Source organism: Triturus cristatus, chromosome 6 (genome assembly GCF_964204655.1).
Source record: "Triturus cristatus chromosome 6, aTriCri1.1, whole genome shotgun sequence".
NCBI classification, from domain to species: domain Eukaryota; kingdom Metazoa; phylum Chordata; class Amphibia; order Caudata; family Salamandridae; genus Triturus; species Triturus cristatus.
Genome location: NC_140589.1, coordinates 67,554,346 through 67,626,434, shown reverse-complemented (window position 1 = coordinate 67,626,434; position 72,089 = coordinate 67,554,346).

Sequence of the window (72,089 nt, the reverse complement as noted above, 5' to 3'; positions counted from 1 at the left end):
TGTGGTGTTTATAGGAGTAAATGGTGGGAAGTAATTTGCATTTAATTAATCCATATATAGTTGTTAGTTAATGTTAATTATATGATGTTTATTTAGGGTAATTGTTTATTTTTGTGTGTCTTGTTTTTACTTTTAATGGGGCAAAGGGTGGGTATTAAATACATTTTAATTATTTAATTATTAGTAGGTAATAATAATACTTTTTAATTTTAAAATAAGTTTTAATTGTGTTTCATTATTTTATAGTTTAATTTAGGTGTGTGTTATGGATATTATAGTGTTAAAGTGTGTCTAGGCAATTATTATTTATTCGTTTGTTGCTTAATAATATTTTTAATTGATTATTAATTATGCTAATTATGTAAATACATTTAATAAAACATGTTGAAGTGTTTTGTTATTAGTGTGGTATTATAGGGTAGGGAAATAAAATACATATAATTATGTTTTAGTCAATGTTTTTGTTTCTAAATAATTTCTAGTTTAAAATAATTATTTGATTGTAAATATATATATTATTTTATTTTATATAATATTTGTAGGTTTTTGTTATATGTAATTAATATTATATTATGTGTTCTTTTTATATGTTTAATATTTGTTTTTGAATATTGTTTATTAATGTTTATTATTTTTTAATGGTTTTTTTGCAGGTTTGAATGTGAATAGTATTTATTTTTCTCCAGTATCCAACACTTTTCCTACTGTTTCATTTACTGATTTATTGGAGTGGGAACAGTAATTTTTACCCCTCGGTTATCCAGCACTTTCCCTACTGTTGCACTCACCGGAGTGGGAATAGTAATTCTCATCTCTCTGCATCCTACACTTTCCATACTGTTGCACTCCCTGGAGTTGGAATAGTAATTTTTACTTCTCCGCTATCCAACACTTTCCCTACTGTTGCAGTCTCTGGAGTGAGAATAGTCATTTTTACCCCTCCGCTATCCAACACTTTCCCTACTATTGCAGTCTCTAGAGTTGGAATAGTAATTTTTACCCCTCCCCTATCCTGTTCTTTCCCTACTGTTGCACTAACCGGAGTGGGAATCGTCACTTTTATCTCTCCGCTGTCCTGCACTTTCCCTACTGTTGACTCACTGGAGTTGGAGTAGTAATTTTTACCTCGCCGCTATCCAACACTTTCCCTACTTTTGCACTCTCTGGAGTGGGAATAGTCCTTTTTACCCCTCTGCTACCCAACACTTTCCCTACTGTTGCACTTACTGGAGTGGGAATACATTTTCTTACCCCTCCGCTATCCAACACTTATCCTACTTTTGCATTCAGTGGAGTGGGAATGCTAATTTGTACCCCTCTTATATGCAACATTTTTCCTACTGTTGCACTCTTTGGAGTGGGAATAGTACTTTTTGCCCCTCTGCTATCCAACACCTTCCCTACTGTTGCTCTCACTGGAGTGGAAATAGTAAATGTTACCCCTCCGCTATCCAATACTTTCCCTACTGTTGCACTCATTGGAGTCAGAATAGTAATTTTTACCTCTTCGCTATTCTACACTTATCCTACTGTTGCACTCAGTGGAGTGGGAATAGTAATTTATACCCCTCCGCTATCCAATACTTTCCCTACCGCTGCTTTCACTGGTGTGGGAATAGTAATGTTTACCTCACCGCTATCCAACACTTTCTCTACTGTTGAATTGTTTGGAGTGGGAATAATAATTTTTACCCCTCCGCTATCCAACACTTTCCCTACTGTTGCACTGACTGGAGTTGGAATAGTAAATCTAATTATTTTGCTATTCAACACTTTTCCTACTGTTGCACTGATTGTATTAAGCAATTTAGGTTTAAATATTTTTCATAGCTTAATGTATTAATTTATTCTAAAATGTTTTTTTAATATTTTATATTACATATATATATTATTTTTATATAATTTTAAAGTTTTAAAATAAATTAAAGGTAATAGTTTATTAGTTATTGTAAAGTGAATATATATATATATGTATGTGGGGTATGTAAAGTTGAGGTAGCAGCACTACAGTTGGGTAGATTCCCCTCTCCACACCTCAGGGGGCAAGCGGTCTGAGGGAAGGAAAAAGCAAGTTTGACTATGCTGCCATAAAGTGTGCCAGGGAGCATGAAACGCGGCAACGTTATGGCCAGGAGTTGCAACTGGAGGAGGAGGACAAGGTGTTGGTGCTGTGGCATGTGGCACCTGGCACAAGGGGGATGAGATGGGGGCCAACTTCTTCTTACATTATGGGAGCCTGGGGTGACACAGGCACAGATCAGACATGATTCTAATCCTGGTGTAGTGGGCTAATGAAATAACCTTCTGCAACTGTCTTAAGTTGCTGAAAAAAACGATTTCATATAGATACAGGGCAGGTGAAACAGAACATAAGTCCTGTGGACTCAGGTTTACCCCCGAGAGTGTGGAGACTAGCAGGGAGTCGCCAGCTGTTAATAAAGAAAGGAAGGAAGGGGCCAATGGGGTGTTGGGATGTTGCAAGGCTTTCAATATTGGGTTTTGCGAGACATGTGGACATTACATTTAAATGTCCCGTTTTGTTCCAGCATGGCGGGTGCATTTGTCCCTTCTAAGTAATATGACTTACCTTATGAAGGTGATGGAGAATTGTTGGGGCAGGCAGAGAGGAGAGCATGGGGGACAGAAAGAACACCTCTGAAGAGGGTTTTTCTGGTGGTGGAAAGACATCATAGAAGATGGAGTGGGCAGCAGCCTGGGCAGGTGGAGAAGAAAAGGGGATGACAAGTGTTACAAAGAGGGGAGGTTTTGGAAGTACCTTAAAAGGTTGAATGTTGACTGGGGGGGGAGATCATACAGCCATTAGAGGTGGGAGTGTTTAGAGTTCAATATTAGCAGGAGCGTTAGTGTTATTGTGTGTGAGCTTGTGGTTAAGCTGAAGCTTGTCACAGGTGTGACCTCTGCTTGCTTCCAATATAGCAACCTTTGTCACATCACGTGCCAGCAGTGGTCCTTCCTCCTCAGCTGAGATTGGTTCATAAGCAGCAAGATCGCCCCAGCAGCAATGAACAGGAACCTCTTTGGAGACAAGATCTTCAGGTTTCCAAGCCCAGAGGCAGGAAGGATGCTGAACTCACCAGGACCACTTCAGGCTACGGACAGAATGGAGGACCAGATTCATGGGCCACATCTTCCTGGATCAGTGACCAGGCACGATGATAAAACGCACTGGGGTCCCGTCAACAGGAGGGTCCTTGTAAGAATAGGACCTGGGAGCTGGCAACATGGTCCAATGAGTTACCCACTCACCGTTGTCACCAGCTGAGACTTGCAGTCAAACAGTGACAACTTGGTCCTTTAGCTTTCTGAGTTTAATACAGTTGTTATTTATAGTCCAATGAAATCGTTATAAAAAAAGTGCTACATAAGGCATGTTACTGTATTAGAATGTGTGTGAATCGGCATAAATATCAGAGTCTTCATTTCTGGCTCCTATTCTGGTCCCGCTCGGCTTCTTCGCCTTTTGCTGTACATTGTTCTGGAGACACATGTGAGCCTCGCACGAAAGCCAAAGAATTACCAATAAATAGATAAATTCAATATAAAATAACTTGCAAGTGCACGAGTATTGTGAACAGCATAAGTCCTAGATGTAGAATTACAGAATGTATCCTTGTGCACAGCAAGACTTGTGCTTAGTGCAAGAAAGCAGAAAAGAGTGAACATGGGGTACAGGTGTGTCCTAATGCCCAATCACAGGTGGCCTGGGTCAGTGTGGTGATACCTGGTGTCCTGTGCAGGTAAGCAGAGCCTACAGCCACCTCCACCAACTCAAACTGGAGGGGGGTCTTGTTGAGCAGGATATTTACTCTATGGCCAGTTAATTTCTTCCAAGAGGGAATTATGAGATCCATGTGAACTCTGAAGATCTATTATCTTTCATGTGGAGAGAACTGTCGGGGCAGTGAGGAAAAACCAGGAGAAACAGGCGCTGTCTTCACTTTGCCCCGGGATTTTATGTACTGATCCAGTGTCACGTCCAACCACAAATAAAAGCCTAGGATGCAATGATATAATGACTAGCCAGTAGACGTCTTCTGCCATTGCCTGCAGCACAGTCCAGAAACTCAAAGAGTTTATTGCATGAGGCCTCACCCACCCACTCCCTGAGGACACAAACTGGCAGCCTAGAAACACCTGAATCTTCAACATCCTCCACACCACCCAAAAATCCACCCATCGAAACACAAGAGATCTCACTGCACAACAAATTAGACGCTCCTCTGCTCATCCAGCCAAACTTTGCTCCAGATTTCACTAACAGGCTGTTCCTCCAAGGCAGATGCCACTTTTAAGTGCAGGGACCAACAACCATCACTCACATCTATGTCAGAAACTACCCAGCCTTCTGAAAGAAAGTAGCAATATACATCTCCATCAGTCCCTAACTGCTATATTACCACCATTTCAGGAGCCACCTTGAGAGACTAAAGTGAGTTTTGTGCTATAAAAGTCTTCCTCCAGACTGGTTTATCCCCCCTGCCGCTGGTACGCTTTTCATTCCGACAAAACATTCATCAATTTCTTTACGCTTAAAGCTACAATCCTTGGACAATATTCAGCAAAAAAAGCATCTACCTGCTTTGTGCCAAAGTGAACTGCTTTTAAAGGCCTGAACTGGCCAGTTCAAGGTAATGAGAGCTGCTGGGCTCAGCGACCTGTCTTACATTTTAATAACATTAATAATCCCCGCGAGAACACACCAATCATGAACTCCCTGATAGAATGTACCAGTTTAATGAGCTGTGTTAGAAGGTATCATTATGAAAAGCCCAAGCTAGAATTGAATAATTCAAAGGTTTTTGCTGAAACACATTGGGCTCTCTGGTCCACATTACAATTTATACTGCAAAAGGGGATCTCCCTGAGTCTTTACCAAGGCATTGGGAGCTGACATCAACAATTACTGATAGATTGTTTTACAAAGATAGCAATATTGAACTGCAATACATCCCATTTCTCTCCCGATCTATACCCTTTTAAGAATTACCTATTCCATTGAACTCACACTAGTGATTACGCTAAATGGCACCCCTGTCTTCCTCCTAACAATTAGCGCTCAGGATCTTTTATTTACCTACTGAAAGTAGTAGGGGGGAAAAACACTTCATAACAGGATGGCAATATCATACCTGAAAATACCACAGACTCCGTCTTTAGGTTTGTCAGTTTATTATAAGGCCAAGAATAATAAGATGTATACACATCAAAAGATTAGCATGTATAGATATAGAAAAATCAATGTAGAGCCGATTCTATGAGTATTAGTAATTCGGCATAACAAGAATACAATGGTGAATTCAAGGATCAGGATACAACTCAGAATATAAGCAGAGTCTAAATCTCTTTACATTTGGAATAAAACAAATCTGTCCCTACACTATACTAATAGGAGATGCTATCTAATACCCTTCCATCTATTCCCAAAGGTGGCAGCACGTGTTAACTTCCTGAGAAGTACTCACGTCAAATGGGTTAAAATGCTTAAGGCCAGGAGCGAGTTCTAAGATGCTGCTTTCTCTCCGAAAGCTAGCAGAAGTCTGGGGTCTCTGTCCCTGCACATCATACAATATAGAATTCGATTCTTTACTTCATCCTGGTAAAACTTTCCATTGCAATGTTTTCTATGTGGGGAGGTTCACGCTCTTTTAATTAGTATTCCTTTGTTCAGTATGTTGACCTTGGTTCCCAGACCAGCCAGACACGAAAGACATCCTCCCTTCTTGCTTCCAACTGTCTTCAAAGCATTCCTTGTATCTTCTCCAATCTGAAAATAACTAGTTGGCATTCCGATACCTGCAGTAGGATGAGAACACTGCTATTTCTTGAAAACAACATGCATTTCATTATTTATTTCTCGAGAAATGCTAAGGAGGTGCAAAAACAAGCACAGTCTTGGGCCTAGGAAGTCGGCCACTTTAACTAAGAAACAAGTTACATTATATGGTTATAAGCTGTCCAGCTTTCTGTATATGCAGGCATGACGATACATACGTGATCATATTATAACATTGCACTACAATGAATGTCTAAATGAGTCCACTGGATACATGTTCATAATCATAAATCATAAAACACTGCAAACGATATAAATGTGTATAGATGCATGACAACCATAAATATAATGCACCCATACAAAAGAGTGCCGAAAGCGCTCTATCACTAGCTTCCCTTTTCCACGTCCAACTGAGCCCTTGCTGCCTTCAGCCTCACGATGCATGCAGTGGGGGCTGCATCCATCCGTGAGCAGCTCTAAGCTGATCACAGCCCTGACACTGGGGGTGTCCAGGGCACCCGTGCTCTTCCAGCTTATGGTCCAACATAGAAAACACAGTGGCAAATTCACTCAGGCTAACTAATCCCTTAACGGCGCTTTGTCAGTCACTCCAACTGGCGAATATCTGCAAACACACGTATGCAATTATAAATCTGATGACTTCACACATACTGTAAGACATTCTATCTGCCAAGGTGCTTCCCAGTATTTTTTATATCCTGGATATTTGATCTCTTGTTGTGGTCTTAGATGTGCTGCTAAGCCCTCAGACTATTTAAAATGCAGTAGTCAATATTACTAACTAGTACAGTGTAGGTTACCATTAATAATACATCATCTCTCTCCAGTACCACTGTTGAGTGTTAAGTAGCTGTAACACATAATATTTTCCCACACCCACAAATGTCTAAAGTGTTTTTTTTAAATATTGTTTGTTTATCACACTGACAGCAGGCAGGCAGCCTACAGTTCTATCTGCCCATGTATATATCTGCATATCTATATGTGTGGGGATATATATATATATTTGTTTGTATAAATATTTAGATATATATCACACAGTTGCAGTAGACACTGTGTAGTTATAGTTAGATCGTATTTCCATAGGAAGAGCATTTTTTTCGGTTTCACTGATAACTTTCGTTACACAACAATGGGGTAACCCAGTAACCTGCCAGACCTGGGTCAAGTACGGTACAGAAAAAATGGTCCAAGCGTAAGGAAAATATTTATGCAAATCACATCACCCAAATTAGTATGACCTTTTTTTGGCAAGTTTATATCATATTCAACAAAACGAATTCAATCTGTGCAATTGCAAAAGGGTGCTCCAAGATGAGGTGAAAGTAAAAAGTGCTCAAAGGAGTGCTTCTGTGAAGATTTAAGAGGGTGAAGATAATAAATTTACAATATTCACAATCATTATACAAAAACCCGTCTGACCATCAGTTGTACGTATATATAATTGAGGAAAACCATACAAAAGTAAAGAGATACAGTAAATTAATTGCCTTCATTTACATGTGGATGTATATGAAGTACAGGTTGAAATGACGGACAGTCGATGTTTCGACCCCAAAGAAATTAGGAGGATCAATGAATCCTCATAGCGGGGTCTTCATCAGGACAGAAGGAGCCACCTATGGATTATTTAAAGGAAAGGCAAACAATTGATGATAGATAGGAACTTGTGGATACATTCTGTTTATTTAAGTGGCACCAAAGGTGCACCTTATTTTCACTGCAGGAGCATCAGTGGGTTTAATCAAAAGAATGGGCCCGCAGGCTCCTATGCCAGAAAAATGACAGTGTTCGCGAATGGTTTGGAGGTTCAAAGATGTGCTGAAAATTAATGAAATGCACATCAGCACAGGGAACTGCATTATATTAATAAAACCTGTGAAAGTATGCTTGGATATTGTACTTACATCGATAAGAGGTCAACAAAAAAGTAGAAAAAACTCTGTGGCATCGGTGTGATATTTTATGTAAGAATCCACTCAAGTGTGATCTTAGCCGTACGCATGTGTGGTAAATAATTTTCCTTTACCGGGACTGAATTTGATACAGAAACATAATTAAATAGCTCAGTAAAATGAGAGGCAGAATCCGTGGTATTAGAGGTTCGGAACGGGCTTTATTCCAAAGAACGATTATAATCGGTTGCTCCAAGTTCCATCACCACGGAGGTTCAGGAAGTGAAGTACATACATTATTGACATGAAATGACTTTTATAGATCATACATTACAATGAGGCGAATACAGTAGGCGTAACAATTGATAAGGAAAATGACGAATATCATGCGTAACCGAAAATGGGTGTAATAAGGAGTAAAAAGGAACGTAATTGGTTATGATGTCATATATAGGTGGATCTATAAGATAATACTTGGCATAGATGCGCGCGCAGCAGTATGACGTGTGATTGACGTGTAACTAGGGGGTGAAGGGGACTTGACATTTAGCTCCACATGTGGAGACAAGAAGTCTGGGGGGTCAAGTCAACCTAATCCCAAATCATATCTAACATCCTATGTTTAAAGAACTATGTTATCCATAAAGAAGGACTCTCGAACAGAATCTATTCTATACTGACTGTGCGTGCGTGTACAAGCGTCTAAGTGTCTACACTAAATGCGAGGGCAGGAATCTTCCATAGTAACAGGACTATGAATTACTTGCATAAGGGCAGAGAAGCCGGGCTTTTTGCTCGGTGGCTGGGAGAATGTTTATTTAAACTACTAGGCAGGAATGCATCGGCTGAGGGGGAAGCAGATAACTCGAAGGTGAAATACAGTTCTTGGCAGAGAATAGGCTGATGTCAGGCTTCGTGAGCCGCGCAGAGAATGAGACAAAGTTCATGGTCACAGATGCAGGCTCAGACTGGAGCTTTCAGAGGCAGAAGGCAAAAAGAGTTTGACGACAGAATCAGGGCCTACTTGCCTGGACTGTAAAATGGCATAAGTGAACCATATAAAGGCGGTGGCCTTTCGTACTTAGGAATGGAATATCCGGCCTATTCATGGCGGATCTGACAGAGGACATGTTGACGGTGGACGCACATGTATTTGCGTCTTCATAACTGGAACTGGAGGGAACATACATGTACTTGTAACATGCACATAGAACCGTTGGGGTCCAAGATAGGGGACATAACTGACCAGAAAAATCCATATTTCCACATTCCCTCCTTGTCCCCTACTTGCCCGTTAAGAGATATCAATCTTCATCAATCCATTGATCTGTTCATATAACATCATTTGTTCTTCTTTCTTTTTCCGGGATCTTGAATGAAATCTTGGTGGTGGAATGCACGAGGTGGTACACAGACCACAGATCGCTGGTCCACATTGTAGACATAGACAGCAGCTGAATAGTATGAGAAGGCCAATCCCTAGGAAAGATAGAACTCTCCATCCCCAGGCTGATATCATACTCCAAAACCAACTGGACCAAGTCCAAGTGCCTGGGTTCTGGTGTATCTGATTTACAATCTCATGAAGGCGAGTTATGGCTTTATATACTGATGGCGAATTTTCTGGTATGAATACGCAGCAGCTTGATCCGATGACCCTACAAGCTCCGCCCCTATCAGCCAGGATGACGTCAAGGACAAGACGATTTTGAAGCACAACAATCCGCATAGCAGACTGCTCTTCTGTTAAATTGCCTAAGGCGGAAATAGTTTCATTCACTACTGCTTCAAGGGTTCTAGTTAATCTACGTATTAGTTTACTATTAGTAACAGTACCTATATAGGGAAAGATGCCTTTATTGAAATCTGTGTATTTTTCCCATGCTGTTTCAGTGTAATCGACAATCGGGAGATCTCTCCGCCCTCTATTGTGTACTAAATGAATATTTCTATAATAATCAGGAGGAGCTAGGAAGACAGGTGGCAAAAGGAATGCAATGTAGCAGGTACCATCCCAATCTAGAGGTAGACGCATATATGCAGTCTGACCACATATAAAGTAGGAGTGGCGATAAGCTCTGAACGAGGATTTGCCTTGATCACTGAATTCTACTGTAGTAGTGCATTTACTATGGCCCATATGTATGGAACCAACCTTTCTTACACACAATTCACCCTTCGCTGGGAATACTGACATGGTGGGTAAGACTAGTTCAACTTCGGATACGACATTTAGAATCATGAGATTAGGTGTAAAATTACCTAATCCATAGACTTCATTTTCTAGATCAGTTCCTGTTCTTTTGGGGCGACCCTCCTTGTCAGGGTAGCAGACCTTGAGTAAAACTAGGTTCAGGTTTCCCCATACCCACTGATCTTGGTAAACTGCTGTGTCTGAGTCTATGGAATTGATTAAACTAAACCATGCTCCACAGGAGCCATTATGTGTAAATGGGTGCGGAAAGAATGGCAAGACTCCTTCATAATTCTGATAGGGAGGGAGCCGGCCACACACCCAACAATTAGTGGCATTACTAGTCTGATGGGAATGATGTAACATACTAATGAAAGTGTTATTGCGCAGCGCAAGTCTATAAGACAATTCATGCGGGGGTAAGTCACTAAAAGAATGTTCTGCTGTAACATTGTAAACGTTTCTGGCAATAGGGTAATATATGTGCAACAATATACTTGCAGTAATTATTAAAAGACTCAAGAAAAACAAGATTATTAATGTCACAATGCAATGGCTACGCAGTGATTTACAATACGCCTGTCGTTTCATCATTTTTCGCGACTGTCCATGATTCAGGTCTAGAGGATACATGTCAGAGACAGATTCAACCGCTTCACCTAGGAGAGGACTTAAACAATCAAATCGTCTGACGTTCTAGGCCTCAATTTTACTTTGTAGAGTTCGGTTTCAGTCTTTTCAACCAAAGGAAGTTTTGAATCGGTCTGTGAGGGAGTGCAGGGCACAATGTCTATATCCGAGGATTGTCCATGAAATTTCTTGATATGACTTGAATGAATCCAGCCCTTGCGGCCCTCGATCTTCACGGCTGTTCTTGTGGTCAGCAGAACCAACTTGGGTGTCTTCCACCTGGGCTCCAGCTGAGTCTTTCGGTCGAAATTTTTCACAAACACGAAATCCCCCGGGACTATGTCATGGGGTTTCACCTCAGTGTTGTCGGGAAATGCTGCAGCAACCTGTGAACGACAAGATTGTAGTGCAGACATCAAGGAAGCCAAGTAATCTGTCAGCATATTACAGTCAATATCAGTTATTTTGCGTGGTAAAGGCGTCCCCCACATATTTGGTGGTCTGCCGAAGATCACCTCATACGGGGATAGCCCTGTTCGAGAGTGTGCTACCATTCTCATGTAAAAGAGTGCAACTGGTAATGCTACTATCCAGTCGACACCTTTCTCTCTGCATATTTTGGACAGTCTGATTTTCAGTATCTGATTATGTCTTTCTACGAGACCTGCTGCCTCGGGGTGTCGAACACAGTGGAATTTCCACTGATATCCTAGCAGAAGTGAAACATGTTTCATTAATTCGGATGAGAACGGCTGGCCGTTATCTGAGTAGACAACACGTGGTAAACCGTATCGTGGGAAGAATTCTCGAACCAACTGTTTGGCAGTAGTCGGGGCAGTGTAATCTGAAACCGGGTATGCCTCCGTCCAACGGGACAGAGCGCAGACAACTACGAGAACATATTTGAATCCTCAACATCGTTCCATCTGGATATAATCCATCTGGAGGACTTCAAAAGGGTGATCAGGAGGATGAAATCCACCCTGTTCTACGGGAACGCTTTTTCCTGGGTTGAACTGGCAACAGATCATACAGGTACGGACTTTTTGTTTGGCTGCTGCTCGTAAATGTTTATTGAACCAAATGTGTTGAATGCTGTCTAGCATAGCTTTTTCTCCTAGATGTGCTGGACTATGTATAGTGTTAACTATAACTTGGACCATTGAATCAGGAAGGAACCATACAGACCTTTCCTTCATCATCCATCCTTGGTCCGTTTGGATCCCTCCTAATTCAGTCCATTTCTTTATTTCGTCTGGTGTAGCATGTGTCTGTATGTCAATTACGTCAAGAGTAGGATCTTTAACTGTCATACAATGTGTCGGCATCGGGACTATTGTCTTTGTCATGTCGGGGGTTTGAGTTTGAGCAGTCTGTTTAGCAGTTCTGTCGGCTAAATCATTGCCTTGGGAAATGATATCAGTAACCTTCGTATGAGCCTTACATTTCATAATTGATATTGCAATAGGTAGATGTATTGCATCTAATAAGGCATGAATGAGGGGTCCGTGCTGAATGCGGGCACCGTGGGAAGTTAAATAACCTCTCTCTCGCCACAGCACGCCGAAGTCATGTACAACTCCGAATGCATAACGTGAATCAGTGTATATGTTGACTTTTTTACTTGTGGCTTGAATACAGGCTTGTGTCAGAGCGATGAGCTCTGCGGCTTGAGCTGACAAAGTATTAATACGATTAGTTTCAATGACTTCTGTATCTGTTGTGACTGCGTAAGCAGCCACTAACTCTCCTGTACTTGTTCTCATACATGAACCATCTACATACAACGTCAGGTCTGGATCTGACAATGGGACATCTGTCAAGACTTGTCTGGGTTTTGTCGTTATAGTAATCACTTCAATACAGTCATGAGCTAGTGGGTCTGTTCCGGTTACTGGCAAAAGTGTGGCAGGATTCAATGTGTTACAGCGTCTGATTTCTATATGTGGCTGAAACAATGTAAGTTCATACCCTGTAAGTCGCGCTATAGTCAAGTGTTGTGTTTGCGTTCTATTTACAAGGACTTCTACTGTGTGTGGTACTTGAACTGTCAATGGATGTCCTAACACTATGGCATCGCTTTGTCTGATTGCTAAAGCTGTCGCTGCTACTGATTTCAGGCACGCAGGCAAAGCCTGAGCTACGGGATCTAATGTACTAGAAAAATAAGCACATGGTTTGTGTGCTCCTGCTTGTTCCTGTGTGAGTACTGACAAGGCAGTACCTTCGCGTTCTGTAACAAAGAGTGTAAACTGTTTTCTGTAACATGGCGTTGCTAAAACAGGTGCTTGACATAAAGCTTTCTTTAGGCTTTCAAAAGCTTGTGTATGTTCCTGAGTCCAAGGGAGAACAGTCGATGTGGCTGCCTCCTGGGTTGTCAACTGAATGAGTGGTTTTGCTAGAAATGCATATTGCGGGATCCACTGTCTACAGTATGAAGTGAGGCCTATGAAAGCCCGCACCTCCTTTTGTGTCTTGGGTATTGGCATGTTAGCTATTAACTGAATGCGGTCTGGTGTAAGCTGCCTTCCCTCCTTGGACAGCGAGTGTCCAAGATAAATAACTCGCTGGACACAGAATTGCAGCTTAGAAGGGGACACCTTGTGCCCCTTTTCGGCTAGGAATTGTAAAACTGTCAGTGATGCTTTTTCACATTCGGGTTCGCTTCGGGCGGTGATCAGCAGATCATCGACGTATTGAAGCAGAGCAGTGTTAGCTGGCATGTGGATACTGTCAAGTTCTCGTTTCAGTGCTTGGCTATAGATGCTGGGGCTTTCTGTAAATCCTTGAGGTGCGCGTGAGAATTTAAAGCTACGTCCATTTAAACTAAATCCGAATAAATATTGGCTTTCCGGATCTATTGGGACGCTGAAAAAGGCATTCTTGAGGTCAATTACAGTAAAGAACGTTGCTTCGGAATCAATAGCTGTCAGTAATGACGAGATATCTGGGACCACAGGGAATTGTGGCACAATGCATTTGTTTAACTCGCGCAGATCAATAACCAATCGATAGACTGGCGGTGCCTTCGGATCTGTTCGTTTGAGAATCGGAATTATTGGTGAATTGCATACATTGGAGTCGGTTTCTACAACTACTCCTTGGGTAATGAGCTCGTCAATGATTTGTAGTAAAGCCACTACAGCATCTGGTGGTAACTTGTATTGTCGCATTCGTGGTAGTACCACTCCTGCCTTTAGTGTGACTCGATATGGTGTAATATTCATGCAACCAACATCAGTAGGGCCTTGTGCCCATAGATGTGTAGGTAAAGTCTGCAGTCGGGGATCCATGTCTCTAGATACATAGTGACCTTTAAAATCACGTAAAAACAATCTTACTCCTTCCGGAGAACAACATATTATAGCTCCTAGAGTTTTTAATGTTTTTATTCCTAACAGGTTTTCTGGACATGATTTAGTAAGCAATAAATCTGTAGTTCGGGTCAGAGGTCCTATCGTAAGTGGCAGAGGTTGTGACACTTCATTAACAATAGGTTTTCCTGAAAAACCAAGGGAAATATTTTGTGAGCCTGAGAGGGGTGCCCCTGGAACTTCACTACGTTTTATAGTTGTTCGACTTGCCCCTGTATCGAGTAAAAATTTTCTATCTTGACCTAATAATTCACTGTGTACATAAGGTCCTTCTTGATCTACAGGTATCTCGATAAGGGGTAAGTCAACTTCCCTCTCTAGGCTGGTTCATGCGTAACGCTGATACTCGGGATATTCATACTGTGCGGTCTGATACATTTGTCGCGTTGTTGTCTGTGTGGCAGCAACAGGCAACGGTGGTGCAGCTGGCACAAACTGTATTGGCTGTTGTGCGGCTGGCATGGCCTGGGCATGCTGCAGAGCTCCTTGTTCATTCTGATCTTGTCTAAGTGGCCGTGATCTTTCTTGTGTTTTACCTATGGCGATATTATGTTTTAAAACTGGACAATCGTGTACATAATGACCTGGCTTTTTACAATAATTGCATGTCCCTTTTACAGGTCCTGCTGAATCGGAATGTGTCATACCCTTTTTATGTCCTTCAGCTGGAACTGTCTGGAAAACTAGCATTTTCATTTTCGTGTCTTTCATGCGTCTGTGTTCATGTTCTTGTTCCTCTCTAATTCTATTATGATGGTACTGTAACATTTGTAACATTTGTGATGGAGTGTTACCTTGCCAGGTACTCTCGAATTTTAATACTCTATTCTTTACTGGTGGCAGGGCATTTTCTACTAATTTTGTTACAAACAGATGTGGGTATGATTCGCTACTTGCTTTTATGCCACTATTTATACCAAAACATTTTTCAAATCGGGCATAGTAATCACTAGTGTCTTCATCTTGCTTCTGTTTACAGGCTGAAATTGTACCCCAATCTTCCTTTTTCGTAGTTAATAAACGTGGCAGTACCTGTACTAGTAAACCTGGTAATGCCTTAGTTTTATCCCCAAGTCCTGCTCCTGCAGTTCGGGCCTTTTCTTCCGCTTCTAACACTGACCATTCTATCTTTTGGTCTCCTACCTCCCACTCTTTTTCCTTGAGTTTCTCATAAATGCCAGCAGGCATCAATACCTTTAATATTGTCATAATGTCGGGATAGGTATACTCTCCCATGAGTAACATGTCTTTAATTTCTCGGTGAAAACCCGCTGGGTCTTTGTCATGACTGGGTACCACTTTCTTCATTTGTAACAATTCTATTTTCGATATGGGCGTATATACAAATACGCGTTTAAACTCATTGTCCTCGCCCTTTATTGGGTGCACTTCTCGTAAGGGATTCTGTCTATCCATGTGATACGTGGTTCTTTCCTTGACGGGCAATGAAACATGTTCTGAACATACAAAAAGAATATACTGTTTTCTTGATTCTAGAATTTCTTTAATTAATTTAGTACCTGCACCTCTCCATTTATTCATAAGCAATTCAGTCAATATGTCAGGTAAGGGACCAGGGTCCGAACGCTGACTCCGATATAGTATAATGAGTTGTTGAATCATATAAATCCCAGCTAACCGCTGTTCATCTGGGGTGAGATTCAAAAATGTGCGTGCTACTGTATCATCACTATATTTTCCGGGACTGTCCACCCAATGGACAGCTGCCCTGGCTAAATCTTGTTCATCCATAGAATCGAGGAAATGATAACCCCTTCGTTCTCGGAGTAATTTGTCAGCTGTTTGGAACGAATGCTCGTTAGACCTTATATGGACTATGGGTGTTGGGAAACCCCTGTTATTGTCTGGACATATCGGGCGTATCGGGTCAATAAGACATCTATTACTATTACAAGATCTTCTTTTACCTACATAGGCTATAGTTTCTGACTGTCCTGTGGGCGGTCCTGACCCTTCTTCCTCGTTTTGTTCGAACTCGTCTATCTCTAATCTCTCTTCGTGTAGGCGTTCTATTTCTTTACGGATCTTTCGGCACATGGCTATTATACAATTTTGTTTATCATGTCTCCCTTCTGATATATTCTGGCTCCATCTTGTAAGAATTTGCATTGCTTCCGGGTCTACCCCCGGTCGGTCTTGATTTCTGATCACACAGTTTATGAGGAAACGTAACAGTTCCCCCTGTATCTCTACTTTCTGGTATTCCATAGCTCTGTTAACACATTCTGGATCTCGCCCTGTTTGGACAAAATGGTATATATTATCTAGATGCGCAGTCATTCCTGGTAACTTCCCTAAATACACTGCGGCTCGTCTGATACGCAATGACGCCAGGGTCATTTCGTCCTCTTTACCGGGCACAGGGTCATATCTGCAATCTATAAGAAGTTCCTTCAACGTACGGGCACTTATGAGTTTGGGTGTACGTGAATGTGCTGACTCTTGAAAAGTACGTTTATTTATTCTGGGTGGCGTAGAAAAGATATTGGTAGCACCTCCCGTGGCCCCATCTGGGGTGTCGGGTGTGAAAGGATTCGTCGGACGTGACACAGCAACTACAGGTGTGGACACAGCTATAGAAGTAGCTGTAGGAGCGGATGCAGAAACAGATGTGCTTGCCAGAACTTGTGACTCGATTTGTTGCTGTAGGGATACGGGTGCTGGATCTTGGCGTTGGACCTCCCTGGTATGCGGTCTATGCGGGGCGGAATTAGCATATTCGGGAGCTGCGTCATCTAAATATGAAGAAAGAAAAACGTCTTCTGCGGTTCTAGGATGCCCCTTAGGATGTACCTTTATTGGGAACAATGGGGGTGGCAAGTCTTTTGGTATTTCCGGGGTAGCCTTAGGTAATCCTTCGGCCAGAAGGGGATACATACCATTCATAAGGGCATTTCTTTGTCTGTCTACTTGTTCTGTTTTCACTCGGATACCTTCCTCGATTAATAGATTTTCTCGAACTTTATTGGAATTCTCTTTACTCTTCTCTTCCTGTCTACGTGCTTTTTCTGTTCGTCTATGTGATTCTTTACGCCATAGTTCAATGGCATCTTTCTGTGACTGTCTGACTTTCCTTTTCCATAACTCTTCTTCTACTTTCATGATGCACTCTGCATCCCAGGTTCCCGCTGTGGGCCACCTCTGACTTTCTGGTAATTCCTTGGTGTAGTCTACCCATAAATCAAGAAACAATATGGCGTCTAGGCCGTGTTTATGATACATGAAGTACCCTGGAGTGTCCCTAGGAGGAATGGGAACGGCTTCTTCGAGTACCCCTTTTCTTGTAGTGATCTGTCTTAGTTTCGAAAAGAACGGCATATTGAGAACTGATCTTATACTTGATTTTGACCAACTGACCTGATACTTGATTTTTGAACAGACTTAATACAATAAACACAATAATGAACAGTCATTCATACCACAATATACAGAACGTACTTAAACACATTTAACATTAAACATTAAACCTTTAACAAACAACAATGATGATCGTCTGCATAACTAATCACCAAGCTTAATTCTTGACAATAACTAGATACTTCGGAATACTTGATATACTGCTAAACAGTACAGATACACTGCTGAAACAGTGCAGACCGGATTTGTGTACCCAAACCCGTCTTGACCGGCACAACCTATGTGCACGTCAGAAATGCCTCCCCAGCAATGGTACTCACCGGGTAGCTTCGGAAACGGAAGGCCTCGGTAACTTGAACTTGAACCGGACTGGACTCGACTCGACTCGTCGGACACTGGGCTTGACTTCGGACTGGTGGGTCTCTGTATACCTCGGATCTTGCTCTCTCAGCTAGGCTCTGGTCGGGATACTTCGCACTTCTCACCGCCTCGTCTGGGTGTTGATCGCAGTCTCAGTCGCCCCCGCTTGACCGGAGGGAGATACAGGAAATCCTGCTGGTACGCGTTATTGTCCGTCCAGCTGTGGCAGGAGACCGGGCCTGCAACGCACCGCTGGCGCGTGAGATGAGAAAGTGTCCCTGTTCGGGCGCCATTCATGTGGTAAATAATTTTCCTTTACCGGGACTGAATTTGATACAGAAACATAATTAAATAGCTCAGTAAAATGAGAGGCAGAATCCGTGGTATTAGAGGTTCGGAACGGGCTTTATTCCAAAGAACGATTATAATCGGTTGCTCCAAGTTCCATCACCACGGAGGTTCAGGAAGTGAAGTACATACATTATTGACATGAAATGACTTTTATAGATCATACATTACAATGAGGCGAATACAGTAGGCGTAACAATTGATAAGGAAAATGACGAATATCATGCGTAACCGAAAATGGGTGTAATAAGGAGTAAAAAGGAACGTAATTGGTTATGATGTCATATATAGGTGGATCTATAAGATAATACTTGGCATAGATGCGCGCGCAGCAGTATGACGTGTGATTGACGTGTAACTAGGGGGTGAAGGGGACTTGACATTTAGCTCCACATGTGGAGACAAGAAGTCTGGGGGGTCAAGTCAACCTAATCCCAAATCATATCTAACATCCTATGTTTAAAGAACTATGTTATCCATAAAGAAGGACTCTCGAACAGAATCTATTCTATACTGACTGTGCGTGCGTGTACAAGCGTCTAAGTGTCTACACTAAATGCGAGGGCAGGAATCTTCCATAGTAACAGGACTATGAATTACTTGCATAAGGGCAGAGAAGCCGGGCTTTTTGCTCGGTGGCTGGGAGAATGTTTATTTAAACTACTAGGCAGGAATGCATCGGCTGAGGGGGAAGCAGATAACTCGAAGGTGAAATACAGTTCTTGGCAGAGAATAGGCTGATGTCAGGCTTCGTGAGCCGCGCAGAGAATGAGACAAAGTTCATGGTCACAGATGCAGGCTCAGACTGGAGCTTTCAGAGGCAGAAGGCAAAAAGAGTTTGACGACAGAATCAGGGCCTACTTGCCTGGACTGTAAAATGGCATAAGTGAACCATATAAAGGCGGTGGCCTTTCGTACTTAGGAATGGAATATCCGGCCTATTCATGGCGGATCTGACAGAGGACATGTTGACGGTGGACGCACATGTATTTGCGTCTTCATAACTGGAACTGGAGGGAACATACATGTACTTGTAACATGCACATAGAACCGTTGGGGTCCAAGATAGGGGACATAACTGACCAGAAAAATCCATATTTCCACACATGGGAACAGAATCAATCTGATACGATCTAGAAGCAGGACAAAACAGCATCTAAGGCCATGGCTAACTCGTAAGAGCTAAACATAAAGGACTCAAGGGTCAGGGATTCAATCTATAAGTTTGTCTGGCCGGTGGAATAATGGAGTTACATCTGCGAACTTGAAAGGATCCTAAAGTATCTTGCGCTTTGCCAAGCAAGCCGCTTCTAAAAATAGTCAGCGAGAAAGGTCAACGTGCACGCGGCTGTGCTCACGTCGAAAGCACAGTATGGTAACAATGGGGCGACCCTGTGTCCCTCAGAACCTGGGTATGTATATAATAAACTACAATGGTTCTGTCGGGAAGAACCCAATCGCTTTGAAACAACAGAAAGAGTTGCTTGATACCTATTAAATAAATACGACAAGTATAGCATTTACATTGGTTAATTCATGAAATGTATCACAAAAAACTTTGGAAATCATATCAAATGACGTAGAAACACAAAAACAAAACACCTACTAGTAAATGCTTGCAAAAAGGCTCTTCTTTTATATCAATTAGGCACATAAATCAATATTTACAATAAATCAGAGGGCTGTCAATACAAGAAATACTGACCAAGTGACATGTGGTATAGGGACATTGAGTGCTCAGTGATGGTGGTGCAGTGCATATATACAAGGTGATATTATGTACAATTCTTTACACGGCAATAAAATGAGGTCAGAATGAAGGTAGGCAATAACTCTGGTGAACAGCAAGTTAGCTTGTTAATCTAGCAACCAGAGATTTGATTGATCTGAACCATATGTATTCGTCGACGTTTCGACCCAGACAAAGCATTATTGGAATGTCATGGTGGGTCTTCTTCAGGACAAGTGTGAGTGTTGACAGTCCATAAAGTGGGATGACTCGCTGAGGCGTTCCTTTCTTGGCTTGGAGCCGTCAGATGATCTGCATGCGTCAGATAAGTTCAGGGAGTAAAGATTGCTTCAAAGAATGAAAACCCTAACACGATGTGGTAATTACTTCCACACGTGGAGGACACAGAATGAATGCTGTCCATCGGAAGGCCACGCAACAGTCCTGAACAATTTTGCTCAATGTAACTCTGGTCAGCTGCAGTATTCCTTTTTTTTTCTTTTTTTTTTTTGTCAATACAAGAAATACTGACAAAGTGACATGTGTAATAGTGACATTAAGTGCTCAGTGATGGTGGTGCAGTGCATATATACAAGGTGATATTATGTACAATTCTTTACACAGGGGAATAAAATTAGGTCAGAATGAAGGTAATCAATAACTCTGGTGAACAGCAAGTTAGCTTGTTGATCAAGCAACCAAATACTTGCACATCACTGAATGCTGACACTATTAGACCAACGCGGCATCAGGGGGCGTGGCCTGACTGATGGCTGAGTAAGACGCTGACTACGAGAGCTCCTGCCAGAACTATTCATCCAGGCTTAATCCTGCGGAATCGCAAAATAAAATTGGTTTTAAAGATTCCATAGAAGAACCACATTGCACCACTCTGGAATGAGAGGCAAGTGTTGAGGCTCGAAATAACGGCACGAAAGGAAACATCGCCAGTCGCGTCTCAAAATGGCAGCCTAATATGACTGAGATCCCCCGATAGCAGGAAAGAGGAGGAGAGCGATCTGAGTGCCTGTAAGACCTCCGGACACCGCCGCTGACTGAAGGAACACACGCAACCCCCTCCCGCCACCCCTCTCAGAAGATACAGCATGGTCGGAGCCGAGAGAAAGGGCTAGCCAGTGACACGATGCAGGGCCGCAACTCCACCAAGAACAAGAGACTGGAGCAGCTGCAACCCAACACCAGCCAACCCTGTCTGGCAGGAAGAGAAGAGGAACAAAATACTCCATAGAATCAGAAAAATAACAGATAAACACACAGATATTATGATTCTGATGTGGAACTTTAATGGACTGGGGGATCAAATTAAAAGGGGACTAGTGACTCAACTCATAAAAAGACTTCACACAGATATTGTGATGCTTCAAGAGACACACCTTAAGGGCACACAATGCAAGTGTATAGGCAGTGGAGCATACACAGTCCTAGCACACAAGGGATACACCACAGGGGCAAGTGGGGTAGCAATAACGACCAAGAAAACTATTCCCTTCCAAACCACAAGACTCTGGGTAGATCCTATGGGCAGATACAAACGAGTGCCTGGCTAATGGGGGTTGGAAGAGGTGACCCTGATTTGCATATACGCACCACCCAGGTTTCAGGCACCCACAATGCGCAAAGTAGTAGATGTCCTACTCGAAACTTTCTCTGCCTTACATATAGTAAGAGAGGTGTTGAGCGGCTAGAGCGGTCGACCTCGAATCTGGGGAACTGGGTTCGAGTCTCGACAATGATGCTGAACATCCTGTGATTCTGGGCAAATCACTTAATCTCCCTGTGCGTAACAAAAATGAATGTGTCCTCATGTAATGCAACTGGTGCTATGTCAAGCGCTCTGATACCCGATACCTTTGGGTCAAGGTCGAGCTATGTAAAACTCCGTAAAATAAAAAAAATATATATATAGTGGGAGGGATTTTAACGATGTACTCGACCTAGTAATGGACCGTTCAGAAGGAAGGGATAAACCCACTAAGATTACCCCCCTGTCAAGGTTGCTAAAACAATGGGGCTGGTATATGCTTGGAGACACAAGCATCGACACACTAAACAATTCTCTCACTACTCAGGCGCACATAACACATATTCTAGACTGGACTATATTTTCATCCCCGGTGATGAACTGAATGAGATAGAACGAGCAGATTATGTGGCGAGAAGTCTCGCTGACAACTCACCGCTTCTCGTCAAATTAGGAGTGAGAAGACAGGGCAATGCTCAAGGGTGGTATCTTAATGCATGGGACCTACAGACAAACAGAGTATTGAAGGGTGTTCGGGCCAAGAAAATAGAACTCGTCTCATCCGGGGGACAGTATGGGCGGCATACAAAACAGTATTACGGAATGGAGCCCAGAGCCGTATAGCCTGGGAAAAGAAAGAAAGAAGTACATACCTAGAAGAAATTGAACACAAAATACTAGAGCTAGAGAACCAAGTCACTCGGGGGAGAGACCCCAAATTAACCCGTAAATTGAATGCACTGCAACAAGAATACAGGGATTTTGATATAGACAACGATAAAAAACAAATGCAGGCCACACTCCATCACCTCTAAGAGGTGGGAGACAAGGCTGGTAAGCTATTAGCCTGGATAAGCAAGAAAAAGCTACAGGCCAGATGGGTAAAAGAGATAGTGGACAAACAGGGAGTTACTCATAATACAGACGACAAAGTGGCGAGGGCGTTTGTGGAATATTATAGAGAATTCAACACTGCCCGCCTGTTCTGCTTGGGTTTTCGGAACCCGCTCAGCAGAGCCTCTCTAACCCAAACCAGAACGTTACCCCCTCCCTAGGGCCTATTTACACCTAAATAACCACATATATGTACCACCTAAGGACAGGGAATTCCTACTATATATACCAAGACCTACAAGTCACAGCCTCGCGGTCCCAAATGGACCCAGGACTTCCTGCCCAGACGGCAGCCACAGACTTCCTGCCCAGACGGCAGTCACAGCCTCGCGGTCCCAAATGGACCCAGGACTTCCTGCCCAGACGGCAGCCACAGCCTCGCGGTCCCAAATGGACCCAGGACTTCCTGCCCAGACGGCAGCCACAGCCTCGCGGTCCCAAACGGACCCAGGACTTCCTGCCCAGACGGCAGCCACAGCCTCGCGGTCCCAAACGGACCCAGGACTTCCTGCCCAGACGGCAGCCACAGCCTCGCGGTCCCAAACGGACCCAGGACTTCCTGCCCAGACGGCAGCTTTAGACAAGTCACAGCCTCGCGGTCCCAAACGGACCCAGGACTTCCTGCCCAGACGGCAGCCACAGACTTCCTGCCCAGACGGCAGTCACAGCCTCGCGGTCCCAAATGGACCCAGGACTTCCTGCCCAGACGGCAGCCTTAGCACGAGTTCATCCTATAATTACCACGACATCAGTGTTACTATATATCAGATCACACAAAGACAGCTAGTTGAGCACAACTTGTTCCCCAGTTCGAAGGGCTCCTTTCTCCCTTATTCAGTTACCACCTACCTGATCAGGATTAACATCTGTTCATGTTAAGTCACAGCTGACTAGAAGAATAGGTTACCCTCTTACACAAGAACACGTAGCGCATATTGCTTTACTACAAACTGAATACTTTATTTAGTTATTACATGCACACTCACGGAATACATATCACATAACCTGCAAAGAAAAGTGAAAGATTAAGTTGTACACTCTAATAGTAAGGGGTTGACATCACCTTGGTCGTATGTAGCCTGCACTCAATGGTCATCTAGGTTCCCTTCTCGTCTGCGCCTCGGCATCGCCTGGAAGTCACACCTCCGCAATCACGGGTTTACTCCCGTCTCCCTCTCCGAGTCACTGGGACCTCTTCCTCATCGGCTACTCTCTTCTCTTTGGAATATCTATCTCTCGGTTTTTCTCCACCTCCAAGTTTGTCATCTGTCTTCCCTGGAATAAGTAGCAGCTTTACTACTAACGGCCAGGTGCCGCCCATGGACAAGAAGCAAGTGCCAGTATCTGCCTCAAACTTTTACTAATATAGACGTGCATTTCCTCATGGAAAATTCCAGCCCGTAACCTGCCGCCCACCAAATTCTTGTACCTCCCCGTGCCAAGGACACGTTCCCAGCCGGCCGGCCTGATGTAGTGTCTTCGGCATGAAGAAAAATACAATCCTTCGATAAGGGCCGGCCTGAACCGGTTCTCTCCAAGCGAATAACACCTCCTAACTAAAACACTGCCTATGACCTAGAAACATCCCGAGCTGCCAGAGCAGGAGGAAAGATGGAGTCTCTCCCGTTTAAGGACTACCAGGCCTGAATTCAGCACGGCTCCATGAAATACCCTCACTACAGAACAGATTACCCCTAATGCTAACGAATCTATCCCCTAGGATATATATATGCAAACCCTGATCTATGGGGAAGAACACAGGATCATGTCGAAGTGCCTAATAAATAGGCTCTATACACTACTCTAACCCTTAGACTTGAATGGAAAGAGACTGAAGTCACCTAAATCACCCTTCAACACAATAAGACCGGAAAGATCGAGCAGTACATTTCACCCTTGACTTCAGTCTATTATACATTCATTAAATGGAGCTAACATCTGTGGAAGAATAATATGAAACAAAGCTAACTGATCTATGTCTAGTACCAAGTGTGCAGAATTGAAATAATGAAGGAATACACTGAATAAAGCAACAGATAGAAATCAAAACAGCAACAGCAATCAAAATACCACCTAATATTTGGCGTAGCGCGTGTATATCAGGTAACCAATTAAAGAGCCAGTCAAACCAGCCCTGGTCAATGTGTTTTCTAACTTCTTCTGTTAAGTCACGCAACTTGTCGATGTGAGCACGAATGGATTGTGTATGGTCAGACAAGTTAAAACAACAGAGACCTTCGAAGTCCGAGCAATCATGTCCATGTTTAAGCAAAAGATAATCAATGGCTGCTCTATTTTGCAAAATGGCCCTACGTTCACCCTGGGCGTCTAATAGCATGTCAGACAAAATTGTAGAAGTATGATTAACCCCTTCGGTGCTCATGACGGAACGGTTCCGTCATGAGCCACGGTTGAGCTGTGCTCATGACGGAACCGTTCCGTCATGACCACGCCCGCGCAAGAAACCGTCAGCACAGCGGCGGAATTTGCGCAGCATGGAAGGGGTTAATAGATTTCACCATCCAGCAGGCCATTTTCCCAATAGATTTGGCATTATAAACCGCCAAAGCAGGAACACCAATAATTGAAACAGCTAAGCTAAGGTATTCAGACTTGGAATATAAATGCAAAGATGGGTCACAATCCTCCTGTAACATTACAGTATCTCGAAGCACACGAGAGTTGGCATTCGGGTGCGATGCAAACATCAACAAACTGAGTCTCGTAATGGCACAAGGGCCTCCGGAAATGTTTGCAGGGACAAATGGCCAGGAAGTATTACCACATGAGAAAAGCCATCCGGCAGGTAGTAACATCGTGCGATAGTGACTGGGGGTAACTACCAAACTATTACAAGTCATATTGTTCTGAACTGAAACACATGTGGTCGGTGTCCTTTGAAAGCACAAAGTCCGTTCGTGAGCGGTAAATGAAGTGGCGCCTTTTAGTTTGAGGCGTAGACATTCAGAGATCGCACTAGGATTACACGTAAGAAAGAAGCACAAATCACCTTGTGTGATATTATAAGTAAGTATTTGGGACTGGATGGGGGTTTGCTCGTTCGGCAATTCAATACATAGGGGGCAATATACATGGGTAGCAAAATCACCCAGGAGAATATTGGGACGGGCCTTCGAGACATTAAAAATATGAGTTAAAGTTTCCAATGAGGCGGGGACAGCAACCAGGCAGGTCGCCAGAATGTCATGGACAGATCTCATCGGTGTCAAACAGAAGTGAGGGGCGTCAGTCACCCTTTTGGCAAGTGCGGTCCAAAAGTTCGATGATGAATCCCATGCAGCGAAGGAACGCAACACTCGGGTTCCCAGTTCATCCCGGGTTGATAGGATCCCTCCTTTCTCGTCGTACCAGTCCGAAAACAGTCCGGCTCCGACACATCCTGCAGCAACAATCCAAAGAATGATCTGAAAGAGAACCAAATACAGGCATTAATCATTCTCGTAAATAACATTTATCAGCCGGGACCGCTTCCCAGCTATCTTTCCCTGGTCTCATAACCAAAATGGTATTATCCTGACCGGTGGCAATGACCTCTGCTTGTTCAGGGGGATTCTTAGGCGACTGCACCCAAACTCTGGCCCCAGGATTATCCGTGGAGCCAAAACCTTTCTGGCCACGTACAGTTAGCGACGTTGGAGCAGTGCCTTTCATTAATACACCACTGAAAACAGGCATTATGAGTAATTGAGCCACTCGGTCAGTGCGATGTATCAGTAAGTCAATATCACTGCTATTCAGCAGAAGCACCTTAATCTCTCCCTGATAATCACTGTCGATAATTCCTCCAAGCACCTGAATGCCTTTTACAGCCAGCCCCGATCTAGGGGCGATCAATCCGATCTCTATGATGACTCGATCTCTACTTTTTATAACAATGTCATCCATAGCATGCAAGTCTAAACCTGCCGACCCTGGGGTCGCTCTACATGGAGCCAAAGCTCCGGGAGTAATTTCCCAATACATCACGGTTTCTCTGATTTCATTAGGCATAGCCTCAGCATTCGGGGGAAACAAACGCATGAGTGGAGATTCAGCATTTAAAAAAGGACGATTGTTCAAAATCAATAGTGCTTGGGGCAAAAAGTCTCGCCAATTTTTATACTTGTCATCCGTTAACTTACGCAGCTGGTCCTTTAGCAGGCCATTCAATCTCTCCACCAGGCCCGAGGCCTGTGGGTAGTAGGGGATATGGAATATCCATTCAATATTGTTTTCCGCACAGAACTCCTGTACCAATCTTGCACGAAAATGGGATGCATTATCAGATTGAATTTGGAATGGCACACCATAGTACATCATAATTAATTCTAATGTTTTAATGGTATTCAATTGGGTAGCTTGCTTACAGGGAAGGGCTACCAGCAGGCCACTGTATGTATCAACAATAGTGCAAACATATTGACAATTCCTACTCATGGGAAGTGGACCAATGTAATCGATCTGCCAAATTTGAGCGGGCAATTTGCCGCGATGTAAATGACCTTTAACAATTTGGGGCACCTTACGCCGTCTGATATGCTGACAAACGGGGCAGTGTAAAATAACATTTTTGATTAAATCTAAGGGAATATAAATTCCTCGATCAGCAGCCCACCTGCTAGTGGCCTTCTCTCCAAAATGTCCTGCCTTCTGGTGTGCCCATTTCGCCAATCCCGCAATATCAGAATCTTGCCTGTCCACCACTGCCTCAGCAATTTTAGACTTCTCATCTGCAATGTTATGAAAAAATTTGTCAAGAGAATCTATCGGGGTGTGAGCGTCCACATGGAAGATTGTAACAGTACTCTGTGGGAGCATCTCCCAAATTTCTTGCCATAACTCTTTTCCCCATAATTCTTTGGAATGTAACTTCCAATTATGGGAATGCCAAGTTGGCAACCAAACAGCCAGTCCATTGGCAGTAGACCAAGAATCAGTGAAAATATGACATGTACCAGGTAACTCTTGTTTCAAAACTTGGTAAACAGCGTAAAGCTCGGCAAATTGGCTGCTTTTACCTTCACCAGTTGTGCTCAACAATTTCTGTGTGATCGGATTATAGGACACCGCCTTCCAGTGCCGTGTCATCCCTATAAACCTCGCTGAACCATCAGTGAACCAAACATGGTTTCTTTCCGCTGCGGACAAATCATCAAAAGGCTTACCCCACTTGACAGGAGACTCCTGTGCTAAAGGTACGGAACATTCACTCTCAGTCTCAGTCGATGGCGCTCGCGCCACCTGCTCATGTAAAGAAGCAATTCCTTTCGGGCCCACACGTGCCCTGTCTTGTATGTACCATTTCCATTTAATCACACTCGCCTCTTGAGCGTGTCCAATTCGGTGAGTTTTCGGCGAACTCAGGACCCACTGCATGATAGGAATTTCCGGACGCAGAACTATATCATGTTCCAAAGTCAATTGCTCGGTATCCACCAGAGCCCAATAACAAGCAAGTAACTGTTTCTCAAAGGGTGTGTAACGCTCACCAGCATCAGGTAACTTTTTGGTCCAAAAACCTAACGGTACTTTACTCCTGCCTTGTTTCTGCCACAAACTCCAATTTGCATAAAGGCCCTGTACAGACACATTCAAATCCACGTCACCATCACGTACAGGCCATAAATCCAGAGCATGTTGAATTGCCTCTTTTGCCAGACTAAACGCATCTTGCTGTGGTTTATCCCATTCAAATGCATTCTTTTTACGCGTGACCCGGTACAAGGGGGCCAATATTTGACTCAAATGAGGAATATGCTGGCGCCAAAAGCCAAACAGACCAATGAAGCTCTGGGCTTCTTTCCTATTTCTAGGAACTGCAAAATCAAGAATATTCTGTTTAACCTGAGGGATCACTTCACGGTGCCCTTCATGCCAATTAATACCCAAAAATTTTACAGCCTGGGACGGACCTTGCAATTTATCTGGGTTGATTTCCCAACCTTTCTCACGCAGGCACTCAATGACTCTGTCTAATTGGGTCTGAACTTCCTCTTGTGTTTCGCCTTGGATCAAAACATCATCAATATAATGACATATCTGAATTTGGGGATGAACCGGTACCTCAGCCAAATGCTCTGCCACCAGCCGGTGACATATCGTAGGACTATGCACATAGCCCTGGGGAAGACTTCTAAACGTCATCTGACGCCCGTTCCACGTAAAACTGAATTGTTCCTGACACTCTGGGGCAATCGGAATTGAAAAGAAAGCATTAGCAATATCAATGGACGCGTACCATGTACCTGGATGCTTTTGGATTCTCTCAATAAGTGTAATAACATCCGGTACTGCAACAGTCAAAGAGGGTGTGTGCTTGTTCAATTCTCGATAATCAACGGTCATGCGCCAAGAGTTATCACTCTTACGCACCGGCCAAACAGGATTATTCCAAGCAGAAGTAACTGGGGTTATGACTCCTGCATCCACTAACCCCTGAATAGTGGTACTAATCTCCTCATGACCACCTGGAATACGATACTGCTTCTGACAAACCACTTTTGTCGCATGGGGAACTTGTATGGGGGGCATTCTTAAACGACCAACCCGTATAGGTCTGGACGATATATAATGCGTTGTTCCAAATTGGTAACATCCGTCATCTAGCTGCAAAGTCATTCCTCTCAAAATATCAATCCCAATTATGAATTCTAGAAGTGGCACTACTAGTACAGAATACTCTTTTCTAGGAATTCTACCTATTCTCATTTCAAGCAAAGTTTGAACTGCAGGGGTTTCTTTTCCACCTAATCCGGTAATAGTAAAAGGCTGACCTGTAAACTTCTTTGATTTTCCATGAATAAGAGTGGCCTCCGCTCCTGTATCTACCAATGCTCGGGCCCTTTGGATATTACGATGTCTCCAATAAATATCAATATCTACATAGGGTCTATTATCTCTGTGAGCCCATCTGTGTACCGGAGCTTGACCTATTTCCTAGTCATTCTTACTGCATTCTGTGTACCAGGATAGATCAGGATAAAGACTCTCACGTTTCTTAGGTATCGGTACCTCCTGTTCATATCCATTCCCAGTACGGAACGGATTCGTATCTTCTGCATTGTACTGCGGGTTACGATCGACCAAACTGTGACGATCCTCTCTCCTCCTCAACTCAGGGGATTGATCCCTATCATCTCTACGTCTGCTGTAAACATAGTCAGTTCTCCCCCTTTCTCTTTCCCCCTCTCTCTCCCTGTCTCTCTCTCGACGGGGGGACACATCACGTGCAGAACGTCGATCATCATGACGAACAGAGCGCCCACGGCGGTCGTCATCACCGCTACCGTCAGAACCACCACGATCACACTCAGTGGTCCGAACACGCCGGGCACCCTCCTTACGATCCAAGCCACGTTTGCGAAACAACTCCCACAAACGAGCGGTAGTCTCACCATCAATATCCTCCCTCCGCACACCATCAGCCAGAAGACCAGAAAAAATATCACGTCTAGTAAGTTTATTTTCACCAGGAGTACGAGTGTCAGGCCGGGACTGCCGTTCAGGTTTAAACCACTCACCCAACTCACCGAGTTGGCGCACCGATTCCAAAACCGTAGATAATACGTTACCAGTCTGATTAATCAATAAAGTCATCATGACCTGCTTATAAGCAACAGGGGAAGATCGAATGATACGGTTCCGCACAGAAGATGTCAATGAACCATCAAGCAACCTGTCAGCAGTACCCAGAAAAATCGCCGTTTTCATCACCTCCTCTTTGAGACGTTGAGCAGCATCACGCAAAGTATACCACGGCTTGTCATTCACAGGCCAGTCAGATTCAGTAGGATATTTTAGATTACAACCCTCAGTCGCCAATTGGAGTAAAGAAATCTGACCAACACCATTATAGTTACGAAAATGATCCTGCACAGTAGAATCCAAACTCAAGGAACAGAACTTTAAACAATCGCCAGTATCCAACATAATACCAGCAGCGCCCAGTTCATAAAGGCGCACCATCCATGTGAGCAAGGACTCACCAGCTCGCTGCCGAAATCGCTGCAAAATATCACTAATTTCCTGCTGAGTAAAGTCTTCTAAACAGTCCAAAGAAATACCCTGCGGAGCATTGGGAGACTGCTGCAACTTCCGACGGAAAACTGGATGCGCAGAAACCGCGGTACGAGCATCACAAGGAGCCCGATCAGTACTCGTAGAGGGACAATCAGTGTAAGAAGCATTGATCCCACTCGAAGAACGAGCGTAATCACGGGGTGCACCATCAAAGGTGCGAGAAGCAGACTTACAATCATGGCGGGAGCGAGAAGACTCGCGCTTGGCAGACTCCTCACCCGAGGAACAAGAATCCGTCGAGTTCCAGATATTACCATCCCATTCATCAGGATTCCAATCCAGCCCAGCTGTCGCCACGACCAGACGCACCTTTCGCGTCGAAACCCGACCGCGCCTGTTCTTGTATTTATAACGAGCAATTCGCACAGCCGCCCGTTCGGCAATAGTTTGGTAAGTCTCAAGTTTATCAGCAAGCAACTTATTTTGACACCGCAACAAAGTATGAGAATTCTGAATCTCAACAAAGTGCGCTTCCACATCTTTAAGAGATATCTGTAACTTCAACAATCTCTCATGCAGAATCCTGTATGCAGACAAAAGAATCCAACCTCTGCGCCCCAAAATGGGAATCTCCTCACCCTTCGATACGGGTGCCTTCTGCAAACAAGCAATCACATCAGCCGGCTCTGCCAGCTCCAAAGAAGAATTCCAATTCTCACTCAAACCAGTGGAATCAGCCCACTCACGGGCCAAGGCTTCATAAGGCGTTGAATCCCATCCGGGAATATCAACGGGCAACTTAAAAGTAGATTTAGACCTTCTAGAAAACATCGTGAAAAAAGGAAAAAGAAGAAAAGAAGAGAAAGAAAAGAAGGAAGAAAAATAAAAACTATACACACAAATATACAAAAATAAAATGCAAACAAAACCACGCACGCGCCGAAAGCAAACACAAGACAACCACAACGCACACAGGTTTCGTAAACGGTTCGTGACGCCAAATGTTCTGCTTGGGTTTTCGGAACCCGCTCAGCAGAGCCTCTCTAACCCAAACCAGAACGTTACCCCCTCCCTAGGGCCTATTTACACCTAAATAACCACATATATGTACCACCTAAGGACAGGGAATTCCTACTATATATACCAAGACCTACAAGTCACAGCCTCGCGGTCCCAAATGGACCCAGGACTTCCTGCCCAGACGGCAGCCACAGACTTCCTGCCCAGACGGCAGTCACAGCCTCGCGGTCCCAAATGGACCCAGGACTTCCTGCCCAGACAGCAGCCACAGCCTCGCTGTCCCAAATGGACCCAGGACTTCCTGCCCAGACGGCAGCCACAGCCTCGCGGTCCCAAACGGACCCAGGACTTCCTGCCCAGACGGCAGCCACAGCCTCGCGGTCCCAAACGGACCCAGGACTTCCTGCCCAGACGGCAGCCACAGCCTCGCGGTCCCAAACGGACCCAGGACTTCCTGCCCAGACGGCAGCTTTAGACAAGTCACAGCCTCGCGGTCCCAAACGGACCCAGGACTTCCTGCCCAGACGGCAGCCACAGACTTCCTGCCCAGACGGCAGTCACAGCCTCGCGGTCCCAAATGGACCCAGGACTTCCTGCCCAGACGGCAGCCTTAGCACGAGTTCATCCTATAATTACCACAACATCAGTGTTACTATATATCAGATCACACAAAGACAGCTAGTTGAGCACAACTTGTTCCCCAGTTCGAAGGGCTTCTTTCTCCCTTATTCAGTTACCACCTACCTGATCAGGATTAACATCTGTTCATGTTAAGTCACAGCTGACTAGAAGAATAGGTTACCCTCTTACACAAGAACACGTAGCGCATATTGCTTTACTACAAACTGAATACTTTATTTAGTTATTACATGCACACTCACGGAATACATATCACATAACCTGCAAAGAAAAGTGAAAGATTAAGTTGTACACTCTAATAGTAAGGGGTTGACATCACCTTGGTCGTATGTAGCCTGCACTCAATGGTCATCTAGGTTCCCTTCTCGTCTGCGCCTCGGCTTCGCCTGGAAGTCACACCTCCGCAATCACGGGTTTACTCCCGTCTCCCTCTCCGAGTCACTGGGACCTCTTCCTCATCGGCTACTCTCTTCTCTTTGGAATATCTATCTCTCGGTTTTTCTCCACCTCCAAGTTTGTCATCTGTCTTCCCTGGAATAAGTAGCAGCTTTACTACTAACGGCCAGGTGCCGCCCATGGACAAGAAGCAAGTGCCAGTATCTGCCTCAAACTTTTACTAATATAGACGTGCATTTCCTCATGGAAAATTCCAGCCCGTAACCTGCCGCCCACCAAATTCTTGTACCTCCCCGTGCCAAGGACACGTTCCCAGCCGGCCGGCCTGATGTAGTGTCTTCGGCATGAAGAAAAATACAATCCTTCGATAAGGGCCGGCCTGAACCGGTTCTCTCCAAGCGAATAACACCTCCTAACTAAAACACTGCCTATGACCTAGAAACATCCCGAGCTGCCAGAGCAGGAGGAAAGATGGAGTCTCTCCCGTTTAAGGCCTACCAGGCCTGAATTCAGCACGGCTCCATGAAATACCCTCACTACAGAACAGATTACCCCTAATGCTAACGAATCTATCCCCTAGGATATATATATGCAAACCCTGATCTATGGGGAAGAACACAGGATCATGTCGAAGTGCCTAATAAATAGGCTCTATACACTACTCTAACCCTTAGACTTGAATGGAAAGAGACTGAAGTCACCTAAATCACCCTTCAACACAATAAGACCGGAAAGATCGAGCAGTACACCGCCCTTCAAGATTTGACACAGAGATAGAGGAATATTTGGGCCCGATTAAGACCCTGACCTTGGGGAGGGAGGAGTTGCAGGAACTAGAGGCCGACCTGTCCTTGACTGAAATCCAGGAGGCAGTAGCGAAGCTGCGTCCAGGAACGACCGCTGACGCTAACGGACTGCGGTGGAACTATATAACCGATGCACTGACCTCCTGACTCCCCACCTACTCTGGCTGTCCATAGATGCACACGAGGAAGGTATATTGCCCCCTGACCTAAGAATGGCAAACATAGTGGTCATACATAAGGAGGGAAAGCACAACGACTAATACAGTTCATACAGACCTATTTCACTATTAAACACCGAAGTGAAAATACTGGCCACAATCCTGGCAGCCCGACTGCTCAAACACATCACAGGGTTAATACATAACGACCAGTCAGGGTTCATGCTGAGCAGAGCCACCCGCCTAAACCTCCCACAGGCACACAACTGGCTGATGAAGGTGAAAGAAAGAGACAAACCCCACCTTTTTTTGTCGTGGATGCAGAGAAGGCGTTCAACGCGGTGCATTGGCCAAACGTTGACTAAATTCGGGATAGGGCCAAAGTTTTGGAGCTGGGTAGCACTGCTGTACAGCCAACCTATAGCCATAGTGTGAGTAAATGGGACAAGTTCGACACCATTCCCTATAGGGAGGGGGACGAGGCAGGGATGCCCCCTTTCTCCACTGCTTTTCACGTTAACCCTTGAATCCCTTGCATGAAAAATCTGAGAACACCCTGGAATCAGGGGTTTCCAAATAAGCGCCACAGACAAAGAAGAGGAAAAGATTTCTCTCTACGCTGGCAACATCTTCCTATATGTCTCTAGCCCTGACATGACAATTCCAATATTATTTGACACCATATTGGAATATGGCAGTCACTCCCGATATAAAATAAACTGGAACAAATGCACACTTCATTGTCCCAATGCCACTCAGATAAACTGGCCGATGCCTGGCGAACTGAGAACTGTACAGGAGGGATTTAAATATTTAGGAATCTTCATAACTCCACATTGGGAGAAATGTAGAGCCCAAACCCTGGGAAAGGACCTACGAAATTTTAAGATGGACGCGGATGAGCAGCCATTTTTAAAATGATTGCACTGCTCCAACTTCTATATGCCCTACAAAACACATACCACCCTCTCCCAAGGGGAGTTTTTACTGACTTGGAAAGTGGGATCAGATCGTTACTATGGCAAGGAGGTCTTAAAATGCTGCAGAAGTATCCCTATAATGGGGGAATTGTCCTACCAGATGTAGAAGCATATTACTGGGCCTCCCACCTTGTCCCTATAAATGAATGGACAAGTCACACTAAAAGTATTGACAAGAGCGACAAAGACTATAGGACGGACAGGGCAGTTCACACGGACCACGCCACCTGGGACCTCCTTGGCATCGCCACACTAGGAGACATATTGGACAAAGGGGAAGTCAAAACGTGGGCACAGCTTAGTTTGGAATATGATCTTCATAAATCCCAGTTCATTAAATATGCACAGCTTCGACATCCATGGCACGCAGAGAACATTCGGGGCACAAACTTCCCGGAATATGACCCACAAGAGGGAAGATTACTACAGGAAGAATTAGTCGAAAAGGCGGTCTCCCTTAAATATAAAACTAATAATAATATACCGGACAGACTTGGGGGGGGGATGCAGGAAAAATGTGAAAAAGATATAGGACCTTTAGAGGACATTGACTGGGAAGCAGTATTAATGCACCCCAGGAAAGTAGCCATCAAGGAGAGACTGGGCCTCATACAATACAAGGTGCTACATAGAACTTACTAGGATAAAGAAAACTTGCATAAGATGGGGAGGTCTGAATCACCATACTGCCACAACTGCAAAACCATTAAAGGTGACTTCTTCCACACATTGCGGGCATGTTCCGAAATACAGACTTTCTGGGAGACTATAATAGGGACCCTGGGTTCAATATTGGGAACTACGCTGCCAGTTGAACTGAAATTTGCCATATTGGGAATCCTGAGTGAGGTGGACATAAGAAGGAAACAATTGATCTTTGCCTCACTAGGATTACTGGTGGCTAAAAGAGATGTGGCTAGAAGGTGGGAGTGACAGAGAATCTGACTGTCCAGGAGTGGACAAATGGAATGGACCTCTACATGGCAACTGAACGCATTACATATCAAAGTAAGTGCTGCCCCAAAAAATACTACAAAATATGGGGCCCGTGGAGACGACACTTTGGGCTTGACCTGTGGGATAAAACGCAACAACCCATGTCACAAAACACACAGGGGACACCTAGGACACATAACGACGAGCGGCCCTAGTTCTGAAGATTCACGGTCCTTTCTTGCTTCAGGGCCTACTGGAGAGAGCTGTCAGTTCAGAACGAGTAATGATATTATATAAACCTGACATACAACATGGGGAAAGAAGGGGTTTCTATCAAAAAGGGCGGGGTTTAAATGTGACCATAATTTGTAATACTGTTTATTGGATGTATTGATTTCAAAATAAAATAAAAAATTATAAAAAAATATATATGTTTAAAAAAATATATAAAGAATGAGAATGAGAAACAGGTTACAACAGACATAATAAAGTAAATGAAGGTAATAATTTACACTCTGTCTATGCAATGGCTCATCATATTGGTTATATGTTTACAAAATGATTTAGTAACATAAAATCAAACGCAATACATCACTGTGGTGTCCTATGTACTAAAATGCTTGGCACCCGACATTTATATAAAAAGTGGCATTGTTAGCTGGATGTACCAGGTATTGTACATAATAAATAGACACACAATAAAGGTTCTGGTACAGTAAAAATGAAACGAAATAAGATTGCAAAGTCACATAGTGAAAACAGATCTGCATAGTTAGTTATTTGCAGACGGTCATACCACCTTCAAGGGAAACAAAGTGAAACCAATTCAATGAGTCATGTGGCAGTGCTTATAGACAAGTAGCATTATTAGGTAGTTGAGTCTGATATGTTCAGTGGGCAGCATGGTTTTCATACAGAAATTGTAAACTTCAATAGTAAGTGTGATGGAATTTAGCCAATGTTAAGACAGGACATCTGCCTAGCGATCTCATCTTGTTCATTCAAATCATTCTCAATTGTATCTAGGATGTGCATCCATTTACATTCACGTACATTGAGAATGGCTGCTATGTCCCCCCTTCTAAGAGCCAAGTGTGACCTTTTCAAGAACTAGCCACTTGAGACTCTCTGGTGGATGATTGAGTGTTTGAAAGTGTTCTACTAGTGGGCACCTTGAACGTTGCATCTCACCCTGCTACAATGTTGTAATATGCACACTTTAACCTTCTGGTGTGTCTGCCCAATGTACAGGAAATTACATGGGCAGATGATGGTGTAAATAACATCGGTACTGTTGCAATTGGTATGGGTTTTAAGCTGCAAGGTGTGTTCTTTGTCTGGTTTCAATGGTGATGTTGCAAGCCTTACAACGGCTACATTTGTAATGTCCTATAATCTCAGCAAAGGGCCACATTGAACAGATTGAAGGCTGTGTGGGGGATTCCAAAAGGGAGCAGACTACGTGGTCTCTGACTCTTTTGCCTTTTTTAAATGAGCGCATCAGTGGTTCTCTCAGCTCAAGTTCATCCCAGATCAATTTTTACTGATTATTCACAATGCGTCTAATCTTGTTACTACGTGTACAATAGGTGGTGACACATATTATTTTGTTCAAAAGGTCAGTGGTATGTAGTTTCGGTGTTAATAATGTTTCCCTGTGGTTAAACCAAGCCCTCTTGCTTGCCTTTTTTAGTAGTTTTTTGTGGTATCCCCTTTCTAGAATTCGAAGAAGTAATCCTTCCAATTCCTCAAAGTAGTCGATCTTACGAGAGCAGTTCCTCTGTATCCTTAGAAACTGCCCAAACGGCGAGTTATCTCTCAGGCCTCTGGGGTGATGGCTGCTGTATCGTAAAAGTGGGTTTCTTTCAGTGCTTTTTCTAAAAAGGGTAGTGTAAAGAAGATTGTTCTCTACCTTGATGAAGATGTCCAGGAAATCAATCATAATAGAACTAAAATGCATGGTAAATGTGATATCTGTGGACCTTTCATTCAACCATGTGTGGAACGCCTTGAGTTCTATGTCATTGCCCGTCCAGGTGAGGATGACATTGTGTATGTAGCATTTCCAGAGAGTTATATGATGGAAATAAGGTGAACCTTTGGTGCCACTCAAATGAACGTAAGGATTCATTGTTCCTCCTAATTCCATTTGGGTTGAAACGTCGACTGTCCCTCATTTCAACCTGTACTTCATATACATCCACATGTAGATGACAGCAATTAATTTACTGTATCCCTTTATTGTTGTGTGGTTTTCCTCAGTTATATACGTACAACTGATGGTCAGACAGGTTTTTTGTATAATAAATACAAATATTGTGAATTTCTTATCTTCACCCTCTTAAACCTTCACACGAGCTCTCCTTTGAGCACTTTTTACTTTCACCTCATTTTGGAGCACCCTTTGACAATTGTACAGATTGAATTCGTTTTGTTGAATATGATATAAACTTGCCAAAAATGTCCTACTAATTTGAAGATTGTGTCACTAATAAAGTTGGCACCGTTTTACAAAACTGAACTAAATTTTGAAAAAATAAAGTTCATCCACATCGGAATCTCCGTAGAAGATTTTGCACTGGTCTGTGAAAGGGGAGCCAAGAAAAAGGTGCCCCAAAAGTGTGATTTCCCAAGTTAATTCCCATCAGAAATGTTGCTCTCGAATAACACAATGGCTGAACCGAATCACACCAAATTCGCTAAAAAGTAAGAACCTAACGTGTTTTTAGTGGTGTGGTGTAAATTGGGACATCCTTTAAAAAAATGAGCCTTTAAAGAGCGAATCGGGCTGGGCGTGAAGGAGTTAAAGGTGGTGCCCAGATATGCCCTGATTGGCCCATTTGAAGGATACTAATCATTCCTGAATGGCTGGCCACAACATAAACAGCCATTACAGGATTTTGGGGCATGCTATTGGTGTCCTGAAAATGAATTAACAAACAATTGAGGGGACAGGGTGATCATACTCGGACCGCCTTTCCCTTGATTGGCTACCCACGACATGTTGTGGCAGCTATTACAGGACTCATGAACAAGTTCTCAACGAAATGCATAGTAGTGAATGCCATGTTTGGAGAGTCACAAAAAGGAGCACATATAAAGGGTGATAACACATTTTAGTCACAATATAAATCCTTTGTTGGACCTGTACTCCTTTTTGGAATGTTGGTGAGTTCTCTGTGATTTTACCCTGCATAAAATACTGACTGTCTGTTGGGTCTTTATGAACCATGTCTGAGAGAAAGCCTTTCTCTCGTGATTTTCTCATAGAAGGTGGAAGGTGCTCCAGAAACTAAAATTAGAGAACATTTTCTATATGTCCACACTATCCTCCTCAGCCATGTGAGAATAAAGTCTGATATTCTGAGTGAAACGTATTTCTAACAACAGCAGCCTGTGAATTGATTCCCTGATGTTCAACTGTAGCTTCCCCTGTGTTCTAATGACCAACTAGAGTGGTACCATCCTGTCTTTATGACAAAATTGTGGAACACCTGAATGCCATCTCTTAGAATTAAAGTTGTAAAAATATTAGCATTTCTTTTAAAAAATGAGGGGGTTCCTTGAGTCATAAAAATCATGGTTAGTACTCTAGAAAGCTCAAATTAGTACACATTTTCAGTCGGTTCTCAAATATTTTCATCACCCGTTTCAGTAAACCATTCTGACATGCAGAGCGTATTTCCAACACCAGCAGCAGTCTTTCAGCACATAGTTCTAATGAAAAACTGGAACGCTCACATTTTTTATTCAAGACAAGAGGGAGACACTCATTAACACCATTTTATAGGACGCACACTTGCCGAGGCACACTTAATGGTAATCCAAGCCAGTGAAGCTGGCTTTCATCATTTGTCACGAAAACAGTCGGAGTTCACAACTTGATTCAAAAATTTTTTTACTTTGTTCTTTATTGTTCTTTTAGAAAAATATAATATATGTACAGGCAGCCGACACGTGTTTAGTCCCAAGGACTTTCTCAAGGCTGCAAACAACACATAAACATGTTGTTTGCAGCCTTGAGAAAGTCCTTGGGACGAAACACGTGTCGGCTGCCTGTACATATATTATATTTTTCTAAAAGAACAATTAAGAACAAAGTAAAGCTTCATTGGCTTGGATTACCATTGAGTGTGCCTCGGCAAGTCTGCGATATACTTGTGGACTCCAGAGGGGACTTTGTCTCCTGTGGCGTTTGTTTTGTCTTCCAAACGCAGAGGAGGACGTTTTGCCTGAAGAGCACCTAAAGACATGGAGTGATTGTAAATTATTGTTTCAGACACACAAAATAGTGGATGTGCATGTCAAATCTGGCAGCTTCTGCCTGGGTTTCTTTGTGCAATAGTTACCATTTTATAGGAATATAATTTGTTGAATTTGAAGCTTTTTCTGAAGTAAATGAGCACTGAGATGTTAATGCAGGTATGTTTCCCTTTCCCAACTCTGTTTATTTGACCAAACCGCGTATCTATCTATCTATCTATCTATCTATCTATCTGTCTGTCTGTCTGTCTGTCTGTCTGTCTGTCTGTCTGTCTGTCTGTCTGTCTGTCTGTCTGTCTGTCTGTCTGTCTGTCTGTCTGTCTGTCTGTCTGTCTGTCTGTCTATCTGTCTATCTGTCTATCTATATCAGAGGTCTTCAAACTTATGTAGGTTGAGACCCCCCAGCTGAGTTTTTTTAAATGTTGGGCCCCCCACCACCTGACAGAAATTTCTGGAATCTGGTACACTTTATATTCGACCGCCACCCGCATATCCCGGCCATAACCGGCAAATAATGTTCAACACAATAAGAGTGTTTAGTGGGTGTGGTTAAAAGACAGAGGCTTATTACACAGCTCAAAACACAATTTTCCAAGATAAAATGTGCGAAAATTGTTTTTACTAGGATGCTTCGTATTACACATGACAAAGATTGATTATAACACCACCAACATTAATGTGACGGGTGTGCCTGTTTTTCGCCACAGAGAGGGTCAATCTGTGGATGGATTTTCGCTACAGCCATCCTCAGGTTGTGCTCCACATCCAGTCTTGAACGGTACTTAGTCTTTAATACCGCAAGTGCCGAGAACCCAATCTCACATAAATAGGAAGAGCTAAAAGGCAAGAGAGTTTTGATAGCAGTTGTGCTGTGTGTACAGATTCCGTGAGGATGAGGCACTCTTGCTTTACTCTCTGAAAATAAAATGTCTTTGCTCTCGTGTTGTTCTTTTGTCTGGTAATAAGTGGCTGCCTAAGAGTAAATTGGTGATTTCCATTTGGTTATAAGAGTTTTTGTAATAATGTAAAAATTAAAATCTCTTTGAACAGGAGAAGGCGCCGTGCTCCAGGTTTTTGTTGTCTATATTTGGTCACACCGAGTTTCTTTCTCCCTTGCTCTGTTCCTACGGGCCTTGCCGAAACCCCCAGAGATGTTTCTTTACACTAAAAAAGTATGGGCACGTCATGCCCCATTGCAATTTTCTTTAAATTACCTTGCTCTCAATAGGTGTGCCAAGGTTTCAGATTGCTATGTGTGACATTTTCATAATTTCAGTGTAATTGTGACATTTCAATGACTATGAGTGACACTTTCTCACGAGCAAACTCAAGCAGTGAAGATGAGCGAAACATAAATATCTGGAATTGCACCCCATTTGAGCAACGTGACGGTGCCAGCAAAAGCACATTTTCATAGCATACTAAGTCAGTGTAACAGTAGATCATGATTTACACTCTCTTCCTATACCGGGGCAATGGAGGTCTGACCTGTGTCACCTTAGCACAGTGAGTAACTGAATGTGTTGTAATGTGACACACTTTACAACTGGCACCTACGGACTGTAGGCAGTTGCCTGATAGCACGCTGCCAAAAAGGCATTTGCTATTTAACACAAACATATTCGGGTGGCAAGTGCACTGCACAATACACTGAGGCTGAATAAATCGAATTACTATAGTTAGGCCTTAACAAGAAACATTTCATTATTTCCTGCCAGGTGACCCAGTGTGACCAGCGCTGCTCAGCTCACTTTAATTAACTGCATGATGTATTCTGGAAGCTGTAGTGCAGACCGGGTCCGGATTAGTAGTTCCAACGGAAGACAACACATTGCTGATTTGTAAAAGAAAAGTCCATGGCAGGCACGTGTGTGAGAGCGACGAAGGGCGGAGATCTAGAGAGCCACAGGCCCTTCCTAAATAGATTTGATTTTAAAAAACCTGCTGAACACAAGAACGCTAGAGTTTGCTGGTAACCTTACTAGGGTGGGCAGACATTCGCTCCAAGCTTCCCTCCCCTCTCCACACATAAATTTTACTTGATGCATCCTATTCCATCGAGAAAAAAATAACATGTGTACAGAAACAGAAAAATATTGCAGTTTCTCCTCACAATACCTTGCAAAACCGGGGTACCGAGAAGACATTTGCAAGCCTCCCAGATGAGAAGCACGCCTCTGTTCCTGACAGGCCTTGCTGAAACCCCCAGGGAGGTTTCTTTAAATTTCAAAAGTATGAGCTCGTCGTGCCCTAGTGCAAGATAGTTAAAACTAACATTGTGTGCCTTCGATTTCCCTCTCACCAACCCCACCCCAGCCTCCTCCCCCCCACCCACCTCTGCCCTGACTTAGAAAACATCGAAAGAATGTTTGCATCGAGAGAATATTTTCACACACGCGGCAAATAAACTGGTGGTTTAAATCTTCCGACAGCAGCAGGAGAACACCAGTGCATCAGCAGAAGAATTCTTCACGGCGAGGAAGCAAAATGCAAATCTCAGACCAAGATAACCTCGACAGTACAGCAACCTAAGGAAGTAAAAGGCAGCAAACGGGAGGAGTGAAGAAACGCCACACTACCCAAAAAGTTAAAGACTTCAGGAGCTTTATGCTCCTGGTTTCGCGGCACTTCCTGCCATCTGTAATGCTGTCCCCTTCATTGGTGTAACACCAGTGATGACGTTGCTAAGTACTGATTGGCTGCTGTGCAGGAGTTAGCCAATCCAAAATCCCCATTTGAAATGGGGAAGAAATGCAGGAAGTAAACGTACTTTCTAGTCGACGTGGGACATTTGAAAACAAAGGTGAGGTTTCAGGTGAAGTGCGCGCCCCCCCCCTGAGATGATGGCGCGCCACAGATTTAAGAAGTCTGATCTAGATAGATAGATAGATAGATAGATAGATAGATAGATAGATAGATAGATGGATAGATAGATATATTCACTGAAAAAACCATAGGTTTCAGACACGTTATAGTTAGAAATTAGCATTTAAAAAACCATTGAAATTCACTGAAAAAACCATAGGTTTCAGGCACGTTATAGTTAGAAATTAGCATTTAAAAAACATTAGAAATTCACTGACAAAAACCATTGGTTTCAGAGACGTTATAGTTAGTTGGACATTTTACTCGTACAAAACCATAGAAATACCCCTGTTATAGTTAGTTCAGCTAACTATAACTCGCGCCCCTGCAATGCACTGCTGATGACGTCACATATTACATCATTCATGACATGGTGAGTGACATCACTGATGACATCACTGACAGCCAACTAGAATAAAGCTTGTGGTCGGGAGGGTGCACGGATCCACCGCGCCTCTAGATATTGATATTTTTATTTTTTGAATTTCTCAGCAACTACTGAACGGTTTTCACCATTTAACAAAAAGGGCGCTTTCTGATCCAAGCACTACCTTTTTGGCAAATTTGGTGTAATTCCGTTCAGTAGTTTCGGCTGTAGCCTTGCCCAAAGTTTCCTATGGGAAATTGATTTTTTGACTTATGTTTTGAATTTCTCAAAAACTACTGAACGGATTTACACCATTTAAAAAAAAGGTCGCTTTATGAACCAAGCTCTACCTTTTTGCCAAATTTGGGGTAATTCCGTTCAGCAGTTCGGGCTGTAGCTCATCTCAAAATTTCTTGTGGAAATTAACATGGGGAAAACGCGTTTTGGGACCCCCCTTTTTTCTCATCCCCCCCTTGACGAATCACCCCCAAACTTTCATGATAGGAGCTGACCTGGATAGACTTTTTTTGGGAGAATTTCGCGAAGATTTGCCAAACAACTCCAAAGTTATTAACAAATCAAAAAATGTTTTTCCTATGGAAACTAGGTTCTAACTATAACTACCTACTGGCGACCGCCAGTAGGTAATATATATATTATATTATTATATTACCATGCACAATGGGGAAAGAAAGTTACTGTGTGAACTACTCTGTTTGCTTTCTTCCATTTCCATGATGAGTAATCGGAAGCGACTGTTGTTTATTCCTGAGCACTGTCATTTTAAATTGCGAGAAATGAGCCATGTGACGTATCATGTGATCAAGGCCCCCAGAGGGCTGAAACGCGTAATGGCGTATCATGTGATCAAGGCACACCAGAGGACAGCACAACATTTTATTGTGCCCACAAACAACGTGTTTCGGCAAAGCCTTCTTCAAGTGAGTGACCAGTGCACTATCCCCCTTAGAAATACAGGGCACCATCACTAGACAGTGATGACATACTTCCGTTAGCCAAAAGCATGAAAACGGCTAAATAAACAGTGAAAAATGATAATAATACATTTTCAATTCATGTTTCGATATGGGAAAACTAATATGCATCATGATCAAGATTATCTTGTTAGTTAATCTCAAAATACATTGTATTGTATTAATAATGTGTCGTACTGCATAGCACTTTATGTTCAGTGATGTACCCTTCGTATATTACTGGCGTAACATCTCAAATAATTCCCTGATATATTCTTTACAGGGCAATCACTGCGCATCCTGATAAATTATCCAGCGTTATAAAGATAAAATCAATATTGCTTAAGAGTTCATCATGAGACGCCGATCAGCATTATTGCACTGCATTGTGAGAATAGGGTGACAATTCCTCACCACGTACATTATTAACATGCAACGAAAATTAAATAAATTCCTATAATCACTACTCCATTTCCTGATGCATATTTTAGTCGGACCATAAATCAGTGAGTCAGGTATCTATATGTAAGTAAGGGGGTCAGGCTCACAGTCAGATGTGGTGCAAAAATAAGCATAGTGTAAGAATAGATATAACAAGTGAGAGAAAGGCAGGAAGAAAATGAGAAGAGGACTAAACCTAATTTTATGTCAAAAGCTAAGTCACATAGAGATCACAGGTGACTGTAGACCCCAAGGGGATGACAGAACCATAAACTCATTTAATCACATCCCCTGGTATGTGCCGGAAACCAAAATTTTCAACCTAGACATATATAGATCCTGCCTTACAATATTAAAAGTGAAAGTGATTAAAACAGCAATGCTGACAGTCTCACACTTAGCAGAACTGTAGGAAGGATAATTGTGATCTGATATCATCTATATCCAATATGAGTGGCTAGCTCTTCCCCACTTTTGGGCCCATTGGGAATTTTAGTATTGAGCTCAATTATGTATCTGGATTCGGTGACAGGCAATAGTTTCTCTCTGTCACCGCCTCGTGGATGTTGTAAAATCCTATCAATCCTAAAAAATACAATCAGATTGGAATTGCTTTGGTGTTTCTCCTGGTGATGTCTGGCCACACGGTAATTAAAATCTACATTGGTAACCGCCCTCATATGCTGTAGGATTCTGGTCTTCAGTTGTAGTTTCCTGCTCCCAATGTATCTAAGTCCGCATGGGCATTCCAGGAAGTAGATGACATAGTCACTGGTGCATGTTATAAACTTAGCGATCTGCTTAGTTTTGCCCATGCTGGTACTGTATTTCTCCCTACTACTGCTGTGTCTACATGCCTTGCACGAGTTACATTTGCTAAAGCCCCTTGTGGTTCCCAACCAAGTATTGGTAATAGGTTTACTATGGTAACTGTGAACCAAATAATCTCGAAGCGATTTCAATTTTCTGTAGGTTACCAAGGGTGTTCTACAAATGCTGGTGCCTATAATAGGATCTGTTTCCAATAGCCCCCAATGACGTTTCATAGACTGTTTTAAGCTATTGGATCTCGCATTGTATGTGGTAATCATTCTTGGGACATGGTCCGCTTTGATTTTGTCTTTTTTGGAGGAGAAGAGTGCCTCATTGCATGTAACTCCTCTGACTTTTTGAATGGCTCTGGATATAACCTTGCCCTTATAGCCCGTTGCCTGAATCTTTTCTCCATGATCTGTTGCTCTTTGGAGAACCCCCCTCGGAGCTGCAGTTTCTGCGTGCCCGGAGGAACTCCCTGTAGGGGATGCTGTTACGGAGGGGCATGGGATGGTTGCTATTTGAATGAAGCACAGTATTTCCAGCAGTATCTTTCCAGAATAGAATGGTCACCATCTATGTTCAATATGAATGGCCACATCAAGAAATTCAAAATATGAGGAACTTATATTATGTGTGAAGGTCAAATTCAATTGATTATTGCCCAGTTCGGTAATGAATTCCTGTCAGACTTAACAGCCCATCCCATATCAGGAACAGGTCATCAATATACCTGATCCAGATAGAGAGGTGTTCTGTGTACTTCTCATTTGCCTCAACCCACACAATTTGTTCCTCCCACTAGCCTAGGAAAAAATGTACCAGGCTGGGGGCAAAACAAGTGCCCATTGCTGTGCCTGACTTCTGTCGGTAGAGTGTTTGGTCAAAGATAAAAATATTTTCTGTGAGGCAATAGATCATCATGCACTCCAACATTACTGTATGTTCCCAGAGTAAAATGTGCCTTTCTTTGAAGAAATACATACATGTGTCTACACCTTGCCTTTCATTGATGCAGGTGTATAATGAGCATACATCTAATGCTATCATGTGGTAGCTATCTTCCCCATCTGATGTCACGGATACGATGTAAGAAATCCATGCTGTCCCTACAGTAAGATCTTAATTTTATGACAAATGGGGACAGAAATAGGTCCAGGAAGATGGACGTGTTCTTCAAAAGCCCCCCATTAGAGTATACTCTAGGTCTTCCTGGGGGTCTAGTGGGATGTTTGTGGATCTTAGGCAATAGATGGAAACACGGAACCCGTGAATTATCGGTCTTCAAAAATAGATATTCTTCTCTATCGAGTAGAACCTCATCCGACCATCGCTTCAATAAGTTATGATAGACAGTGATAGAGGACCTATACACATCCCTCAACTGTCTAAGGGCTTCATTATTGCATTGTTGCACATCCATTACAATCACATTCCTGCCCTTGTCTGATGACTTTACAATTATACTTTGGTCACTCATTAAGGCTTTTAGGGCAGCTCTGTGTGATTGTGTCAAATTGTCTCATGGGGAATAGAAATGTTGTCCCCTTAGTTTGTTGATCTCTTGAATCATGATGGTGTTGAAGGCTTCTATATTGTCATGCGGGACGTTTGGATTAAATACTGATCTTGGTTTGAATCTGCTATGACATGTTGCATCCGGTCTGAAACCCAGTTCAATCAGCATCTTGCCTATGTCTTTGTTGGGTATTTCCCTGATATTCTCCTCCAATTGGTGTAAATCCAGGATGAAATTTACATCTTCCACACGAAAGTCAGGGGCATCTTCCGATAACTGGCAGCCAGTTCCAATTTTCTTCTGCCCCACCGATATTTAAAATATTTTCATGAGCTTTAGCTTTCGAATATACAGGAAAAGATCTATACGGGTGGTCACAAAGTCCATATCATTAGTCGGGCAGAAGGATAGCCCCAATTGTAGAAGCAACTCTTCTTCTTTTGTAAGTACTCTTGATGACAAGTTAATAACCAAATTATTGGACGTCTCAAGTCCAATTTCAGGACAGTAAATGGGAGCTGTTCTACCCCTTCTTCCATTTTTTACTCTGGTACTTTTTTTGTTCCTCTGCCTCTTCCTCTTTTTGGACCTTTGCCTCTACCTCTGCCCATCGCTTGGGTCTTTTCGTCCAGTTCTTTCTTCTGTTTCAATATTTGAAATTCATGCAAGAAGGTGAGGGGGCGCACTCCTAAAGGGACACTTGGGTTTAAAGCTTCAGTATCCAAATTCAAGTCAGAGCTGGAACCTGTGGATACAATTTCTTGTAGCCTTTGTTTCTGGATTACATGAAAGTTTCTCTGTGTCCAGTCAAAGCGCTTAGCATATGTGAGTATTCTGCCCTCGGTGTAATCCTTTTTATCCAGCAAAAATGTACGCTGTTTTTTGGCCTTGATTGTATCCTCATACGTTTTTAGTTTACCATCCAATTGTTTCCAGAAATCAATCACTGCTTTATCGTCCTTGGATTTCTCCAATTTTTGCTTTAACTCAGATAGCTCTTTGCGGGTTGTATCCAAGTCTATTTTGGCATATTTAACAAGCATTTCCAGCATGCCTCTGCAGGTCTTTGCCATAAAAGTGGACCATTCCTTTAGTAACTCTGGCTTAGGGTTTTCATACGTTGGTATGATTGATATTCTCAAACCTCTGGGAACTCTATTGACGTCAATATAGTTTGTAGGGAAGTAACTTCCCACCATTTATTCAATTCCCTTTTAGATAACTTTTCCAACAGGGCTAGTTTTTTTGGGAGCAATGAATATCAATCTTTTATATATCAATAATCCCCATGATCAAGAGATTACCAGGAGACTCCGGGATGCTTCATAAGTTTATTCAGAGAATGGCATTGTGCTTATACAAGCATCCAATAATGATGTGAAGAAAAGTGACGACTATTTTGCAAACCTAAAAGATTGTATATATATATATATATTACAAAGTGGAGGTAGCCACTCTGGAGTTATAGTTAGGATTCCCACAGAAAAGAATAAGAATTCCACAAATATTTTGCATGCTAATACATTGTCACCATTTGATGAATCTCCACATAACTTTGCAGACCCAAACGTTTTTCTACATTGGCTGATGATGCAAAGTTTTGTGGTGATTAGTTAAAGGATTGCAAAGAAATAAGGAGGGTCCAAAAACACCACAATGTATTTTTGATAGGCTTTTATTTCAGACATAACGAAAAAATGGCTGAATGGATTTCAATGACATTTGGCAGGACTGTGGATTATGGTATGGAAAAGTTCCTTATTGGTATTTGATTTAAATTAGATCAGTAGTTTTTAAGTAATAAGGGACAAAAACTTAGTGATGTACTGAGCCCCGAGATACTGCGGTACATGGCGATAACTAAACACAATACTTTTGGCTAATGGAAGTCCCGACAAAATAAAAGGCCAGCCATATTCTTAAAATCACACTTTCTAGTTGTCCTGGGTTTTCATGTCAAATCAAGGTTATGAGTGTTTTTGAAATTGATATCATTTTTATTGATTTATATATTTTAAAAATAGTTTACAGATTACTGTGGTACTTGTGCGTAAGTATCTAGAAAGTATTGCGGTACGTATCGAAATGGAAATGGAATTTTTCTTATATATGACAAAATATAATTACACATATAATTGGGCGGCTCTTAAAAGAGCCTTTGTTTTTAAGTAAACATACTTACATATGTTTGCGAAGCAAAGCTTTGATGTTTGACACAATATTTTCTTTGCATGCTTTCTGGCCCAAAAAATCAAACTGTGCCAAACTAAGCAAGCCCTAACCATCTTGCACATACCCTGACATTCATGCATAATGAGCAAAGAGGCACAGAAACAAATATACAAAGAGTTACATGATTGGCTATAAAGGAACTGCTTCATATCAACAACTTCATTTTGATAGGAAGGCAATCGATATTTACAATACAAAAATACAAAACGAGGTAAGAATAAAAGCTGTTCTGCAGCAATTGCATTTAAAAATTATTAGGTATGTGAAACACACATTTGTGGTCACATGATAATACAAACGGGTAGAAAAATAGATAAAGAATACAGTTAAGAATTAAAGTATTACATGATTGGTTAATAACAAAAGCTGTGCTATAAACACAGCCCAATACTAATAAATAACACCAACAATCATAGACACTCTGCTGACTGTTGGAAAGCAATTTAGCTCTATTTCTTATTCAAAGACATTACAGAGAAATTTTAAATTATACCTCATCATCTATATATATTTCAACATAAAACAGGTGCATTACTTTTTGCAATACTGTTATAAAAATATTACGGGTAAATAAATTACAAAAATTAACTCTTGTGATAGGACAATTAATACTGTAACCATTATTTTTGTAAGCCTTTTCTACAACTGATTTGCCCACATTGAACACAATGCCTACAAAGAATTACCTGGAGAAGCAAAAAAATAAACTATACAACAGAGAGAGGAGAAAAAAATATTGAGGTGAGAGAAGGAGTACGGCTACTGAAAAAACAGTAGTACTGGTAAGACTACATACAATACATTTTTGTAATGGTTCTACACACCCTAACCTTAGTAGTAAAAATGGAAGCAATTGATCAAGAGAGCACCATTAACAGTTAGCTACTCCAACAAAGAAAATGCTTCCTATTCAAGATAAATATACACTTCTACAAGAAGAGACAAGATTAAGAGTATCACTGCAAAGCATCATAAAACACGTGTACTGAAAAATCTGATTCAAACACTTTCGTTCATGAGGAAAAAGACTCATACAGAAAAAATATGTTCAACATATTGTTAAAAAAGCATTTCATATCAAAAGAAAACTTCATTTTCACAGTGAATCAAATCAAAACACTTGACCGTTTAATTACAACAAATAAAATACATAAAATATTCAAGAAACAACTAACAAGACTTAACCTCTGTAACATTTTTCAGGGGACTTGGAGACACACGTCAAGCACTAAACCGTACTTTTATGAAGAGATTTACCATCAACAGAATAATTGTGTGCTTTCAGTTACACATGATGGCCAGTGTTAGGGAAGCCTTACATGGCAACTTAGTAGGTAAAGAAAAACAAACAAGTCAAAGGAAAATCAATATCTAATGAAGATTTGCAGGACAAAAACAGAGCCCCATATATGAATCAAATTGCACTTCACTTTGTAGTATCAAAGACACATCCATTCTGAAGGTAAGGACATTTTTAATGACATATAAAATGTCAACATCACTTCAAAAGATCGAACTTCTACAAAACTTAGACGTCAGCTCTTTTTGGACCATTACTAACACCCAAGGATACTTTTTAGGTTGTTTTAGAAATCACGTGTGACATCACATTCCATCATATCAAAATGCTTTCCATACATCATTCAATGCTAAGAAAACTTGTGCGGACAGTATATTTTGTGAAAACACCATCATTGCAGTTGGAACAACTAAATTATGCTCTACTTCACTGTATTCCAGCATAAGACAACAATATTACAGACTATATCCAATCTAAATACTTTGATGCACTCTCTGAGAATAATTGTCCAGACTTTGCAAACAGTCTACCAATTTACAACAAACATTTGCAAGACCAAACTCAAAATTATTTAGTAAGTATCGGCAATGTCAACATTTGTTTGCATTTCACATATACAGAATTAACACACAAAATGAGTCAAACTAATGTTGGGGAATATAACATTTACCCTGGCATTGTAACAAAAGAAGCACAGATTATGCTAAAGAAACAAAATACAAGAAAATTAGTTCCTAATCTTCATTCACCTGCTGAAGGTCTGCATTACCTTTTTCCAAAATTACAATCCATTGTTTGTTTAATGCTAACTGTAGAAGAATGTGCAAAGAAAACAATTGTACATCTTCCTTCTGAGATAAAGTGAAGGCCCATGGACGAAGCATACCTATCAGTAATTCTTTACCTAATAAATGACAAATGATGGACAAATCAGTTTCACGTACAGCTGGACTGCAGAAAGAGGTACAGCTATGCAAACATTGCCATATACCTTTATATCAAAATTTACATGTAGAAGAAGTACTAGTAAACGGAGCCAAGAGATTTGTTGTGGACTTTGTTGTGCCTGGAAGAAATGAAGAAATTGAATTTACTATGGTTAAATTTTACCACATTGACTAGCAAAAACTTAGCTCCAGATGTGCAGCAAGATTCCTACTTCTGAAAGATTTATAGATTAATAGAACAGTTTCCTCTTTACTTGGCTAATGCAGTAACAATGCACCAATCGAAAGGACTAAGCTTATATTATGACCTAATTTACATTGGCACAATCATATTCGAAGAGGGTTTGGCATACGTTGCTCTTTCTCAAGTGAAACAACGTACAGGACTATGTATTACTGATTTAAATGTGTCAAACAAAATGCAGACAGTAGCTGTGTAACAATATAATAGTGTGTGAAACAGATATGTTCCTCATCTTAGTCAATATACTATTTCGTTAAAACCTGAAATGTCTTTTAAAAGAAATATTGAAACAAACTACAATTACAAAGAGTTGGAAGATCCCAAAAAAACCCTGATGAACAAACACACATAAATTACAGGACATCAGTTTCAAAATGTAATTGTTAATCTTTTTTACGTAGCACTTGTCAACTAAATAAACTAGCATTTAGATAACGCTTTGGTAAAGCCTTGCTAACTCTCCATGAACAGATTTGGTGAGCACCCCTTATCTCGACCCACCTTCTCCCCCACCGCCCGGTGGGACCACAGCTTACTGGCCATAGCCTACAACAAGCAAGGACCTCCTTCCCCGCTGCGTCTCTTGATCTGCTAGTCCGCCTACGGCCCAGGATCTCCCCAAATCACAAACCATCCTCTGCTGAACCCTACTGGCATTCAGAGAAAGAGACCCCATGAAAAAAACGAGGGAGTAACAACAACCAGTAAGCAGGACAGCTAAGACCAGATGGATTACCTCTGCACCAACAGCATGACTAAAATGAAGCCCATTGCCTGGTCAAAATCAGCTACCGACGGAAAAGAGGGGGCAGTTCACCTAACTTGCGAGTCTGCCTCGAATACTTTGAGTGCTCGGAGAACAGCCCTGGTACGCTCAGTCTTAAAGTCTCATCTAAAGCTTCCACCAGCACGCCGCATTACGAACTTCCTGCAAGCTCTACCCCCAGTGTCGGCCTTACAACTGCCCTGGCCGTGCACGCTACAAGCGACCTGACCGGCAAAGAGGGGGCTCTATCAGGTAGTCTTTCTCCCAGCAAGCTTTCCGCTGCCCACGATCAGTGTATGTTAGCAGGGAAACATAGGTCTCACTCTTGCCCAAGGCCGGTAAGTCCATTAAGGTCTGAAACCATTAGCCTTTGGTACTCACACAATACTTCCAACTACTTCTTAGACTCAGGACTTCTCAGTGCAGTTTTCAGTCGCCGCAGAAGGAGCACCGGTTAATGAGAATGTCCCAAGAAAAGCTCAAGTAGTCTTAGCATAAGTAAATCAACACCACCCACTTACACCCCGACCTCCACTCCGTCCAATCACTTGGATTCACCTAAAGTCAGCTTGAGCAGGATGGGCGCACCCACCCTCAAACAAGAACTGAGGGATCTATTTGCATCCTCCTTAAAAAATCTGGAATCCAAAATTAAAAGAAATTTGGAGCTCACTCCAAATTTGGATCCAGGCAGCTCTCCCACCACTTCCAAAACACAGCAACAACTCCTCTGATGGCTGCTGCCCAGCTGACAACACTCAGTGGTGCACAATATTCCATGATTAAAGCTCTACTATGGCAATCCTTCAAAATAGAGCTACAAAGTGACCTTCTTCACACCATCACACAGTGCCTAGTGGATCTGAGTAACAAGGTGGACCTCATTCAGAAGAAAATTTCAAGCAATCAAAATATGTGGTCCTGCTCTTGCTCATGGGCAGCCATCATTGATCATTGGGCCCGAAGTACTATCCAATGTGGTAGACACAATCAGAGGCAAAGGCGGGTCCCCAGCAGTTAGGGCCTATAGCCCATAGTAACACAAGGATGGAGCCGACAAATCGACTGGCCCGCCTTCTAATTCAATAAATGACCTAACAGAAAGTCCTCCAACAAAATCTAGCAATCACAGTGTATCTTCGCACTACAACATTGCCGCTCCCCATCTAAGGGAGCCAGCACCAGTATCACGTCTCAGTGGACGTGAGTGACAGAAACTTTACCCACCACCAAACTGTTAGGCGTGCCGCTCTCAAGGAGGGCCAAGAAGAAACTAAGGAAACAACACAAAAGAGTCTCAACAACTAAAAGAGTAGCATCCTTGTCAACCACTCAGAACCAACCCCTTCAAGTAGGAAATTATTTGGCACAGACTTACCTAATTTTTGCTGCAAAGCCCGTCACTATCACCCCAGAGCCACAGCTGCCAAGGAACAGTATAACAAAACCGTGCCCCAAGTAGAACCTCCAGAAGGAGAAGTGGGCATAGCAAAGAGATCGCCCACCAAGACAACATTAGTTCTAATGACTAAAAAGGAGACGACAGATGCAAGCACCCAGGCCTCTATTAAAGCGGAGCCCTGCATCAAAACTGATGGGAGGATTGCCAGCAACTCTATACATCTGCTCCCCCTTACCTTCTGTGTGCCCAATGGCACTCAGATCGTTGGCTACCCATCAAACACTCGAAGTCCAGAGAGCACTGCGAGCCCCGCTTTAACATGCATCCAGTTGGCTGAGAGCACTCAACCCTTGGACCAAAATTCCACGAATCCGACCCACAAGGTAGTGTTACAGGACATCATGACATTCTCAACAGGGGCAACATACTTCACCTACTGAAGCATATATCCTCCTTGGCCAAACCAGATTGGAAGACCTCGTCTGGGTCAAGTTCAAGGGTGTCCCAGGGGACACTTAGGATGAGTCAACCATGGTTGGGCTGCATCAAGAATCACTTCAGGCAGCTTTCTGTCTTAGGAGCAGCCGACGTTGACAATCAGGGCTTCAACCAACTCGCTGTGCCCAACTTTACCAAAACTCTTAGAATAATATGCACTCCTGACCATAGGACAGTATTTTTTGGTGACTCCATCATACGCACTGAAATTGGACAATGGCTTCTGTCAGACACTCATTCCTTTTGACGGCATCCGTTATACTCCAAGTAATAACCCACAAGGCCCCCTTTTTAGGGAGGTGGGCACCAATTCACACCTATCAATCATTTCCTGGAATGTGGCAGGCATTCAAAACTTAATCACAGCTAACTCTGGTATCGAATATCTTCATAACAGTGACATGCTTTGTCTACAGGAGAGCTGGGAGACAGAAACAACAACCCTTAAAGGATACTACAAATTCTACACTTCGGCCACGAAGCGTAACATCTTTGGGCAACCATCGGGAGATCTCTCTATCTTTATTAAACACCCCGAAACGTAGCGGCAAAAGCAAATATCACCAACTCACCTGAATTAAAAGCACTCCTTATCAACGGGCTAAAGAGTAAACATCAGTCACTTCGACTATTGATAATCAACTGCTACGTCAACTCAGCCTTGCACCTGCAGAAACAGGTCTTAAATTCTCTCAGTCCGAAAATAGAAGAACTCTTAAACAAATATGCCCTTCATCTTTCAATAATCATCGTGGACTTTAATACCAGAACTCTAGGCAAGTTTCTAAAATATCCTACTTCATCCATGGAGGCAGTCTTCCTGCAGTTCCTCCTCGACAGCCACAGCTCCACGTTCACAGTCTAGATCCATCATGGCTCCCCCGTCCTATATTCAGGAACGTTTTGATTATTGATTACATTTTTATTAGTGGCTCGCTGTCAACCAATGTCGGTCACTTTGAAGTACATGACAGGGACGAGAATAATCAAAGACCCCTTTGAGCAGTACTTCAATTAGCCTGTAATTCCACAACATAACTACTTTCACTTGGAGAACCCACAGGAGATGCATGTCACAAAGCCCTTCGTAGAATCAAATCGTCAACTAAATTAGACACAAAATTGTCCAACTGAATAGCAACAAAAGAGTCAACTTCCACAAACACAGGCCCGGCGACCCCATTGGAACTCTGGGCAGACCACCTGACAGATCTTCAAAGAAGACCAAGGGGAGGCCTCGCGACTTCGAGGCGAGATCATACTATTTGTAGATCAGTCACTACCATCAAAGCTGAGGAGTTGCTTGCAAGCAAACGGAGACTTCGAAAGACCTTAAAGAAAAGATGAAGAGACAGCAAATTTCATCAAGGGCAAGCTCCCTCAGCCCTTAGAGTTGACCACAGACCAAGAGTCTGGCTGCAAAGAAAAAAATAATCGAAGCAGAATGGCTACAAATATTTTCTCTCCTTAAAGAGAAGAACCACACACAGTTCTGGAAGTATATTTACAACCTCAGTAATTTCAGTCAGACAAAGGAGAACGGGATCGCAGACTGTGTATGGGTTAATTATTTTAAGCAGCTTTACTTCAATGATCTGGGAGCAGCAACAACACTGAGTCACCCGCCATTCTCACACGCTTCGATTCTGCAAGATGCCCGCTTACCGGAGGCCTCAATAACTGGTACCATCAAATTAATGAGAAATGACAGGGCCCCTGGACCCAATGGGATCCCTGCAGCAGGCTTCAAATCTGCCCAATCATAGTGGACCAGGGTGTCACACAGTTATTTAATGATGCCTTCTCCACTGCAACAATAACAACATCATGGAGAGGTTCAATCCTTTTTCCCGTCCACTAAAAGGGAGACCGTTCCAACTGGGCTAACTATTAACTCATTGCACTATTATATATCAAAGCAAAAGCTTATGTCCAAATTCTATTGGGTGAACTAGAAGCCTGGGTAATGGAAAATAGCATACTCCTGTTCCTTCAATCTGGATTCAGACCAGAAAGATCCACCACTGATAACATCTTAGCGCTAGCAAATTTGTCCAGTTGAGCAACTCGGGCCAAGCAACCCCCACTATTTTGCTGCTTTTTGGATTATAGCACAGCGTTTGAATCGGGGAACCTTGTGGGCGTAACTAATCCTCTGGGGAATACCCCCACACCTTCTTAAGGCCATTATTTTCTTTATCTGGGGACATGATTGAGGATAAAAACCAGTCCCAATACTGCACCAGTGAAAGTCCAAACTAACAATGGTCTTAAGTACGGCTGTGTGTTGGCCCATCTTCTTTTTAATGTTTATACAGCAGACTTGGCTAAATCCCAGGAAGGGGCCAGTTGAATAGCCCCGAGGCTAGGAAGAACGCTCCTTCAAATTCTGCAATATATACGGACGACATAGTAATTGTGGATCACACTCGAATTGGACTACGGAGAGCCCTTAATGCCCTTCACAGTTATAACCCCGAGAACAAACTCCTTGTAAAACAGGGAAATACTAAAATAGTCATTTTCTGAAAATATCCACTCAAGAAACTTGCACAATGGCAACTAGGAGACTTGCAAATTACCACATGCTCAAGCTACAACCATCTAGGCATATGGCTGAATGGAGGCCAAACCTGGGGCCCACTTAAAGCACCTCAGAAGCAAGGGAGCTGGGGTCATCCTTAGCTTAAAACAATTACACCACAGACTACACAGCCCTACAGCCAAACTAATATTAAACGTAGTGAAAGCAATACTAACATCTTCCTTAAATTATGGTCCTTTAGCCTTCCCTGGAGCCTGGATGCATACCTCATGACAGAGCTCTCAAAGAACGGCCGACAAAAAGATCCTTCAGTGCCCTCGGCAGGCTAGGAAAGCAAGGACGAGGTTGGAGCTGGCCTGGCCAGCCCGGAGCTTACCTGTTGAGGAGATTTAATAAAACTTTACCTCAGGGCCCTGCAGGCTCCAGCGCCCGCTCCTAAAGCACAACTCAAAACAATATCTGAATGGTGTCCGTGGCACATTCAATTGGCAGCTGAAGATTGAGAGCACCAACCCGCCTAATCAGTACAGACCGTCCTCAGGATGGAAACAAGCAGTGAACAACCAAATCTCATTCGAACAGCAGATGGAAAGGCTCTGTAACAGCTCTGACTTCACCGTTTTAGATGCCTCGTACATGCAGGGAAAAGCTCAGCCCTATTTTAAGCAATCATTGTCCGCTCAGGCACGAAAGAGAATCACTTACACGAGGCTCCTCGAGCTGCCCATTGCGGACTTTAATACACCCTGGGCCCGAAGCGACAAGCTAACCTCCTGCAGCCTGTGCCAGTACGTCACGAGCCCTGGCTTCCTCTGCTGTGCTGCTGCCCCCACCTGGTCAATGACCGATGTCGCCTGCTAACTACCCCCTGCGGAGACCGTGGCCTCGGAAGTGTGTTTCTGTCAACACTCCTCAGACTCTTGACGGGCTGGGGCAATACACTGACGTCATACGATCCTCATTGGCAAACGCAGAGTCCACAGGCTGAAACCTGCGAATACGGATGAGAATCCTGGCCTAGAGCGACAAGGGCCCCTGAACTGTGCAATATAGCAAAGACATTATTAGTACATTAGTATGTAACTTCTTAACACATTTTAGCAGAACATGTATGAAAAGTTCATTTCATACATGTGTATGTAATTATTTTAAGTAATTGAACAGAAATAAATATTCATTAATTCATACTCAAACATATACCATTAAAACATTAAACTGGCCATCACACCCTTGATCCATACTTTGAATAAAGAAATGAATGTTTGCTGTAAATATCATTTTTAAGTTTTATGAAGATACCACAGTACTTTTGAACAACCGCTATAGAAAGCAAAACTAACACACAAGCGGACGTTCATAATTTACTTTGAACTACCTCAAAAGTATGGCGGTGACATAACAAGCATTAGAAATAATAATAGCATAAGAAACAACCCTATATGATTAAAAGCAAATTTGCATGAAAAAAACAAAAAACATTGAAATTCAATGAAAAAACAAAGGCTGAAGATTAGTTATAGTTAGGAATACTTTATCGCTATACAAAACCAAGTTCAGCTACACAAACCTTTAAATTTAAAAAGTTATAGTTTTAACTTAAAGTTATAATTTCCACACTGACCAAAAACGTATATAACTCGCACCCCTTCCGTCTGAGTATTGTGAATTGGCTAGGCAGACTAAATGAACTATAACTCCGCCCTCTGCCATGCAGTGTTCTCATAAATGACATCAATTCAGATTGCATGAGTTCCAACACTCTGTATGAAGCTGCTCCAGTTACAGAAATATCTGGCCAGCGCAGAAATAAAACTTCAATTTATAATTATATATTTTTCATGTTTAATATTTGTGTAGCTGAACTTGGTTTTGTATAGAAATAATAAATTCCTAACCAAAACACATTTTCAACCTCTGTTTTTACATTAAATATATATATATATATATTTGTATATAATACGTTTTTGTTCCCAATATTTCTCGCAAGAGAGAGCACATGCAGTGCATGCGCTGTCACAGGCGATAACTGGAACACATCATAGCGGTCGCAATGCAGCACACATGGGGACACCTGCAGCGATGGCACCTGCGGCGATGGCACCTGCGGCGATGGCACCTGCGGCGATGGCACCTGTGCAACAGTTGCCTGGTATAGCACCTGAGCGTCTAATCACTGAAGGCAGTGCTGTGCACACTCTGAGGGGTGTGCACACGCAAACGTGGAACACTTATTTGGAATCATTTTTTCATCATAATATCACAAAAAAGAGAGACTAGGGAAAAAGCCTTCTCTGACTCCCCTATCATCAATGAAAACTCACTTAACAGAGAAGCGCTAAAACCAATAAGATTCCTTGTTCTGAAAAAACAAGGGCGAAGAGGTTGTGCTATACTACACCTTCAACAATACAGTGCAATTAAAAGAGGATAGTGCACAGAGGAAAAGACAACACTTGTCTTAATACTGCACTCACACACTTTGCAGTGTCATGCTTCATCATAGGGCCGCATCTGACGTCCAGGTGCAGACCAACACGCTGGATGGAGCGCAATTTTTTTTGTCTGTATGAAGATTAGTGGTGAGGGTACAGAAAATGTGAAGGAACAAACGAACAAAAAAACCTTTCTACAAGGTGTGAAGGAAAAAATATATTCCCTTGAAAAGGGACCAAAGAGTGCAGACACACACAATTAAAACTGCCTAAGAGGAATCCATCATATCTCTTTATTAATGTAACCCCTTGGTAGGATTAAAATTCAAAGATCGGGATAGTCAGGGGAGGTAAAGACCCCTATATCCCTGCTGCATATACCAACATGTTTCTGTCAATTTTTTCACGCCCAACAGGGTCGCTCTGGCATTCGTCAGGGTGTTGGTCCCATGTTATCTGGTCTTAACCCCTATTTGGAGTTTTTACCTTACTTCATCAAGTCGGACAGTGCCGCAATCTCGTGTACTCTGGAAAATTTCCGAGAGGGAACAATTTTAAGGGTTTACTAGCAATTCTCTAAACCCGGGACCTTTGTGGGACCGTGGTCTTGTAGTCACACTTACTCCAAAGAACCACACATTTTCGGTTCCTCACGCCAGCGCTCCGTCCAGGGTGTTGGTCTGCACCTGGACGTCAGATGCGGCCCTATGATGAAGCATGACACTGCAAAATGTGTGAGGGCAGTATAAAGACAAGTGCACTGTATTGTTGAAGGTGTAGTATAGCACAACCTCTTCACCCTTGTTTTTTCAGAACAAGGAGTCTTATTGGTTTTAGCGCTTCTCTGTTAAGTGAGTTTTCATCATTTTTCCATCACCAGGTAATATTCTTGCATGCACAGCCGCAAAATACATGGGGCCAAACAAAGATGCGTGAAACAGCATACACAGCCACGATGTGCTGACAAGAAAAGTAATATCAAGGCACGCATTCTGCACCGGCCTTGTGTTCAATCTGCCTTGCTGTCCAAGTGAAGCTACCAGAGGTGATCCTAGGGTACACTTAGAAAAGGACTTCAACCACTTGCTTAATGTTTAAATGAATGAGTGCTGTAGCCCAAAGATCTGCTCAGAAGCCCAGCTGGTGCCATTAAATGTCATTGCACCATATACCAAAGCTGTGCCGTCTTCAATTCACCTCAGGCCTCCAGTGGCGGCTACAATTATAAAAATGTGGTGAGGGTCTACGGCGCCAAATTTACTATATACTGCTTCCCTGGGTGCGCACCTTTCTCCCCGATCAGCGTGCAGGAGCAGTAAAGGTAAGGACTTCCTTCCTGCTTAGTGGACACCAATACAACTAATCCTGAAGCTGCTCTCATGCTGAGAGCAGCTCCAGAATTGGTGAGCATGGGAATACGTTTCTAAGACCTATTCTGAGCCCTATACTGTGTTAGTGGCCTTATTGCCAGTGGCAGACCTACATTTGCCCCTACCAATAATCCACTTTCCAACACTGCCATATTCTAGTTCACACTTATTCTCGTTAGGAATGAGACCTGTACTCACCAATTTACTTTCCACCGTAGACATATAGGACATTACTTATGAAAAATCAGTATTGAAGCTATAGGGACCGATTACGATATTGGTAGTTAGGCCTCCGATGTAAGGTCAGAGGCCTTACAACCAAGATCATCGGTTTCAATTTTGACTGACTGTTTACAATACAGCCTTTTGAAATTGAAACCGACCGGTCATTCCGGCTGGCTTCCAGTCGGAGACCGGCCCGTACTCCAAATGGTGGGCGTTTCCGCCTTCTGGTTTACGATGCACAGTTTCCAGTAGAGTTTCCATGCCGGCCTTTCTGACATGGAAACCCTGTTGGAAAGCGTGTTTGGGGGCCCCTAGCAGGGCCCCTTCTATTTTCAGCCTCTGGTTGGGGGCCGAGGGGGCACCATAGGTTGATTCCTGCACCATGTAGCAGGCACCTTGGGGTGCATGCCACAAGGTGCAGGGATGAATTGAGACTCCCATTCCTCTATGGGAGCTTGTGTTACAGCCAGTTTACGGCCGTAACACAAGCTACCATAGAGGAATGGGAGTATGCGATCACGTGGTGGCATCGTGATTAGGCGGTCGGGACCACTGACTGGAGGTTGGTTGGTCCCGTTTACGTGACGGTGTAAGGCAGACGCAAGTCTGTCCGACATCAAAATAAGCCCCATAATGTTAGCAATCACTACATGTAAGAAACTATCAATGATTCTAATGCCTAGGATCATCTACCTTGATTGGCTCCCTCTGCTCTGACCACAAATAATACCTACCATGTTGATGGGCTGATGGGTTGGCCGGGCACAGGCTGTGTCAGTCAGTGTACCTGCTCTGCTGATTTATGAGATGCCATAGCTCCAGCACAGGTCTTGATCCAGCCGTAGAAGTCTCCGTGAATTACGGTGGTGCAACACTGACGGGGCCAATGGCGGTTGCAGCCCGATAGAGGCCAACAGTGATAGTGACATTTTGAGCGCTGATCAGGCCAAAAGTGGATGTGGTTCTAGTCCAGGCAACAATTATCGCAGCAGTTGCAGCCCCGACTGAGCCTTTGGTGAACATGGAAGTTGCAGCCCCTAATCTGGCCAGAGGCATAGCAGCTGATAGTGGCTCACCAGTAACAGGGTGGAAGATTAGGGAGGCCACCTGATTGAGGAGTTTGCTCTTACTGGATATCCATCCATCACAGGGATATTCTGGGCCTTTCTCCTCCTGGATAGGCTTACCTTCTGTAGGGCCAGGCAGAATCATCCCTGCTTTCTGCACGCAGCAAGGTTTCTAGGTGCTTCAGGTGCTCCTCTAGCAAAAAGCTTGGACTTCAAATAAAGTCCCTATGGTAATACATTAAAGAGAAGTAGAGGCAGTATCTCGTTGGTATATGTTTACTCCACACAAAAGCTCCAACCACAGCTCAACCTCCAACAGTGTCCCAGATCTAACTGTCCCAATAAGATTCTACTAACCATATATCAACGACTAGCAGAATCTACATGGTTCCACATTCCACTGTTCTTCCCCAAGATACCACACATCTCCCTTTTCTATACCAACATAAGATACATGCAACCCAAAAATAATATAATACTGTACACTAAACAATTTATTTATACATAACAACATCTTTAAATCTTTCAGAAATCTTCTGGTTTCTGTTCCATCCTCTTTGTTGCTTCCTCCCTGTCTCTTTCACAACTTCTTCACCCATTTTCTTACCAAGTCCAGGAGAGACCTTTGCAACTTTTTCCAAGTTCCAAATGCAGCGATCTTCTGTTTTCACAGCATTATTAAATACTTTGATGACTTTCATTCGCTTGCTATACTTGGAATAGAGCTCATGAGTGACAGAATTTTTAACCTTCATAATCTCACCAACTTTAACACACACAACCTTGACTGCTTTCTCTTATCAGTATTGCCTTTCCTTTCCTACAATTTTCTCTTCACTCTACTCTTCAACTCCACCCCTTTACATTCCGTTGTCCAAGGTTGTGGCAATATGGAATTAGCTTGCCTCCTTCTGAACAATTCAAAGGGGGTTCTACCAGTGGATCCATGAGGCTTCTAACCAGTTCAAAATTTCCTATTTCTAGTTTTATTAACTGTGGAGCCTCCTTAATTGTTTGATTCAACCTTTCCACTGTGCCATTGGTTTCTGGGTGATAAAGAGAGGGCTTCTTATGCTTAATGTCTCTCTTTTTAAGGAAATTCTCCATCTCCCTCTATACAATTGCACACCTTTATCTGTTAGTACAAACTCAGGTATCCTCTCTCTCACAAACACTTCAGAGAAAAACTTAGCTACTCTCTGCCAGCTATCGTTCACTACTTTCCCTTCCGGCCATCTAGAAAACAAATCTATTAGTACAATGATGAACTTTCCTTGCGCTACCCTACTCAGAGCTCCCATTATATCAAAAGCAATCTCATACCTTTCTTCTGAAGTTCCTGAAACATCATGGGTTGTTCACTAGTTTTACATATACCTTGTCACTCAGACAACATTCCATGCACTCCGTCACATCTCCCAATATCTCCTTATCTATTTCTGGCCAACAATAACTCAAATGTACCCACTCCTTGGTCTTAGAAATGCCTTGGTGACCCGTATGAGCCATGAAAAAGAATTCTTTCTGTATCGACTCAGGAGGAATTAACCAACTCATCCATAATACTCCATAGTGCTTCACCTCTTCGCCCATCAGTCTCTTCTCTCCCCAACCTTTCTCCATCTTCATCATCACATTCTGCAGCACCCTATCTTCACCAACTTCTTTCTTCCACTCTTCCCTTTCCGCAACACCTTCATTCACAGTACTCAAATTTTCATAATCAGCTACTTGCTCATCATCTTCCATATCGCCTACATTAACCATTTTTGACAAGCAATCTGCAACTACATTGCTGTACCCTGGCACATGTATAACCTGAAAATCAAATTCTCGTAGCGCCACTACCCACTTCGCAATTCTGCTAGAAATATTATCCACTCCTTTTTTTCCATGAAAGCTTCCCTTAATGGCTTATTGGCCGTTTTCACTGTAAACTCATTGCTGCATATAAAGTTTTTCAACTTCTTCACTGCCCAGAAGAACACAAGTGCTTCTCTTTCAATAACTGGTTTAACCCCTTCGACGCTCATGACGGAACGGTTCCGTCATGAGCGTCGGTTGAGCTGTGCTCATGACGGAACCGTTCCGTCATGACCACGCCCGCGCAGGTAACGGTCAGCACCGCGGGGGAATCCGCCCCGCATAGAAGGGGTTAAGGGTAAGTGAAATAAAAGCTACAGTTCTCTCAACTCCACCTTGTCTCTGAACAAAACTTGCACCCAGTTCTGTCATGCTAGCATCTGTATAATTCCCTACACTTCTTGGCCTACTTGAATTCAACATTCTTTCTTAACAGGCTCACAAACCTCTTTTCCGAAAATTCTCTCAATAAACTTACTATAAAATTCCACTAATGCCAAAACAGAAGCTAACTATTCCTTGTTATATGGCACAGGCATTAGTTTCCTGTTTTGGTCTTCACCCTTCCTCAATCAATGTGTGACCAAGAAAGTCAAGTTGAGCACTATGAAACTTACACTACTCAACTTTGAGGGTCACACCTTTGTCCTTTAATCTCCCTAAAACATGTGTAACTCTTTCATCCTGTTCTTCAAGAGTGTTCCCAAAAATTAAAATATGGCCCTGGTACACTTTCATTCCTGACAAATCTGCCATTGCTCTTTGGAAAACAGAGGCTGCTAAAACTAAGCTAAACCTATACATCATATTAATCATAATAAATGCTGTGAGATCCATCAAATGCTCATGTAGCCTAATTTGGTAATATGCAGAGGCTAAGTCTAAAGTGCAAAACCGTTTTGCAGCACTCAGCATACACACCAAGGCATTAATCCCAGGTATGGGAAATCTGAAACTACTACTGCCTTGTACAAACCCCAAAGGTCCACACCCAATCTGATATGTCCACCTTAGCGCTATCACTGCAGGAGACAACGATTCCATTCCTGCCACCTTTTCAATCACTCCAGCAGCTTCCAAATTCCCCAATTCTTTGAGAACCGCTTCCTTAACTTCAAATGAAACATTCCTCATCCTGCCTACCACTAGAGTAGAATTATCTCCGATTTAAATTTTGTGTACATATTCTTTTAAACAACCTAATGAATCACAAAATGCTTCTGGAAATTCATTGCAAAACACACTTTTGGACTTATCAGACTTATCACATTCATGATCATCATGATGTTTAACCACTTGCAAATCCACATCATCTCTTAATCTAATAGGTGGGTCGGCATTGGGATCCAGCAGTTTATCACTGTATTACCCTTGGCTACCACATAGATCTTGCATGTAGCCAGTCTTTCTAAGTATTCCAACATGCCTTCGAAATATCCCATCAACTTTATAGGCTCACCCCATCAACCAGTCGGTCATATGTCTGTTTGAAAAGTTGTACTTTGTTTTTAATATTATTTTGAAATACTTCTAGTGAAATGATTGTCAGTTTTGCACCCAAGTCAAACACCATCTTAATTTTCTGCCTCTGTACTATCACAAAATCATGAGGTCCATCATCTTGTTTACAAGTCACTTGCAATATTATTTCTTCACATTCTTCTTCCTTATCCATTATTTCATTGACTTTCCCATCATTATACTTACTTATACAAAATTTGCTTGTGTGACCTTTCCTCAAACAAAGTTTACAAGTTACCTTCTACCCTGTACATTTTTTGCCATTGGCCATATGTCCTACTGTCCCGCATCTAAAACATATCCCTTTGAACTGTTTAATTTCGCTTTGATCTTTTGAATATTTTTCATCTGGTTCTTTCACCCCAGTATGTTTCATATTTATTGCAGACACTTCACTGCTAGCACCACTTTCACTAGAATTATTTTCAATTACTTCAACACAAGCTAGGCTGTGTTCAAATCTCTTAGCCATATTTATCATTTAGGTCTATGTTGGGTCTTCTTGTTACCATAATTGTTCTCTGACTTTATCATTAATACATCCCAGCATGAATTGATCCCTTATGCGCACATCCGTAGAATTGGCAATTGTACATGAGAAAGCTAACTTCATTAGTGCTGTAACGCATTTTTCAACTATCTCCCCTTTCACTTGTATCCGTTTCCCAAAATGACATTTTTCTAGAATTGTTATGTTATGTTATGTTATGTTATAGAGACTTGTAAAGCGCGCGATTACCAAGTAGGTGTCCTGGCGCTGTCCACTACACCCTGATTCCAAGAGGCAGAATTATTTACCGAACAACCAGGTCTTCAGTGCTTTTCTAAAATGCAGTAGGTTATCCATGCGTCTCAGATGGAGCGGCAATCCATTCCAAAGCTTAGCTGCACCGTAAGAAAAGCTACGTTCTCCCCATCGAACTTTTTTTATAACAGGGACCGTGATCAAACTGGCATCCGTTGAACGAAGACGCCGGGCAGGGACATACCTTTTAAATTGTTTTATCAGGTAGTCAGAACCATCGCCATTTAAGGCCTTAAAGACCAGGCATAGAGCCTTGAACTGGACTCTGCTTTTGATAGGAAGCCAGTGAAGGTCTCGGATAGCATTTGAAATGGGTGAAAATTTCGGGATGCCGGTTAGGAGTCTGGCCGCTGCATTCTGCAATAGCTGCAATCTGTGCAGCAGGTTTTCCTGAATGTTGAGGTACAGGCTATTACAATATACAGTCTGGATGTTACAAGGGCCATTACCACAATTTTTCGACATTCGTGAGGGAGCAGAAACAAAATCTTTTTCAGCGTTCTTAGAATATAGCCTGTTTTAGAGGCTACCGCCCTAACCTGGAGTGTCATGGAAAGTTTGTCATCTAACACCATCCCGAGATTTTTGCTTTATTGACTGGAATGGGGAGGGACCCCAGTTCCTGCGGCCACCATAATGGGGTCCAGAAGTTAGGGTTGTTCCCAAACAGCATGACCTCGGTCTTATTTGAGTTCAGCCTAAGGCAGTTGCTGGCCATCCAGTGGGCCACTTTTGACATACAGGTCTGAAAATTGAGGTCCAGCCCCATTTCACGGCCAGGTAGTAGAGACACCACGATTTGCGTGTCATCTGCGTAAGAAGTGACACTGAAACCGTGGCAACTGATAATGGGAGCAAGGGAGGACACATAAATATTGAAAAGGGTAGGACTCAATGAGAACCCTTGCGGGACCCCACAAGGAAGAGAGAAAGGTTGGGAAGAAAAGTTTCCTAAGGCTATTGTTTGGCTCCGTTCAGAAAGGAATGAGTTTAACAAATCCCATGCTTTTCGCTGAATTCCACCTTTCCTTAACCGGTCCATAAACAAATCGTGATGGCCGTGTCGAACGCGGCCGAATTGATGACACTTTAGGCAAGAAATGACTGTTCAATTTTTTTAAACATAGTTTACATTCATTCAAGCTATCAATATATTCCCTTGTCAATTCTGGAAGATGATCGAATATTTCTTGCCCTTCGGGACATAAATATTGCAATAACAATGATGCTTTCCTCTCCATGCTCAAACTAGATCTACACACTCTGGCATACTTTAAAAATACTATTTAAATAGGATTTCCCATTGGGAAATACCAGACTAAGAATACATCCAACATGCAATCAAACACCAGCACCAACCGATCACGCATATGCTACATAAACACAGACTCCTGTATCCCTCCAGCATTGAAAAACACCAGGTCAAAGTAGGGTGAGTTCAAAGCTCTTCCGTTGTTTTTTTTAATGATCATCAATTAAAAATGCACAAAATCTAGGATAGTGACAAAGTGTTTCTTGAAATACAACCCTTTGCAGCATCAAAAACTTTTAAAACAATTCTTACGTCTAGGAAATAATATTGCAAAAAACTGTTCTTTCATTCAACAGTATGACGCAAATGGAAATCCTATACGGTGTCTAACAAGACTCTCAGAGGGCACTCATGTAATATCAGGTACCTTCCAATGGGCGCTCCCATAATGACTGACAGGGGAATACTAGGGGTGGAATTCTAGAGTGCAACAAAACAGAACAGTCCTATAGACCCATCTCCTCATCAGACAACTAATTAAAGTGCAGGTACTGATCGTTATGTTGCCTATATTTGCAACATAAATCCAAGCCCCCTATACACGCAAGTCAACCTGCCCGTTCCAGCTCTTATTAGGGCTCTTATTGTTATCATATCTAGAGCGTGACCCACATCCCTTCTTAACTGGCCCGCTTAACTTCCCGTTCTCTGTTACCTCCCCAGATTTAGCCATACTACCTCTGCGTAAAGGCTTAATTAGCGCGGGCTTACTTACTTGGAATATTTTCACTGCTGTGTTGACGCTGATACATCTTCCAGTTTGGAAAAACAATTAACCCAATTTACTTATGATGGCTGGGAATGAGCGGCATTTTGTACGACATCTCAGTCTTACCCACATCTATCGTTACATTGCCTATATTTGTACCATTAATCCAGGCCCCCAATGCACACACAGCTCCCTGTCCATTTCCTATAAGGTCTTTTATTGTTATCTTATCTAGTGTGGGGCCCACATCGCTTCTTAACTGACCAGCTCAACAGCCCACTGTCTATTATCTGCCCAGGGTTAGCCATTCTACCTCTGTCTGAAGGTCTAATTAGTGCAGGCTTACTTACTTGGGATATTTTCACTGCCGCGTGGACACTGATATGCCTTCCTGTTCTGAAAAACAACTTACCCAAAGCACAATGGGGTTATAAATAGCCAGCTTATTCATTATTGTTCATCACATGATCCCTTCATTTAGAAACGCAACTAGACTGTTGAATTTACTAGTGAGCGCCATTTTACACAAAGTCTCAGTCTTACCCACATCTATAGTGGCTCACCTGTTTTACGTAGTCACTTCCGAGACGCAATTGGTTATAAAGCCAAACCTCTAAACATGTACAAAAGTAAGTAAGCAGGAAAGCTCATTGTGGTCTTAAGAATGGCTGCCATCTTATTTGTTTTTCTTGTGTCTCACTCTAATTACTCATTTGTGAGCCCGGGGGCTTCAGGCTCACACTTGTATGGTACCCACCAGTGAGTCCCATTGTCTCATGTCTTGCTTCCTGCTAGAACCCCTCATCAAATATGCTGATCACTTTCTAAAACCCCTAGTGAGTAAGAAGCCATCATACATAAGAGGCTCTACTCACATGATTTCTCTATTGGAAGGACTACAGTTTAGTGAGGACAATCAGTTTCTTGTGTGGCTAGACATCGAAGCGTTGTACACTAATGTCCCCCAGAAGTACACCCTTGAGGTGATTAGAAAGGGATTAGAAGATTCTGACCTGATAGGGGCAAATTGGGACTTTATAGTAAAGTGTGTCACCATGGTCCTGAAAAACAACATATTCTAGTTTTAAAAAGATCTGTTCTTCCAACTGAAAGGGACCAGCATGGGAGCCACTTGTGCACCACGTCTAGTGTGTTCCTATGTAGGTGAATTTGAGAGTAAACATATTAAAAATGAGGTGGCTTCCTTTTATGACGACATCAAGTGCTGGCATCAATTCATCATTGATATTCTTTTCGTATGGGAAGGCCCTAGAGAGGGCTTCAATGAGTGTTCATTGTTGTTAAATTTGGGTGACGCAAACCTAATGTTCACAGACAAGATGAGCAATGTGAAGGTTGACTTCATTGATATAATGATCAAGAAAGTACAAGACCATTTATAGGCTGAGCTCTTCACCAAGCCAACAGATTCAATACTTTACTTCATTACTCGAGCTACCACCTAAAATCATAGAAAGATAATGAACCCTTTGGCTAATTCCTCCATTTCCAAAGGAATTGTTCCTCCATCAATGACTATTATTAACACTCTGAAAACCTTAAAAAGAAATTTAGAGAGAGAAGGTACTCGAGGAAGCTCATCAATCAGCCCGGTTTTACGATCGGGACAGTATGTCCAACAAAAACCCAGAAAGATCAAAAGACATCGATAGAATTGTGTTTGTGAGCCACTTCTACAGCATTATGAATCAGATCAAAAATGTGATCTGTCAGAATTGGAATATCCTTATGACAATGAGGGGGTTCAACTGGTCAAACCTCAGTTTACCTATAAACGATACCAAAACTTGAGGAATTCCCTAGTTCACACCTGAAGAGAAGAGAAACCATAATGACAGATGTGCCTAGAGATGACAGAAATCATAGGACACTACACGGGTGGCAACTGTAGTATCTGTGATCAGTGTATGGGCACCAAAACAATTGAGTACGATGGTGTAAAGTTCACCACCAAATCCATGAACAATTGCCGTAGTAGTATTATCATTTACTTCCTTGTGTGCCCAAGTGGCTTAGGCTACATAGGAGAGACTAGCAGAGAGATGACATTGAAAATATGTGAGCATAAATCAACTGTGTGAATATTGAAGATAAATTCCCTTCTAGTTGCACATTTCCTAGAAAAGGGCCACACAAGCTCTAAGATTAGGTGGTTCATTCTGGAGAAGATCACTAAAAAGAGAAAAGGAAGCAATACAGAATAATACAGAAAACAGAGAGAACAATGGGTCATATCCCCTTTCAACACTAGGGGGTCTATTATGATGGCGGGCAGACTTTGTCCGCCCGCCATCGCCCCGGGAAAGGGGACCGCCAGCTATGTGTGCAGCAGTCCCGCATTTGCAATTAGGATGCGCCCGCCACACTGGCAGGCGCATTCTGCATTTTCTGCATTGCGGCGGGCGGTGCTGTCAGCAGCGCTCGCCGCAATACAATAAAGGCATTTGTGCATTTGCATGCACAACGTGGCAGGCACCGTGCGGTGCCTGCCACATCGTCCATGCAAATGCAGGGGGTACCATAAGTACCCCCGTGTGCCACCCCACCCCCTAACATCCTTGGGGCCCGCAACGGGCCGCCAACTGAGGAATCCGCATGCCTTTGCCGGCACGGAAAGGCTGCTTCCCGCTGACATTGTAATATGGATGGCGGTGTCTAGCGGACACTGCCACCATATTCGGGCGGAAAGGCAGCGGACGGTCTTCCCGTCTGCCGCGGTACCCCCTGCCATCATAATATAGCGGGGGGAAATGGGAGGTGGGTGGGGGATGATGTCGGGCGGATTGCCACCTCCGCCCGACATCATAATAGACCCCTAGGTGCTGTGGTTTAAATAACACAAAAGAATGGGATTGGTTTATTGAATAGCATAGAGCCTTGCCTCTCAACTATATTACTGTGGTGTATTTTGCCCTTTTTTATATGTATGGAAGCATATTCCCACAATGTGATATAGCTTTGAAGAATAAAACTACCCCTTGTCTAGCCTGGATTTATAGATTAATTAGAATAATTTGAGTGAAATAGGATGGCGGCCATTCTTAAGACCACAATGAACCTTTCTGCCTATGCACTTTTGTTCATATTGAACAGTTTGGCTCTATAACCAATTGATCCCAGAAGTGGCTCTGTAGAACAGGTGAGCACCATAGATGTGGAATGGGCAGGTTGCCTTGCGTGTATGGGGGGCCTGGCTTAACTGTGCAAATATAGGCAAGGTAGCTACCCGTTCCCGCACTTTGAGTAGCTGTCTGACGCGGAGATAGGTATGTAGAAGGACTGTTCTGTTTTGTTGCAATCTAGAATTCCACCCCCTAGTATTCTCCCCATCAGCTGTCGTGGGAGGATCCAATGGGAGGCACGCGGATATGACGTGGGTGCCCACTGAGGGTCTCGATAAACACCGCAGAAGATAAGAAGATAGTGAAAATCCTGCCCATTGGAGACTATTGCAGGAACCAGCTGGGGTTTTATGAATTTGTTAAATAAATTAAGTACCTCTAATATAATACGTTATCTGTCCTAGGAAGTTGACTGCCTTGCATTCTATCCAAGTGAAACATACATGGGTTGTAACGAGTAACAGTGAGGAGGAATAAGTCAGCTTGGTGAATACAGACCCAGGAGCAGAGGACTGTGAGGGGCATTCTCACAGAGGGTGGGCAGATCTAAAGCATCCTAAGCATGTTGGGCAGCTTTAAGACGTGAATGGGGTGGGTGGCATAGGCATAAGACCATTCCCCGCACCCTTGGATTCATTTATTTAACCATTTGCAGGGTCCGGGTTTGAGTTCCTGATCTTGAGGACGCATCCATAAAGGGACTCCTGTTGACATACTATTATCCATGGACAGGCCCCCACCTGGAACCCTGCTACTCTCATTGATGGGTGAGTGATGGGTAGATGAACAGATTGATATCATGGGCGTGAGTTTGGAATTGATAATAGCAGGTGCTTCTTTCATACATATGGGTAAATGCATTCGAAAACCCCTAGAGACAAGTGTGGAACAGTGGTTAGAAAGGAGGGGGAATGCAAGTTGAAGGATGTGCCACAGGAATGTACCACTTTCAGTATGCAACGGACCAGGACAGGGGGCTGCCCCAGCAGTCTGTGATGTATGATCCTTTTAGATGCTGTATACTGTATTGTATATTTAGAAATCTTATACTGGCACTGTTCTTCAACAGGTTTTAACTTAATTGTACTGTATGTGGGGGAAGTTGTATGCTGTCTTGAAGAAGGTGGCATAAA